The sequence below is a fragment of the Rattus rattus genome, chromosome 6 (genome assembly GCF_011064425.1).
Source record: "Rattus rattus isolate New Zealand chromosome 6, Rrattus_CSIRO_v1, whole genome shotgun sequence".
NCBI lineage: Eukaryota > Metazoa > Chordata > Mammalia > Rodentia > Muridae > Rattus > Rattus rattus.
In genome coordinates, this window is record NC_046159.1 from 111,279,545 (window position 1) to 111,351,633 (window position 72,089).

Here is a 72,089-nt window from a genome sequence, read left to right on the forward strand (position 1 = left end):
AATGGTTGCCAGATGTTCTGTGTAACAATAATCTTTCTCATTCCCAGGACCCTGCCTACAAAAAAGGCTGCATCTAGGTGCATGCTGATCTGTCGTTGAGCCTACTCACCCAGCTCCTTTAAAAATGGTTCATTTGTATTTAGGTATAAGTTTATACATATTTAGGTGTATGTGCTCAGGCACACATGCATGCACCTATCCGCAGAGGCTGGATGGTGTGGAATGCTCTGGAATTGGGGCAGCAGGTGGCTGTGAGCTAGCTGCTCAATGTGTGCAGCCCTGGGCCCCAAACTCTGATAGTCTGGAAGAGCAGCAAGTGCCTGTCAGCCATTTCTTCCGCCAGTCAGTCTTGACATATTAGCAGCATACCCTTCTTGCCGTGTATATCATTCTCTAAAGAAGGTTTGGCAACTCAGTGTTCAAAAAAATAATTTTGAGCATTTCTAATGGACTTACTACTCAGAAGCAAGCCATAAAAGCCGACCTTACCAACTAACTGCCTTCTTTCATCGTCACCCTCCAACTCAAAGAGATTCCTGTTGATCTCCTCACTGTCCCTTTGCTGGTCATACAGACTTTAGAGCCTGCCCTCTGTAAATCTATCCCTGGTGGTTCTAGCCCACAGAGACTTCTTCCTCCAGTGAGGTTTCAACATCTGCCTTTCTACTCATTTTCACTTTTATTCCTTGTGATACTGCATTTATATTAATTTTTCTGTTCTCCTGAATCAAATCTAGCCCTTGAAGACCAAGGCTTTTAATCGGTTTAACGCAATGGCATATGAGGTTATCAGTGAACAAGTCACTAGGCCTGTTCCCATTTCCCTTGTCCTGTAAGGAGCCAGCTGAGCTTTGGTTTCTTTATATCCCATTCCTCCTGGCCTCTCTGTATCCTTTTCTCCTTTTGCTGTCTTCTCTTGGGGATATGGAAATCAAGGGTTCATTTCAGCATTTTCTTATTTCAGGATCTACTTTTACACTGTCTTAGAAGTCTGCCTTCCTTCTCTGTGTGTCCATCGAGATTTGGTCATTTATTGGGATGTGTATGGGAGGCAGTAGTTTGGTTGTTAACTAGAATCGCGCTTGGTACAGAACAGAAAGACGAGAAACTCTGTCAAGCTTGGAAACCTGGATTTTGTTCCAAATTCTTGATGACACTGCTGTTCACAGCCTTCATGAAACCTGCAGGCAGAAGTGTAAATAACTGCGATGTCAGCTGCTACAGTGCAGGGCTTATGGTTTTCTTTTGCCAGCTGGCTTTTTATGTACACCTGTTGAGCCATAATTCTGTTGAAATGGAGATGGAGAGACTTAGTGTAACTGCCTTTCAAAATGGAGAAAAACGATTGGCCAGGTCATGTGTAGTCACCGAGGAACCGAACAAAGCTGTCTCATAAGGATTGTTTACAGAACGTGGTGCTGTGGTCTTCCAGTTTTCTCTCGACTACATCCCCTTTTCTTTTGGACTTCCCTAGAGGTAGGCAGTTACCAGTGTCTTGGGCTTTTAAGACACTTGGGCTGTTTTATGTATATGCAATCATATATATTTATATGTTACCCTAATGCAAATTGCAGCATATCATTCACGGTTTTGGTATCTTTTAAAAAGCGTCTTCAATAATATATCAAAGTTGTAGAGTCCAGGTATTTTTATGTTCTCATCCAGGAACTTCCTACGTATGTATCATATAGGCAACTGCTTTTTGTTAACCCAGATGGGCAGATTTTTAAAATAATTCCTATTTCCTGTATATCATATGGAATAACCTTCTGTTTAATATAGTATACTGTTCACATTTCTTTTAGAGAGAAACGTCCATGGACATTGATTTATTTCTTAATGAATCATGCTGTGCTGATGTTAAAAATTATTTAGAGAAATTTACACAGCAGCGATTACTGCTAGTTACCAAAGAGAGAAATTAGAACATTTGCTTTTCTTTTTAAAGAAGAAAAGAAGAAAAGAAAGCAGAAAGCAGAAAGCAGGGGTGCATCTTAGTGGTGCAGCACTTGCTTAAAGTAAGTCAGGCCCTGTTCAGTCCCCAGTGCAGAACAAAATAACAACAGAACAAAAACTGAGAAGGAAATGACAGGAGTTTTAAGGAAATTCACTTCCTTTTAGATTTTTTATAAAAGTCTAAGTGATAATGTACAAACGGTCAATCTTAGGGCCAGTGAGAAGCAACCCTACTATAAATACTAAGCCGTGTGTGTGTGTGTGTGTGTGTGTGTGTGTGTGTGTGTGTGTGTGTGTGTGTGTGTGTGGCTGGGCTAGCTGGGGAGCTCCAGGGATCCTCTTGTTTCCAGCCTCCTATGGCTGCTGGGAATCCTAACACAGCCTTCACGGGCCATCCGGTGTGGGCTCCTCTAGCCTCACAAGTACTATTCACTGTGTGTGAATGCCCAGTGCCACTTCTTCAGGTAGAGTGGCTTCTCCTAGTCTGTACATTTTCCCCAGGTAGGCAAACGTGGGAGAGCAAATTACAATCAGAGTTTCTTTTCTTTTTCCTTTAAAAAATATTTTTCCATTTATTGAAACCAGATTTTGTTCATATAATATATTCTGATTATAGTTTCTCCTCTCTACTCCTCCCAGTTTCTCCCAATTCATTCCTCTTCTATCCAGATCCACCCCCTTTCTCTCTCTCATTGGAAAACAAAATGGCTTATAAGGAGGGATAATAATAAAACAAGATATAATAAAATAAGATAAAAAATAAAAACAGTACACTGGAATCTGACAGAAGAAACAAGGAAAAGAACCCAAGAAAAGGCACAAAAATACAGATACAGATGCAGAGACCCCCTCATCTGCACACTTAGGAGTCCCATAAAAACACAACGCTAGAAGCCACAATGTGTGTGAAACCCGCAGGGTAAAGAGGGAGAAAAAAATGAAGAGTGAAATAAAAAACGGAAGGAGAGAAACCCCCCTGCCGTGACATTGAGACCAGATACCTTCAGAGAGGCCTCTGAGTTGTTCTCTGTTGGGCGCACAGCCTACCCTGAAAGATAGTTTGCCCAGTGGCAAAAGTTTTCCCTTGGCAAAAAACTAAATTTTCATTTGCAAGTGACTATCATTTGGAGACATCTTCGGGATCAGGCATGTGCCTGCTTCTCCTTTCAGCTCTAGGACCCCATCTGATCCAGACCCACGTAGGCCCCGTGCACGCTGCCTCAGTCTGAGCTCATGTGTACTTTAGAGGGGGCCCGAGCCCCAGCCCCGAGCCCCGAGCCCCGAGCCCCGAGGGAGAGACTGGAAAGAACCCTCTCACTAGGACTGAGGGTTCTGCCTCTCTCTGTGTAAGTCTGGCTGTGCTCTCTGTACTTGCTCCACTGCGGCAGGGCGAAGCTGCCCTGAGATGGCCCAGCCTGGTCTGAGCAGAGCAGAGTGACGCCAGGAGCCATTTTATTGCCACAGGGCTCTGCTTTGCTTTGCTTTGATTTTACCGTAGACCCCTGGGCTATGCAGACGTAGGTTCTTGGTTACACAAGCAGTGTTGGGTATGCATTCCGCCTCATGGCGTGGGTCTTCAGATAAATAATGATTGGTAGTGTAAGCCGAGGGTCTCAGTCACCAGTCAGCCTAGTGCTACATCTTTTCACGGGAACACGACTGTTACTCGGGCAAACCTTCCAGCACACTAGGCCACGCACAGTGAATACTTTTGTTTTCCTGAATTCTTTACGTACCGAGGTGCAGATGATCTCGCTGGGCACAGTTTTTTAAAAACCAGAGTTTTGTTTTGTTTTTAAAAAGATTGTATTTATTATATTACACTGTTGCTGTCTTCAGACACACCAGGAAAGGGTACTGGATCCCACTACAGATGGTTGTGAGCCACCATGCAGTTGCTGGGATTTGAACTCAAGACCTCTGGAAGCCATCTCACCAGCCCCCAAACCAGAGTTTTACAAAACTTCCTTTTTTTTTTTTTTTTCCCCGGGAGCTGGGGACCGAACCCAGGGCCTTGTGTTTGCTAGGCAAGCGCTCTACCACTGAGCTAAATCCCCAACCCCCAAAACTTACTTTAATAAAAAAAAATTGAGGTAATGTATATCAAAACACTTAGCTTGGTGCCTGTCACCATGCAAGTGAATGGTGACTACTAATGTCCCAAGCACCACTGGGTCTACCTCCTTTTGTTACCTGCAGGATGGAAGAGGACACACACACACACACACACACACACACACACAGAGAGAGAGAGAGAGAGAGAGAGAGAGAGAGAGAGAGCAATTTTCATTCTTCTCATTCTTTTCACTTGCTTCCTTAACTTATCCTTAATGTTGACCATCTGAATTAAGGCAATATTTTATTCTTCATTATTTTACATTTTATATTTAAGATATTTGTTATTTTAAAATTTTAGTTTCTTGTATCCAAATACTATATTCTCCAGTGTCTCCCATCTGTAATATTAATTTGTTGGGATACGTGATCTTAACGTCACGCTTGGCTTCATAATGTATTCGATTTGTGTCGTATTTGTGTAGATGCTAGTTGTGACTTCCCCAGCTAACTGTGCTCATTTTTATTTCAAGCCTTGCTTGAATCCTCTCTTATTCGGTGGGAAGTTATTTTTAAAATGGTGGCAGTGTGTTCTAGTAGAGAGTTGGCCTAGTGTTGGGAGATTATGATTGAAAATGAAGAGTAGAAGCACAATGTTGCTTAATCTAGCAGGCAGCAATGCCATTGCTGATGTGACAAACACAATGGGCAAACGAGAACTGGCTGTATGAATGTGAATACAGAGAAGATGATTCAGGAGTCAGCCAGTCAGCCTGTCAGTGACAAACGTTGTAGTGTTCTCCCCACCCTTCTTCAGGGTAGGCTTGTCAGAGTGGGAAATGGTGGAGAGGTCACTATAGACTGTCCCCGAGCTTGCAAAACTACCCATCAGTGTGCAATGGTCTCAGAGGGAGAACTAAGAAACAGCAGAAGAAGAGCAGGTCATTTCAGACTCCAGCAATCAGAAAGTGTGTGTGTGTGTGTGTGTGTGTGAGTGTGTGTGTGAGTGTGTGTGATGTGTGTGTGTGTGTGTGTGTGTGTGTGTGTGTGTGTGTGTGTGTGTATGTGTGTGTGTGTGTGTGTGTGTGTGTGTGTGTGTGTGTGTGTGTGTGTGTGTGTGTGTGTGTGTGTGTGTGTGTGTGTGTGTGTGTGTGTGTGTGTGTGTGTGTGTGTGTGTGTGTGTGTGTGTGTGTGTGTGTGTGTGTGTGTGTGTGTGTGTGTGTGTGTGTGTGTAGAATAAGAACTGGGATGGTTGGTTGGAGGGGAAACCTTTTTAATGAGTTAAGTGGCAAGAAGAGCACACATGGGAAACAGTTGTTTTTGTTTGTGTTCTTTTTAAAAGGAAATTAGAGTTAAATATTTTGGCTCACCTTTCTAAAATATGGTCCATGAAAGAAAACATGTAGGCCCTTCAGTACCTCGGGAAAAGCAGGTGGTGGTGATGCTTTTCTTTAGCACGCAACTTCTGATACCTGTTTCCGTGCTGTTTAGTATCAGTAAATAAATCCCTCTCAGACCTGTGGGAATCGGAAAGACTGTGGGCATTTTCAGATACGCTTACCTTGCCTTCAGTTCCACTTACATAACTACTCCAATGGAAGGGAGAAGACATAGCTGCAAAGGGAAGGCAGATGGTGCACCGGTGATACCGGGCACATAGCATGGGGTTCCGGTTTGGTGAGCAAAGGACTGCGCACATTATTGGACCTCATTACTTTGCATATCAGCAGCAGCCACTGTCTTTCCCAGAGGAGTTGCTAAAAAAACAGGACAGAATATATTTTCTCTGTACCACACAGAAAATTTCTGACTTAGCAGCATGCTTATTTGAACTTGATGGGAGAGGATATAATGTGCATATATTCTAATACGAGTCTTAGAGGAATTAGGTGTCCTTGCAAAAACATTGTGTGGACTTGTTGCCTCAGAGAGAATGGCCCAATGGACTATAAAGATGAAGGACATATTGGCCAACAAGGTTTTGAAAGTATTTTATGTGAAGATGGGTACCTGATGGGGTGTATAATTTCTCATCCAGTGTGACTGAAGCCTTTATGAGAAAACATTATGTGAGGGAGGGACCCACACAAGGAAACCCCATGGGGAAAAAGAGGTAAAAATGGAGTAGGCCACTGCAACCTAGGAAAGCCTGCATGGCTACCTTGCCAGAGGAGAAAGAGGCAGGAGAGTTTCCTTCTTTGGTGGCTTCTGAGTGAACTGCGCCTTCCCACACAACTTTCAGACCTCCAGACTCTAGAACTAGGAGCAATAAATTCCTCATATTAAAAAGAAAAAAAAAAGATGAAGGACATTTTGCTGTGATAAAGGCCAGATCAGATTTAATTAATAAATCAAATCTCATCAAGAGTTACTACTGAGCAGTTAAAACTTGGTAAATTCCAGGGTACCCCCGGCCTCTGCCCCAGGAAGCATCTTAAGAATACTTAAGAAAAGTAGCAATGCATGTTTGTCTTACATGTTTACGTTCAGGAAGTCAGTTTCTAGGCTGGTTCTGCACAAGCTCTGGAAGGTGACCACATCTTTAGGCAGAGTCTCGGGCAAGTCTTTGGCTCTCCTCGAAGGTTAACGACTACTTACCCATCTAGTGTGCAGACAGTGGGATGCTTTTATGTGTCTGGGCAGAGGGATGACAGGAAATGAAAAAGCGCATTTGAAAACTGTGAGAAGCAAGGCCCTGGCCCGTGTGCAGTGACACGTATTCGGTTTAGCCTGGGGCTCTGACTCATCCAAATATTAAATTGAAACCAGGCCTGGCAAGATGGCTCTGGATAAAGGTGCTTGTTACCGAGCCTGACAGCCTCAGTTCAGTTCTCCGAGCCCAGTGGTGGCCGGAGAGAAGCAACTCCCATAAGTTGTTATTCAACCTTCACATGCCCTGGAATGTATACATACAGGAAACATTCCTTAAAGATTAAAAGGTAACTAACTTGAATCACTTGGTGATGGTTAGACTTTTTAAGAGTTAGTGTTTTTAACAAAAGCTCCTGCAGCCTTTATTTTGCTCAAGAAGTAAGTTAACAAATGTTTGGTTTCTTAGGATTTGTTCACTTTGTAAATTTTATTTCTGGCATGTGATTTTTTTTTTTTTAACGTTTTACCTCTGGATATGATGATTCTTTCCAAAACCTTCAGAAGGCAGGAAACTGGCAGGGTGGTATGATTAATGATGTTATCAACTTAAGCAACAAGGCACATTCCCACAAACACTAATCTTTGATTTGTTTATTACTGAATAAAAGCCATCTGATCACCGAGGCTTACATTCCACTGGATTTTCTATCTAATAACAAAGCCCTGGCACTTGTCTATGTTATTGTCCCATGTGCAGATTCCTGGAATAACTTAGCAAAATAGATTCCCTGAGTATTAACTTAAAATTTAAAATGCATTATAACTGAAAGACCAAAGTAATATTTTAGTTTTTCTCAGTTTGAATGCTTTCAGATACAGGGATCATTGCTGAAACTGAAACACAGGCATTCACTAAAATGTTTGTTCTAAAAGCATGGTAGGTCTTTCTGATTTTAGCATACCATGTTCCGAGTCTATGGAAATTACAAGTTGAAATTAACTTTGCAAAAGCCCAGAAAAAACTTTTATTTTTCTCAAGTATAATTTTACAAAAGACAGTGGTTTTGATTCACTGTTCAAAGTTTTAAGGGATGAAATCCTCTGTAATACTGTGATTTATACAGAGCTTAGAATAAAGATAAGCTACCCCAGGGGACCAAATCCTTAAAATCTCTATGCCTACCACTTTGCTGCCCTATATAACTTTATTTTTATAATCTCATAAGTGGGATAAAATTTAAAAATCACTAACGTTTTAATAGTAGAATGCATTTATTGTATAAATTTGGGAGTTACAAATAAAATGAAAATAAAGATTATCTGCAGTGTCCACAGGTAACAGTACCACACTATTGTGGTTTTCCTCCATCATTTTATAAATTTATGTTGTCTGAATATGGAAGTACATTACCCTTACACCCTACAAATGCCGGTGAAATGAAGTTTTTCTTTGACTACCTTTTCCTATTGTTAAACTATATCTCACAACATTTTATTAGGAAGTTAGTTTGCACTATAAGATTATAATACTTTATGATTGGAGATGGACATTTCCAATATTTCTTCCTCTTCTTTTCCCATTTTTTATTATTATGTTGCACTGATCACTCTTTGAAATTTTATTTGCACTCATAGTTAGGCGTTAAGGGAACATTTTAAACAAGATTTTCTGGGTCGGGTTATCAGCTAACTTTGGGTTTGATGCCTGCAACCCTGCCTGTTGTGAAGTGCCGCGGGATGCCAGGCTTCTGGGCGCAGCTTTACCTGGTGGGTGCGGGGGGACGCGGTGCCTCGGCCCCGGGCTGCGCGGTTCCCGCCCGTTGCTAACCGGCGTGTCTTTGTCTTTCCTCCCTGGGGTACGCTGCGCCCGTGCGGGCCGAAGCCTGGCGAAGCCATCGCCCCGCAGCGCCGCCATCCTGCGCCCGCCCGCGGGCGCCGTCACCACGCGCCAGGCCGCCTCCAGCTGCCGCGCCAAGCTCCGCGGCGCCGCCAGGGAGCGCCAGCACACGGCGCGCGCCCTCGGCAGGTCGGCCGCCCCGTGACGCCGCCGCGCGCTCCCGCGGCCGCGCGCACTGCCGTACCTCGGGCGCCCAGGTCGTCTGCAGACCCTGCATCCACGTCTCGGCGTCTTCCCGGGTCGGAGCTCCTCAGCCGGCCCCCGCTGCCGCAGCCTGCCCTGCCTCTCCGGACGCCTTGCTCCGTGCAGCGCGTTTCTTCAGCCTGCCTGCAAAATCCTGGCTTCTTTGACAACCTCACCTCACAAGATTCTGTTTCCCTATTTCTCTGTTCCCACTCAGATTCTTTCCATAATTAGTTCTTCAAAGCCAGCTTCGTTTTCTTCATTAAGGTCTCAGCAAGCTCCACTTCCCACTCCCATCTGCCAGAAGATTTTAATTGTCCAAATTCTCTGGGGTGGCTAACAAACCCAGAGTTGTATCATGCACATCTGTAATTGAACTCAAATGTTAGGCTTTACCCTTCCTGTAACTTCAGCTCCAGCTTCAGCCTTTCCTCCCTGTGGATTCAGTCCTTGTTTCCAAGGACCTTAGCCTATCATCCTTAGAAACTGGATCGTCTCTAGAATAATGTCGCTAGTGATCACAGGAATGTGCCTTTTTATATCTGCTCCAGGAAGGCTGGTTGGCTGAGCCCTTCTTGTTTTCCCAGGCCCTCCGCCCTTGGCTTTACTTTGAGGTCTGACTTCTCTTGGGCTAATCCCAGTGACTGAACACAGCCAAAGTAGCCGTGGTGGCCCATTCATGTGACATACATTGTCCCTCGATGAACTCTTTTGGGGTGTTCAACTCTTGGCTGAAGCTTTCTTTGGACTGCTGGCTTCAGTCTGTAGCTCCTCTTGCCTTTCATAGGTATATCAAACCTGCGTTACGGCATGAAGGCTCTTTTCTCCCCTCTTGCTTTCTTTTGTCTTTCTCAGGTGTCCCCTCAACACAACTGCTGCACAGTGACCTTTGTCTTGGTGTCTGCTGCTAGGACCCGAACGGACACATCAGGCATTCCAGTCTCTGACCACCACCTTCCTATATACTGAGTTTTTGTTTGTTGACCTCATTTTTCTACTGTTGAGCAGGCCTTGTCTTGGATGTAGTTCCTTGACTAGCCCAGATCCCACAGCCCATTATAACATGCCTCGAAATGAATTCTCTCGGCACTCTCAAACCTCGGTCTCTTCTACGTTATTTTCCTAGCAGAAAATCCAACCTTGGGTGTAGGTAACTTCTGTCTTGCTTTAGCCTGACTGTAACAAAGTCATGACCATTTCCTTTAAGAAAATCACGAAACCAACCAACCTGTTCTACTTCCAACACATTATTGCATATCCTAAATTGGTGGTTTTCCTGTGGTCGTCTCAGTCCTGCACTGCTTCTAGACCTAGTGTTTCTATGCATGTGTCTCCCCAGAATGTCCGCTTTGTTTTTAATATTTCCCTGAGAAATCAGAGCTGCAGACAGAGCTCCTCAGCTTCGGAACTGATCTTCTATTTTGTGACTGTGAAAGAAGCCCCTTCTCTCAGCGCTGTGGGTCTCACTCCCTCTTGCTTTTTGAATAACTTCAAGTTCTCCTCTTTTTCTCTTCTGTACCATCATTCTCCCCCCCATCTCTTAAGTAGTCAGTTGCAGTAAAGCGTATCACCATTTAGCCAGTTTCTATAGTCAGAAGTCTGGGGGCCATCTTGGCTTCTTTTGTGACTAGTTTCTTACAAAGCAGTATGCTTTCTTTTTTTTTTTTTTTTTAGAAAGGATCTCTACATAGCCCTGGTTGGCATGGAACTCACTCTGTAGAACAGGTTAACTTTGAGTTTGTAGCGATCTGTCTGCTTCTGCCTCCCAAGCCCTGGAATTACAGGTGTGCACAATCATGCCTGACTTAATATTGTCTTTAATTTACCTCCTTCCAAATTCAGCGCCATGACCAACATTTTTCCTCACTTGACTTCCATCAGCTAGTCACGCCTGTTCTCTCAGGCACCACTCTTGACCTACTCTAGTATCTTTTTTATAACCTGGTAATAGTGACCTTTCTCTCCCATTAAATGAAATAAATTATTGCTGATAGAGTAAAATTGAAACCCCTTACCATGGCTCACAAAGCCCTGCACCATCTGACCCTTTTCCAGTTCTCTAACGGCCTCTGCTGTTACCCGCTTACTGTTCACCCTGTGTATCCATGCAACATGCCAAGCAAGATCTTTTCTGTACCTCAGGAGGTTGCTAAATGCTACTATTTCTAAGCTGCTTTTCACGGCCACCCTCTCTCTCCTCCATCATAGTATCTCTTCTAGATGGGTGCAGAGTTGTGAGAGAGGCCTGCCTGGAGTGCCATGTTGAAGTAGTTGTGACCTCCCAATCGTTGCCTCTCCCAGTTCTTTAGTTGTAATCTTATTCATTGAGTCTGTCTTATCCCCATTTTAACACTTCATTCTCTGTCTATAGCAGGTTTGGTGCATAGTAGGTGCACAGTAAATGTCTGTTGAAGGAATACATGGTTACATATGCTGATTTCTCTGTTGGGGATTCACTTTCTGTTGACACTGTAAAAGCTGTTTCTATATTAAAACCACTAATCATTTGTTTATTCTGTTTGTTGCAGACATTTCTGCCTCAACCCCAATATGTGCCAGTTTAACTAATGTTTATGATGTACAGAAATACTCTATTTTCACAACAATAAATACCCTCTATGAATCTGCACCCGGTGATATATTTAAAAAGGTCTCCATGTCAGTGTTAAGTGCGTATTTGTTTCCTTTCATTTTAATGTTTTAGATTTAAATATTTTCTCTAAATGGAATTTATTTTTGGTATAGATGTGATTGAGGGCCTAAGTATTTATTCAGTTGTTATGTCATCACTTACTGAAAATTTTCTTTTTTCTACCGTTTTGAATATTTCGCATTTATCAAATAGTAAATCTTACACCTAGAGTGGTTTCTGGATTCGTTACGTGCTTGTTGTTCTTGACGCCTGTTATCTGAACTGTTGTCATGCCATTGGCTGCTTTATTGTTTGTTTACAATGAAATAATACTGCTCTTACTTTTAGAAACATGTTTTTGGCTTTTGGCTGGTTTTGTGTTTGCTCTCCTCAATAAGCTTTAGTTCTGTTTTGGTAAAGTCCAAAAGGAAGTCTGCTGTTTTGTTTAGGGTTGCTTTAAGATTATGGCTGTTTGAGAAATAGTTGTGAAGTATGTACTCCTCCTCCTGAGGCACTTGTCATGCATCAGGGTCACCGAAGACGCCCTGCATATTATTCAGGTTTCCTTTTTTTTTAATGTGTTGCAAACTTATCGGTCATATTTTACATTTTGTTGCTATTTGACTGTGACCATTTTTCCATTTCTAAGAATTTTTATAAAAGCCGTTCCTTGCAGGGTCACTTGATTTTTTTCGTTTAATAACTTTTCAGAACACTCATTAATCCCTATCTTTTCTACACATAGCCAATCATTTTAAGCAAAATTCATGCTAATTTCTTGTTTCTTTTGCTGTACTTATACCTCATCAAATATGTGACGATAATAGCTTTGCTCTGATTCCTGACTTTTTAGGAATGCCTGCATCAGTATCCTATCAGATTTTAATATTAACTACTGAACTGAAATACAGACCTTAGGCAAAGGACATGGTTTTCTGGTTCAATTTTACCAAACAGTTTTTGGAATTCCATGTTAAATTACATTAAACATTCTAGACATCTGGAGATTTGTCATATAGTTTATTTTGTTGTCTATAACCATAATCTCCAATTCCTAATATCACAAATTATTATTATTATTATTAAAAGATTTCCTAACACCAGGCTCTTTCTGCATAAGATACAGTTTGTAGTCATGGTGAACTTGCCCCCATTTTAAAGTATAATAATGTTAAATCCAACTCCTACATTTTAAATGGGGTTATTACACTTATATTCATGAAAAAGACTAGATTGTAATCTCATATTTTTATATTCTTTCTTAGCTTCAGAAGGGGGATCTCTCTATTGTTTTTATGATATAAATTAGTGCTGTAGGAGCTGTCCCTTCCTCGATGGGGTAGAGAAACCCCCCATAACACTGTTTATAAGATAAAAGGTAATCCTCTGAAAAATTTGAAAACTTCTGTGGTTTTGTCATATATAGGCAACCATACTTCTTGAATAACAACTTTAAAATTATATTTTTTAAAAAAAGTCATGCATTTTCATAGAATTTAAAACTGTTAGATTTCTGCATATATTTATCTTATAATTAAAAATATTTTTCTCTGTATCTGTGATTGTAGTGTTTTTCTTATTTCCGAACTTTTTAGTTGTATTTTTTTTAACTAGTCTTGCCAGTCTCTTTAAGAAATCAATACTTAAGTATTTTTTTAATCTCTAGTTTTTCTGTTCATATCAATATAATTATTTATCTCTCCTTATTTTTCATGCCTAGTTGTTTTACAAATGTTTCTTTGTAATCGCTGACTTAGATCATTTTAAAATTTCTTATTTAATAATAGGACATAAGACCATAGCTTACCTCTGGGCACCGCTTTGTTTTGTAGCCTCTTACTGTTATAGTAGCTGTCTCTATTTCATTTTTAACTGTGTAATTTACAATAGTGTTCGGAGTCTTTTCCCCTGTTAATCCTGCTTTCTTTAATAAAAAGTAAGTTTATTAATATTTATGTTGCTATTTTTAATAAAGAGCCAATTTTATTTGTAAGAAGTAAGATTAACTGTGAGATGATTTATTCTAGAGCAGTGTACAAGCACCATAGAATTCTTCCTCGGAAGACACATCCCCCGCGCAGGCTAGTGTTACCTCCAATTAGTGACAGCAGAGTTTTGAGATATCACTACTCCCTTTAATTTAATGACATAGCTTTCTTCACTGTTCACTCATATAAAAGTCAAGAAAGACCTTGAGAATGTTTATGGTGTCAGCAACCATCAAGTAATATGAAATTTAAAAGGTCATCTAATAATTAGAAAATTTCCATTCAAATTTATGAACTCAGGAAGAATTGCAGATTTTTAATATGGATGTTGTCTCAAACTTTATTAGAAAAGTTTTCTCTTAGACTTGGCCAAAGTAGTTTTAAAATGCTTTTTTAAAAAATATAATTAATGTCCATAAAGAAAATAAAAACTGCCCATGATGTCATTATTTAAAGAAACACTTCTTCTTCTTTGGGGCAGAGCTCGGCTGTTACTCTTCTGCAGCCGCTTCTGTTTATTCCTGTGACGCTTGCATTTCCTCAAAGCGTAAAGGAGATGTGGGGTAAAGTTCATCTCAGTAGCAGCAGAATACAGAGGGGCCTCTCTGAACTTTGGTTGCTGGTGTCTATGCTGCTCAGTCCTCAGGCGTGGTCTCGTGCTGCTTGACCCGACCCTTGACCTCACGCATGGCCCTGCGTGAGTCTTCCTTCTGCTCCTTTTGCCCAGCTGCGCTCGCTGTTCCTTAAACTGCTCAGAAGTTCTTTGTCATGTTCCAGAACTACCTTCATTGAGAACAGTGATTTTTGTTTGGTTTCACTGATAGTATTCTCAGACGTCTAGGGCCAATAACTATATTGATATGCACACGTACCACTTAAACTTGGGAAGTAGCAACTCACTGCAGAGCTGGAGGCTCACGGGATGCTTTTTTTTTTTTTTTTTTTTTTAATAGACAAGCCCTTTAGAAGTTCTGCACTACAAGAGGAAAGTTAGTTTTAAAATACATATTTCAAACTTTTTCATACACAACACTTTCTTTTAATAAGACTTGTTAGGAGTTTGTAAATTTGTCTCTTTACTCGTATGTGCGTGTGTCTGTGTCAGTGCGTCACCCGTGTGCAGGTGCCTGTGAAGGCTGGAAGGAAGCACTGGATCCCCGGAAGGGGAATTACAGGTGGGCGTGAGCTGCCTGAGGTGGGGGTTGGGAACCGAGCTCCGGTCCTCTGGGAGAACAGAAGCATCCTTAAGCCACAGAGCTGTCATCTCTCGGCCTTGTTTGTAGTTTTTGTACGGTTTTGAAAAACAATGGTTTGCTTTATCAGCTAAGTAACTCAAAAGGTAGTGAACTCTCAGTGGTGTAAAACACGCAGAAAAAACTCATTTGGGGTGTACACCGACTGAGGAGTTCCGGCCTGGCCTGCAGACTGAGACAAGGGAGGCCCATGCTTTGGATCCCAAGGGTATAGGGCATCATCGAGGCCCTTTGGTGACGGTGTGAAGATGTCGCCCAAGAGGAACTCTCCCCCTGCAACCCGAGCCCTCTTCAGACTACGCTGTGGGCTCCTGCCACCCACAATGAAGTGTTCCCTAATAGCACCTCCTTCCAGCCTATCCAGAAGAACTCGTCAACCCAATGTGAGGCTAAAGAGAGCGATCTATTGGGGTGGAAGAGAGAGCTCAGCGGTTAAGAGCATTGCCCGCTCCTCCGGGGGAGTGTGGTTTCATTCTCAGCCCCCACACAGCGCCTTAAAAGTAACTCCATGTCTTCTGCTTTCTGTAGGCACCAGATCCCAGGCATACATGTGATACAAGGCATATGTGCAGGCAAAAGTGTGTGTGTGTGTGTGTGTGTGTGTGTGTGTGTGTGTGTGTGTGTGTGAAAAAGAGCTATCTGCTGAGCTTGGTCATGTTTTGATTTTGCAGGTTGGAGCCTTGTTCTGCCCGTGAGGTCTCTCAAAGGGAATATGCATATGAAGCCACGAGTTAGGGACCAGGCCACTGTATTCCAGCCTAAGACTCTGAGAAGTTCAGGAATTCTAAGTTTAAATGTAGCTTCCTAGTTAATTATGAGGCATAGATAAATAGGACTTTGGGGGTGGGGGCAGGATCTTTATAGCTCTGGCTGTCCTGGAACTCACTATATAGACTGGGCTGGCCTTGGCCTCACAGAGATCCACCTTCCTCTGCCTCCTGGTGCTGAAATTAAAGGTGGGCATTGCCTCCTCCTGCCTAATAGGACATATTTTATCTATTTATGTTAGTATTCATACTTATGCATTTGTGGGTGCAACTGTCCGTGCAGGTGTGGAGGTCCCAGGTTGAGGTAAGAGTGTCTTCCTCAACCTCTTCCCTTATATACATACATGTATGTCCTTATATACATACATATGTGTGCATGTGTGTGTGTGTGTAAAGAATTCATTTGAACGTGTCATACATCACAATGTAGTTTGCTCCCACCTGTCGCTCCCTCTTGTATTGGTTGGTTTGTAACTGAGAGCATCTGGACATGGGGTGTGTAAGTCTGCATTTCACTCTAGAGCCAGACTCTGTAGCCACTTGGAGTGAGACTGCAATCCTAACCGATATTGGGAAGCCTAGAAGCATCCGAGGAAGGTCGCCATGGGTGTTCCTTGAAGGAGAATCCTGTGTTTCATGACACTGCCTGATGGGCCCTCAAAGCTTAGACAGAATGAAGCACGTGGTTTGAGATAGCCTATGAATCGCACAATAAATTACAGGACTGCAGGGGCTTCCAGGGTTGTTTTGTATTCTAACAGGCTTAACAGGGTTCCCAGAACATGATTGATTTTAGTTTTTTCCTTAAAAAAAGAAAAAACTATACAAGTAAATGGAAAGTTCGGAATTAGGTTTTGTTTAGAAAATTAAGTGAGTGGCTGGAGAGATGGCTTGGGGTTAAGAGCATTGATTGTTCTTCCAGAGGTCCTGAGTTCAATTCCCGGCAACCACATGGTGGCTCACAACCGTCTGTAATGGGATGCCTTCTTCTGATGTGTCTGAAGACAGCTACAGTGTACTCATGTACATAAAATCAATAAATAAATCTTAAGAAAAAGAAAGCTAAGCAAACAATACATCTTCTATATCGTTGTGAAGTGGTATAAGGCCTTTAGCAATGACAAAATGGTACAAAAAGAAGTGCTCGATACCTTGAAAAAGCAAGACAGAGGGAGCAGCTTCTCTGGGTCTGCAAGCCAGGGGATGTTTCGGGAAAATGCACTTTATGTTAACCTAAAGTATGTATAATACACGTTGGCGTGTGTGTATACACAGTTTAAATGAGACTATACCACTCGAGGTGACACTACCCTCCCCATGAGTCACAGCCTATCTAAATGAAACAGAGTAGTGAAAATCCTAGTACTAACTTTGTTAAGTCAGTCAGGGGACTACAAAAGACTCCCCAACAGTATAGGCCAGTGCCCTCGGTTTGCCTCCCAGTGGCATTTTTATCTTGGGACTAAACAAGGTAAATGGACTTAAGGTCATCTCAATAGGAGAGAACTTATTATTGATGCTGTAAATCTCTCCAACTATCTATGGCTGGTGAGGTCACGGATCCTAGAGGAGAGTCTAGTACTGCCACCATTCTAAACCGGCATAACATGTAACTGCGTTCTAAATACTTACCTTGTACCCACAGAGGGCTGTAGCTCCCACTCCTCATCAATGAAGCCTCTTTTTTTGTGGCAAGTGGGACACCATTATAGAAACTACAACTGGTCAAAATGCAGAGAACGGTCAGTCCTGGAGTGCCCAGCACCAGTTGGTAAATCTGCAATACCGTCCCAACGCTGAAGACCCAGGGGACATTGTAGGAGAGGGGGTGGAGGATTGTAAGAGCCAGGGGCCCAGGAAGTCTGCTGCAAGGTACATGTGATGCTCATGAAATCCCAACAATGTGGTTGCCTAAACAGGACCTGCACAACGACAGCACCAAGTGACATGCCAAGACGGATGGAGAAAATCTCCCAAGGTCGCGCACCTAGACGGAGACAGCAGGCAGTTAGTGGTTGCTGTGAAGAGGGGGGATCCTTCTTCTTTAGGACTAAGATCTCTCAGACATTATCCAACCCAAAGTGTTCCGTCCTAAGCACATAGACATTCGCACAGCGCCACTGGACTAAGCAGGTTGTATTTTTTTTTTCTTTTTTTTTCAGAGCTGGGGACTAAACCCAGGGCCTTGCACTTGCTAGGCAAGCGCTCTACCACTGAGCTAAATCCCCAACCCCAGCAGGTTGTATTTTTATATGTAAGTATATGTGTATATATACATACATGTACAAATATCTATGCATATATTAAAGAAGAAAAGGTCAGGGAGTTGGGGCTCGTTGGAGGATTTAGAGTGGAGAGAGGGAAGAGTGCAAATAATGTAAATATGACACTCATTTGAAATTATGAAAAACTTCAATAAATATAAAAAAAAGAGAGAGAAAAGTATCCTTTATTTGAAAGAGAAAACGAGAAGAATTTGCAGGGACGGAGTTCCAGGAGGAGAAAGGAAAAACATTACAAACGTCAGAGAAGAGCTCACAAGGAGGTTGGAAGTGGCAGATAACTTGACGAGTTAGAGCCTGATAGATAGAACCTGCGTGGCCGGGGGCTGAAAGAAAACCACAGCGTGAGGATAAGGAGGCAGGGATGCTTTGGCCCTATGCGCCAGTCCTAAGCTATTCAGGAGAGCCACAAAACATCATCTCTACCTTCTACGGGATCATGGGCTTGTGGATACAAAGTCTGTAAGAACACGGTTCCAGAAACCCCAGAGGTAAGTGCCAGCCCAGAGTAAGGACATGTCCTGCTGTCAGCAGTGTGGGAGGAGAATGTAACTATTGCTGAGGGACCCACAGAGGAGCTTCCAAAGACTGAGTGAGTGTTCACTGCACGTTGAATGGGGGCTCTGATAGTAAATGAAAGGGTGGGACTAAGGGAAAGGGGCAGCGAGTCTGGGCACAGAAATGACGTAGAACGGATGGAGCGCGGAGCCTAAGTACGGTGCAGAATTGTGGGTTATTTTATCTTTAGTGATGGATCTTGTAAGATTTTAGGGAAAAGATAACTAAAATAATGCGGAGGATGAGTTTTCAGGGCATAAAACAGACACAGGAAGACCGCGAAATGCTTACTGCCGTATACAGTGAGGGTTGGATCATTGAAAGAGAACTGGTATTGGGGACTGGAGAGAACATGGGCTCAAAGTGTGTTTTGGTAATGAAGGAACCAACAGGCTACCCCCAAGATCTTTGTTCCTCTGGTGACCTTTTGGCCTCTGATGACCCGTGGGTTAATAACTGAGATGCTGTAAGAGACCGACAAGCCCGGATACCACCGTTCTTGATGATGCTGATTATTAGCGACTAGTGATGGCCCGTCTTTCCCCCACCAGAGGACTCTCAATTTAAAGGGTATGGGATGAACAATAAATGTACTGAAAAGCAGAGTTTCGGATGGTTTGGATCTTCGTAGGAATGCATCAGATTAGGCATCGCGCGCCGGGGACTGCTTTCCTTATAAGAGGGGTTTTCAACGCTGGGTGTGCGAGCCGAGCAGAGTCTAGAGATCATTTGGGCTGGTTGCGATGAGGTGGGAGTGGGATGAGTTGGAGGTGAGGGGTCTTATCGACTACTGCTCTGTAATCACAGGACAGGAAAAGAAAGTTCTGCACAGTGAAGACCTAGCTAGTCCAATGTACCAATAACCCTAAGGTTGGGGAAGCCTGCCTCAGAGCTCGCTGGTGTCTTTTCTAAGGAGCCCTGCCTCATTTCTAAGAGTTACATAGTGTAATCGGCACCTGAGGTATGAAGCCATAGAGCAGTTTCTATTGCGATATTCAACTATTCCTTTTAAAATGGCTCCGTGGAGGCTTGTTCCTTCCCTGTTCCTGTATGAAAACTTGGGTTTCATACCCTATGAAACATTGCTTATTGTTATACAATGGCAAAAAAAATCTCTCAATGCATTTAAAACCACACAGTACATTCCCAAGTAAATAATGTCTTGTTTTACTGTCATATTGTCATATACTGTCCAGTCTCAACTTGAAGTTGAGTCTCCTCTGAGCTGCAGAAAGGTGTGCCAGGGTTTTCCTTCCAAAGCTGAGGGTTGGAAAATGAGCAGAAAGGGACCATGAAGTTTCTTAGTGCACAGGCAGTGTAGTGAACTGGTTTGGGCACCACTGGGGCTGGCAGATATTCAGAGTTGATTTTTCTCTCCTTGATTATCTTTAGATCTTCCACCAGATTGTTCCTTTAGGAGCCCAACACTCTTCTGTAGCTCCGGGCTTCCTGGGGGAGGGAGCTGAGAAGCCACAATATTAGTTTTATATTAATTTCCAAGGTGCCATAAACTAACACATTAGAGAATTAAAAAAAAAAGGAATTATTAGGAAGACAAAAAGGGGACATAAACAAAACATCCCACATTTGAAATGTTAACACTCAACGGGCGAAACTCAATCCATCGAACAGATACAAAACTTACTAAAATTTTTGTGCTTCTCCACTTCATACTAGTAGCAGTTTATGGATCAACATCATCCTTCTGACCCCGTGTACAGAGTAAGGGTGTAGCAGCATTTTGCTTGTTCATTCCCTGGGGAACAGCGACATTTGAACAGCAGTGTTCTTTTTCTCTGAAGCTGGCTTTCCTGATAGAGACTTAATCTGGCTCCCCCATCCCCCATTTCCTGACAGCCTCCGCTCCCTCTCCGTGATAAGCAAGGCAACCTTTGCCTTGGCAGAGTCTTGGAGCAGGGATTACCCAAAGGAGGCTGAGCAGGGCTCTGATCTGAGTATAGCAGAATGTCATTAGGAGTCGAAAAGCTTCCTGAAGTGGGAGAGCATGCTGGGTTATCCGGGTGGTTTCCGCCTAATCATAAGGGTGCCCGAGATCCAAAGAGGAGGCAGGAGAATCAGAGGTCTCTGTAATGCCCTCCTTGGTGTGGACAGACTGCAGAAGCTGGGAAAAGAAGGAAGGGAAAGGAGAGCTGGGGAGGGAAGACAGAGAGGGGGGAGGGGAGGAGGAGGGGAGGGGGAGAGACGAGAGAAAGTAGAGACTCTTGGAGGAATCATCCCGCTCACATCTTGATTTTTGCCTAACGAACCTTAAGATTTCCTGAGTGAACCATCGGAATCCGTGCTGTTCTGACTCACTAGCTTTGTGGTAATTAGCTCTAGCAGCAGTAGGAACCAAATGTTGGTGAAAAGTCAGCCCCAAACCGAATGCAGCCGCAGACTTGAAGCTCCAAATATCACAATTGGTCTGGGTGGCCTGTTTAAGGGACATGTAAGTCAGATTTCAGCTTTCATTCAGCGTGAAGCCTGCCTCCTCCTCAGCTTCCTCTATAAGCAGCTTTATTGCTTGTTTGTGAGGTTAAAAAAATAAATAAAGCCCAGATTTTACCCACCAGTGCTTAATGACTAGTTTACTAATTTTGAGCTGACTTACGAAGGTCCCTTAAATTAGAAACCTTAAATTTGCAGTTTTACTTCGACGCCATTCCTGAACACAATTGTTTCTAACCAAAAGGGATAAACAGTTAGCAACTTCACAGGTGATGGTTTTCATAACTGTCGCTGTGTAGACATTTACATTTTTGGCAAATGATAAGCTGAACACCCTGAGCCGGTTTTTGTTAGTAGGGTTAGCAGGTGTCTGAAGAGGATATATCCACACCCAAGTTTCAGATAAAACAGCTCTGAAGAGGAGCTTTGGTATCGACTTATTTATCTGAGGACTCCATCTTTTTTGGCTACTCGAGCAGCCCAGGAGTGGCCACGCCCACAGCCGGCTGGTTCCTCCCTATCAATCACTAATTAAGAAAATGCCCTACAGGCTTGCCTACAGCTTGATTTTATGAAGGCATTTTCTCAATTGAGGTTTCCTCCTCTCTGATGACTGTAGCTTTTGCCAAAATGAGGAAAAACTAACCAGCGCAAAGCTTTTCTAGACTTTGGGCCTTCAATTTTTAGCACCCATGTCAGGTGGCTCACAACTCCCTGTAACTCCAGCTCTGGAGGAACTGATGGCCCTTTCTGACCTCTGTGGGCACTTGCCAACACACACACACACACGCACGCACGCACGCACGCACGCACGCACGCACGCACGCACGCACGCACGCACACACATTTTGTGTGGCTTGGAATAATGTAAGGCTTGCGCAAGGCAGGTCTGATATGAACCAAGCCTAAGGCAGGCTTCGATATGCTAGCAAACAAACCCCAAGGTTGGCATTGCTATGTCAGTGAACCCTGATAGCCTAGCACAAAACTAATGCCCATTGGAATAATACAGAAACTGGAACTTTGGAGAAGGCCCTTACAGTTGCACTGTCATATTCCCAAGACATCTGTGCTGAAGTCTACCAGCACAGGGACTTTGAGACTGGCACTGTGTGGCTTCTGGCACCATGGCTGAGTTCATGCTTAACGCCTGTGTGCCCAAGGTGCTCAAAGACCTTCTGGGACCAACAAAGTGACATCTGAAGGACCTCACAGTGAATGCAGATTGAGTTTCTAAGCTCCTCTGTATGGATAACAGCCTATTCAACTGAGCATACCGTAATGTTTATAATAGCATGGCATTATAAGGAATGTTTGTGTCGATAAACGGAGCATATTCAAAAGGCAGATATCAGGTGGACATCCTAATTGTCCAGTGCTTCACAGCTCACTGGCTGTGCTCTCTGCAAAAGTGTGATAATAATTTAAATTTTTTTCTAAAATGTTCCTTATAAAATTAAATATTAATTCAACATATACATTTATATTACATCAATATATTAATTTTATAAATATAAAAATATTGATGTCTTAGAAATTTTATTTCCAGGTAATTGCTTAAAGGAAATCAAGGCATTTGCCTATGTTAGGACTTTAACGAGTATATTCACACCAGCTTTATTCATAATGGCTAAAACTAGTGGAAACCACCCAGGCAGCGAGAGGAGAATGGGCAACTGCGGTAATACATGTAGTAGACTACCACTGGCAGTAAAAAGAAATAAGTCAGGCATGATACCCACCAAACATGGATCAATCTCAAAACACTGTGTGATATAAAATCAACCTCACACAAAAAAGTTTTGCAATGCATGACTCCATCTCAGCAAAATTTTTGATATGTAAAATTAGTGTATGGTGAAAAACCCAGAAGAGCGGTTTCCTCTCACATGGGGGCAGTAGGTTGGCTGTTGAGCAATGGTTCTCAGCCTTCCGAACGCTGTGGTCCTTTAATGCACTTCCTCATGTTGTGGTGACCCCCAACCATAAGATCATTCTGTTGCTACTTCATAACTGTAATTGTGCTACTGTTGTGAATTGTAGTGTAAATATTTTGGGAGGTAGAGTTTTGCCAGAGAGGCAAAGAGAGGTTGAGAACCTTTGCTGTAGAGGAGCCTAAAGGAACTTTCTGAAATGAGGGTGTTCCATAACTTGTTTGGGGTTTCAATTAGACAGGTATATGCATTTGTCAATACATAATAAATGTCTTAGTTTATGCTCTACTGTATATAAAGTTATTATCAAAAAGATTAAAGAGCTAGAAATAAACACTGAACTCTACTTGATGGTATGCACAGTATTTGGAGTGAGTAGATGTGTGTGTGTGTGTGTGTGTGTGTGTATGTGAATGTGTTTGTTTGTGTACGTGTGTGTGTATGTGTTTGTGTTTGTTTGTGTACGTGTGTGTGTTTGTGTATGTGTGTGTTTGTGTATGTGTGTATGTGTGTGTTTGTGTATGTGTGTATATGTGTGTTTGTGTGTGTGTATATGTGTATGTGTGTGTGTGTTTGTGTATGTGTGTGTGTGTTTGTGTATGTGTATATGTGTGTGTTTGTGTATGTGTGTGTTTGTGTATGTGTGTATTTGTATATGTGTGTATATGTGTGTTTGTGTGTGTATATGTATGTGTATGTGGGGTGTGTGTGTGTGTGTGTGTGTGTGTGTGTGTGTTGCATGAGCCCAGGAAGTTTTGTCACGGAGCACCTTGGTCTTGAGTTAGTCATGAGAAAGATGCTGCTTCAGAGAACAGAGAGAAGACAACCTTGGGTTTTAATGGCTTGAGTCCTGTCTGTCCTCATTTCTCGAGGCCCATTTCTTTGGGGGCTGTGCTACTCTGTATGAATCTTATTCATGAACTAAGGACTATTAATGATACACCACTTGACCTGAATTTTGCCTCAGCATGAATGTAGCGGAAACCATGGAAGAGAAGCAAATTGAAGCTAATACTCACTGCAAACAGGGAAAAAGAAAAAATGTTGTAAGTCATGTAAACTACTGTCAGATAAGGAATGAGAAACATGGGAGAATTCAGGGGTACGCTGCAGTATTTCCCAACTTTTCTGTACTTTAAAGGTTCCATGGTTGGGGATTTGGCTCAGTGGTAGAGCGCTTGCCTAGGAAGCGCAAGGTCCTGGGTTCAATCCCCAGCCCCAAAAAAAAAAAAAAAAAAAGAAAAAAAAAAAGGTTCCATAACACAAAGTTGGAGAACACGTGAGCACTTGTGTGTTTCATGTGTCTAGGGACATCACTACATTTGCTGAGCCCTGGCCCTTCCTTCTGAGTTTTGCTTGTGGTGCTCGACTCCTGGACATGCAGCGTACTCCGCAGCACTTTCCAGTTCTAGCTTCTTGGCTGTCCCTTAGACCATTTAACTCCTGTTTCAGGGGACCTTAGTCACAATAACTCAGTTGTCCTTGGTCTAAATTACAGTTTTTCGGTCTTATGAAGTTAAGCCATCGAGCTCTGAAGTTTGACCTACCTCTGAGCTCCCAGCATGTGTTTTGATGTGCTCTGGTTGTCCCAGGCAGTGACAGCAAAATGCTATTCCCAGGCAGTTGCAAAGATAAGCAACTGTTCCCTACAGTGACCTGTGTTGCTAAATCTACATGTTCAGGAGGGTAGATATTTTTAGCGGCTGCCTTACTCAGGGTTTCTATTCCTGCACAAGCATCACGACCAAGAAGCAGGTTGGGGAGGTAAGGGTTTATTCAGCTTACACTTCCACATTGCTGTTCATCACCAAAGGAAGTCAGGACTGGAACTCAAGCAGGTCAGGAAGCAGGAGCTGATGCAGAGGCCATGGAGGGATGTTACTTACTGGCTTGCTTCCCCTGGCTTGCTCAGCTTGCTATCTTATGGAACTCAGGACCACCAGCCCAGGGATGGCACCACCCACAATGGGCCCTCCCACCCTTAATTACTAATTGAGAAAATGCCTTACAGCTGGGTCTCATGGAGGCATTTCCTCAAGAAAGGCTCCTTTCTCTTCAACTCCAGCTTGTGTCAAGTTGACACACAGAACCAGCCTGTAGAGCGGGTTTTCAACTTATAGCATCTTCACTTTACAATGGGTTATTAGGGTGCATCCCCATCACAAGTGGAGAAGCACTGTATTGATCTCAGTTTCCTTAAAAAATGAAGGAAGTCACATGAAGACCTCATACCTGTTCTTGGCACATGGTGAGGGAGCTGCTGCCACCATCACTGTCACCACCCTTGTTTTATTATGCTGTATTCATAGTTGTCCTTCCTGCACTGGGAAAAGCTGTAAAGCCACCATGAGTATACTTAGCAGCAAAAGTCCCCCAAGGGTTCCATGTTTCTCTCTCTCTTTGAAATACCTTTATTACCACCCTTCTTTTCAATTTGAATAAAGTTAACTTAGATATATAGCTCCACGACTTAGAACTGTGAGTTGCGTTTGCAATAACAGTAAGGGGTGTGTGCTTTATTTCCTAAGCCGCATTGATTTTTCCAGAAAGGATATCATATTAAAAGTGAGGATCCATTCTAATTCCACATGTGCCTCATGATCTTCCATCTTCTAAAGGGAACAATCTTCATATTCTTTCTTCTGTGAATCATAAGGGCTAAACTGAAAAATCGATTCTTCCTGAGAAAGGAGAAAAGGACTGTTATTAAGAAGTAAAGAATAGGCTAAGGAGAGTGTGGGCAGGAGATCAATGGAACCATTGCAGCTGCCGTTAGTCGCCTGCTAAAAACCAAACCATCACCCCGGGCTGGGGATGATAAACATGCCTATACCCATCTGAACCAATCTGTGGAGATACAGGCCCCTCCTCAGCTGCCTCAGCTCGCAGGATCTGACCCTTTTACCTTCCCCTCAAAATCCACCGCACAACTACTAAGGATATTAGCTGAACTATGTAAGTGCAGCACACTTAAGACAATGTTAGCATAACATACTGAATATTTTAAAGTTATCCAATAATCTATATTAATTAAAAACACCTAGTTAGAGGCTTTAAAAGCCAGAAAATACAACTTTCATTCCAACAGTTACATCATGTTTATTAATGTAATAATGATAAACTTACAGAATGCTTGGGGCTTGTGAACCTTAAGTTGAGATAAGGTATTGATCGGAATCCCTAGACGATGTAAATATTGTGTTGAAATCAGCTTGCCGGTGTGTCAAGGAACTCGTGGAGATACAGGTACAGAGCGGGGAGAAGCCTACGAAATAAACACTCGTTAAACTTTGGCTCCAGCCGCTCGTTATATAAAAGCTGAGTGGAAGATCAGGACAAGAGTCAGCTGAGAAGCGCAAGCAACAGCAGACTGAGGGCTACTTCCTTTAAGTTCTCTTTCAACTCTCAAGTTCCATAACCAACAGCAAAGAAAGAAACCTTGTAAGTAGAGTCTCTCTCTGTAGTCCAGCCTGGCTGAGCATCCATGGTCCCTTTGCCTCAGCCTCTCGATCGCCTACCACCATGCTTGGGTAGGAAGGTCTCAAGCTCCTAGGTCATTTCTAAGGTCTCTTCGGGCTGCAATGTATGTTTCTTGGCTGGGAGTGTGGTTGTATTTTAACGTTGGGGGTGCTAAGACCATAATAATCTCTTCAGCACACCATCACCATACCACACTCGGACGTAGAGGAGATGTGGAAGTGGGCGGAGACAACAGTGGCAGCTAAAACGCAGCAGCTGAAGCTGGATTAGTACGTCATGAATGAAACTGCATTCCGTGTGCTAGCGGATGGAAAGGGTGGCTTGAAATGCTACTATTACTACACTTCCTTCGAATTCCTTGTTATATAGGTGAAGGCCATCAGTCAATAAGCTGGGGTGCGGAAGCAGGGGTGTGTCCATTTTAATGGTTTACCCAGGAACCCAGGTGATGATGGCTGTATTTTGAGAGACCTTCCCAACCCCCATATAGGAAGAAGGAGAACATCCCTGATAATCAGTTGAGGGCTTTTATTTTTTTTTTTTAAACATTGTCTGTTTTGTTGTTGTTGTTGCTGCTGTTGCTGTTGATTTTGGGTGGTTTTTGTTTGTTTGTTTGTTTGTTTGTTTGTTTGAGGCATTGTTTTGCTATGTAGCCGTGACTGGCTGGAAGCATAATACGGAGACTAGGCTGGTCTTGGACTCATGGAGATTTGCCTGCTTCTGCCTTCTGAGTGGTTAAAGGTATGTACTACCAGATCCAGTTCTGAGGAAGTATTCTTAAGGTAGCCAAGTATCTAACGGATTTAGCAGATTAATCACCTTACCTGGAACCACAGTTTTTGCTGGCTCCCAATGTTTAGCTGCTTTCAAAGCTTCCCTAGATATCTTAGAGACATCAAGTATTGAGACCTTTGACCCATTTCTAATCTGTCTCTGTTTTGAGGGACAGTTGAAGCATCTATGATGGTGGGGGGACTGCTAAGGCAGCCTCCCTAGAGCTGATGTCTGTAATGGCAGCCAAGACCCAGTTTTCTTCTTCCCCCAGCCTCCCAGAGAACTTCAACTCCTTTCCCTCTATGGCTTTTACCCATGGGGGCAGTCCACAGAAGGTGTGTGTGCCCCAGGGCCCACTGCACAACAGTGTGTCACACCGAAGAGGAAGAGGACACTTACTATTTAAATCATGGGCACCATTGACTTGTGTATTTACTGCCACGGGGCCCTTGTGTGCCGTAGCTCTCCAGAGCTGATTCAAAGTGGGATGGATTTGCACAAAGTACCTCGATAATCTCTAGTCCCCATTTCCCACATCGTCTTTACGTTCACCAAGTCCTACAGTTTGACCATTGGCGTAGAAGAAACAGCTTCGTAAGGACGGCTATGGTCAGAAGAAGCAGGCTGTCTTTCCTCACAGGAATGAGCAGGGCGAGGCCCATGGAGGAATTGGCATCAGCAGAAATAGACAGGGCTCCTTACAGTGCCCGCGGCTCAGCAAGGCCCACATTAACTATACCAAGAGGACTGCGCAGGCAGCGGGAAGCTTGGGACCTTTGATTTTCTTCTTCCCCATCAGAAGCCACACTGCCCGCTGTTCTTCAGAGAGGAGAACGGTGTGGTTTAATAGCCTTCTTACCATATCCTTGCAGAAGGACCAACACTTGAAAGTTGCCTCACTGTTAGCCTCTGTTTGTGGAAACTTTGCTCTGCTTCCGTCCTATACACTCTCGCTCCTTTGTTCATTCCCTCCCACCTCTCCACCAACTCTCACAGCTAAGTGGCATCCTCTGCTAGGCCACCTCCACACTAGCCTGGGGACCTCATTATTACCTGTAATTCCAGTGAAGGTACAGGAAATCCTGCTGTGCCACACCAAGGTCTGCTTCGCGTCCACATTAATCTTTCTAAAAACATGGAGATTAAGAACAAGGTAGCAGAAAGCCTACAATATTTTAACTATGATTTCTACAAGTTTTATTTCTGTTTATTTATGGAAATAAACCATTTATGCACAATGGCTTATAACACACACACACACACACACACACACACACACACACACAGAGACAGAGAGAGAGAGAGAGAGCATTAACCTTTCCCTGTATGTAAGAATGCCAGTTATATAACAAATCTTTAATGCATCTTCCATATAGTGCTAACAACTAAATTTTTGTGACAAACCAAAAGCTGTACTGAGACTGCTCTGAATAGAGCAGTGATCAGGCCACACTGGGGACGTGTAACTAATTGGGACCATGACTCAACTACCACTCGGGTGCTTTTGAGGTTGTTTTGATTTTGTTCAAGACTGTAGGAGAGATTAGAAAGTGGGATTGTGAGGGTGAAAGCCTTTCTATTGATTTATTTGATGAAGAGTCATTTCCCAAGTCTGTTATCTGGGCATAACTAAGACACATCAAGTTACTATGTAAGGGCAGATTCTGTGAGGAGACTCTTGTAATGGAATGTGGTTTCAAAATTCTCCAAAGAAGCATGCTTCATCTTTTGACCTTTTAGAGGTTTCTTGTGTTCATTCCATAAATAACTTCTGGATTTTTTTCATAGCTCTTTTTGGAGGAATGGGGGAAATGTATGTCTATCTCATATTCCCAGAAGCAGAATTCTTAAATTTAAAAAAGGAAAAGTAGAATATGTTTAATGCACTAATTGGCCAGCATCTTTCTTAAACCATGTGCCAGGGTCGAAGAACCCTGCTTTGTGACAGCGGGGCCAGCACATCTTTGCACAAACCATTGGGACACCCTAATAAGCCACTTCATTAACAAAGTGCTGGATGCTTTTATTGCCTCCTGCTTGATTTAAATAACGAACATATGGCTTTAGCCAGTCTTGAATGCACTGATGGCAGCTAAATTTAACATTGGTATTCGTGCACTTTCCTTCTTATAACAGAAGGAAGAACTGATGCTCTTGGAGTACGAACGTAAAGACCTTGAGCAGAGTAGAACCCCACACAGACCTGTCTCACTTCTGCATGTACTGCCACACATTGCTCTACCAAAGCCTCAAGGCACAGAGGCTGACCTCCTTATGTCAGTGTTTGGACACAAGAACTTAGAACCCACGGCTCTTAGCCTCCAGGTCAGCCTATGTGACCGCAGGTTTATGCAATCTGTAGGTTCTGGATTTCCAATGTTCTGGCCAGAAGCGTCTTCTATCCCCTTATTTATTTGCGCCTTTGTCTCTTTCTCTCTCCTCCTCAAGAAAATCAAAGTTAGGTGGTTACTAACATTTTTTAATGAAAGCTTCTCTGAGACCTCATAAAGCATTTTTCAAGGGTTAATTTGAAATAGGATACGGTGCGCTGGTCTTTCTTTCTATTAGCAAGGAAGCTGCTGGTTAAATTGGTTTGGTGGGGTCTACCTCAAATTGTACCGGTACAATCCGGGAAATTCATCCCATAAATGAGCCTTTTAAGACTGTAAGGTCCTCGAGTCCTGTGCTTTATTCTGATGCAGTGAGCTGTGTCTATCGTCTCGGAGACATTACAGGCTGGAAAGGGTGAAACGGGAACAGGGCACATCCTTGCCTGCTACAGGCCCACGGTCCGGTAGCGAGAGAGATGGGCAAGAACTAAGAGAATTCTGATTTGAAGAAAGCTTCATTTGAACACCATAATACAAGCAAAAAAAAAAAAATCCTAATTCAAAGTTCTGTGTGGTTTACTGTTAAAAAAAATCTCCAAATGCTGACTCACTCAAGATGCTGTAATATCAGAACTGTAAAACTGAAAGGACACTCAGAAGTCAGCTACTGACTAAGAGGTGGAACTTGAGGTCCGATGACTATTTTACAAGAAAGAGATTTCCTTTGTAACGGTCACCTGTAGAGCAAGAGCAGTCATGTGACCTACAGGGCTGCTCAGTGGAATGCGTGGGCACGGCTAGCTTGGTTTAACTTGGGTTTGGATTGGCTATTACTAACGTCAGCATCGACAGACTGAGATCCATGGGTTTATTTGAATAAAATGAAACAAGATGGGGAATATGTGTAATTAGGCAATACGTTTTATATTTAAATGATAGAGGCATCATAGTAATGCTATCTTTAGAGAAAGACAAAGAAATAGGTACGAATGAACAGCATGAGGAATCAGGTTATTCTCAAAATAACACACAAGATGAGGTGGGAAACACACGACCCCAGAGTTGATGGCTCAGTTTTGAAAAGAGCAGATGCCCAGCTCCTGGTCGTAGGCTGCGTTATGGGGAGGAGGAGGATGGCTAAGAAAAGGCTCTTGGGTCGAGTTGCTAGCTATCTCTGGTCCCATTTAAGAAAGGATTTTCTAGACTCGTGGAGTCAGTGGGATGGGAATATCAACTATACCTCGTCTGTAAGATGGGGAACATTTGGATATAGAAGAGTCAATGAGGTCATGAACATCCATGAGACTGGCATGTTGCCCTAAGGGAGCTGATGTCAGGAACACTTAAAAACAAAAGGACACCATACTCCTCAGTGGCAAGAATTCATGTCCCCTCCTTTTTTCTTTATTTTGTAAGTGTGTATAAAGTAAGCTCAGATTTAAAATTGCTTTGAGAGTAAAATTAAAGAAAAACTTTATTATTGACATAAATATGTGATTTATAAAAACTGGCATTTTCTAAAATATTACGAAAAAGGGGAATATTTCAAAACTAAAATTAATGGAGGTGAATGTACAATTGTGAAAATTGATATTTTTTAATTTCCAACGAGAAAAGGGATATTTTAGTTACTAGAATTTCTTCTAAACTTTCTAGGATCTGACAATGACTGTTATACTTTAAAAAAAGCTATACACTTATAAAACAATGTTTTTAACTACAAAGTCCACTTGCAAGTCCTTCTTCCAGCTTCTCAACAGTATGTACCTTAGCCAAAGTGGTACAATGGTAAAAGTCAAGAAATTAATATCGCGATAGTACTATTAAATGATATAACCATATTAACTGTTCTAGCAATACCTTTCTGGTCTGAAGCTAATCCAGGTTTCCATGTTGCATTTTAATCACATGTCCTGGATTTTTCTTTTTTTAACCTAGGCCATTTCTTCATTTTTATTTTACTCTTCTGGCTTCATTGGCTTTGGCATGTTTGAAGAATATTGATCAGTTCTCAAAAAGAACAACACTCAGTTGGTGCTCTGATCTGAGTTCGTGCTCAGTTTAGGTTATATAGTGTTTTTGGTAAGAATGCCACACAAATGAAAACCCATGCATCATGCTGACAGCCATGTGGTTACATTTATTCCATTTCGCTGTGGGTGTTAATCTCAGCCACTCCTTAGGGAGGTATCAGAAAGTTACTCTCTTCTCTACTATAATTAATACTCATCTTATGGGGAGATACTTTGGGGCTCTGAAATTGTCTTGTCTCTCATCAAACTTTCATCCACAAACTTAAGGCTTTAACAGAGAAGCTTGTCTAAAACACTGTATTTTGTATCCTTTGCCAAACTGAGTCTCTGTTTCAATCATCCTTTATCCCTCACGTGTATCCCTTGGAGATCTACTATAAGAAAGGTTCGTGTGCTTGGTTGTTTTAAGTAGTGGGGTATTTTAGTCCATGGGCTATGATCCATCTCTCCCCCCTTTTCCTTCTTGTTATTTACATTGTCTTTGCTATGGCCACTGGGAATCCCTCCAAGTTGCTGTCTGTGCCCTTTTTGATACATCTGAAGTTGAAGTTGTTTCTCTTTGAAGCAAGGACAAGCTAAAAATATTGGCTGACACCCCAGAGAAATACAAATCCAGGGACTTTTATAGGCTTGTTTCTTCCTTCTGTTGAAGAAGCTTGGAAAGAAGGTTCTCTATGGAAAACTAGGCTGTCCCAGTGGCTGAGTGGGATGGTCTCCCTAGCTCACATTAACAAGGCCATCACACACACACCTACATCCCCAATGTCCCCTAAGTGTCTAGATCTTTCCTGGCCCTTTTCAATCATGCCTTGGCTATGTGATGTGGCCCTGGCATTTTCTTCAGCACCGGCAAGGGAGCAGGAAGATGGGACTCTACATCGTGCTGCTTGCTTCTTTCTTCCCTACTCTGAAAAAAAAAAAAAAAAACCCTTATTTTGTCTATTCTGTGGGATTCTTGACCAGTTCTCATGACACCCTGCCATATTAGATTATAGTCATGTAATCATTTTCAAGAACCCCAAAGATTGCTTCATGATTAAGCTAATATTTAAATATCTAACTAGATTCATAGATCCATTCATATGTTAAAATGAGCTGTGGACATTTTAACAATGAGGTATGTAGCATTTCACGTGGATTTACAGTATTTTTACATTTTGATGGCTGAATAAACTGCTGCTAAAACAGTATCAACAGGTGGGCAGTGAATGAAAGAGAAAGTAACACATAGTAACACATAGTAACGTCTAGTAACACATAGTAACAATTAACCACTTCCAGGGGGCTTGACATTAGACATTATTTCGAACATGGACTATTAAGCAAACATCAACACAAATGGATTTTATGGCAGAGTATTTTGTTCAGTTTCATTGAGTTTTATTATTTCTATAATGTTATTTCAAGTACCAAAAATCAGGGCCATTTTGACCTGCATAGTTCCAGGCTAGTCTGGAGTACCCTGTAAGACACTGTCTCACAGAACAAAGGGAAGTTCATGTTCATATTAAGGGACACTTGCCTTTTCAAGTGACTCACAGACGGTAATGGTGGTGTTACATATCGCACAGACTTTAGTGGTGGCGTTAGCATTGCAGAGGGGTTCTGTGATGGAGGCCTCTGAGATGCTAGGCATTTCAGAGGGTCTAGAGTTTTGTTCTGCTTCTTTAGAAAAAACAAGGCAAGTGCATACTCTGAAATGAAAACAAAAGCTAATTCAAGGAGGTAAATGAAATAAAACATATCTGACTTGGATTGGGGCCTGTGCAGGGTAGGCAGTGGTATAGGCTGGTAGATCAAGAGTTAAGATTTGGAGATAGCATAGCCCTGGGATTAGTTCCTGTTCTAGTTTCCTTTCCAGTTGCCTTGACAAAATACCTTGACAAAAGCAACTTATACAAGAAAGGGTTGATTTAGCTCGTCATTCTGGGGAAGTTAAGGTGTCAGAAACTGGAAGCAGCCAGTAACATTCACAGTCAAAGCAGAGAGTGAATACATGCAGTTCGTGCTTAGCCTGTGTAACACTCAGTGCAGAATGCCTTATCAAAGGGACCGGTGCTACCCTGCACAGGACAGCTCTTCCAGCCCCAACTTCCAGCCTCCCCCACAAGAATGGCCACAGTCCAAAATAATCTACACAACTCCCTGAGACTCCCTTCAAAGTCGCGTCAAACCTACCTTAGGACCTCAGGGTCCTGGTGCCTCCATCGAGAGCTGCACCATCTCAGACATGTTGCTGAGTCTGTCTGAGGCTCACAGAAAAATGGTCACGTTTGAAGACTAAATCAGATAATCTTCACAAACAGCTTAACAACACTGAGCAAGCCATAGCAAACCTTCCATTACGTGCGAGCCATTCTCATTAGCTGAGGAAAAACAATGGGGCGGTGATTTAATTATACATTTTAGCATCAGTCTGAGACCGTTAGAATGAAGGCCGTGCCAGCGAAAATGATCAATAGTTGGTGTTTTTACAGAAACCCAGAACTGGCTTCATTTGCATACCTAAATGAATTTGAGATTTTTTAAAAGCTCCCTGCCTGGGGCATTCTTGAGGATCATGCCTCTCATACATCATAATTAACTTTGCTGTAACCACGGAGCTGAGGCCGCGGATTTATTAGTGTCTGAAAAGCTGACATTTACAACACGTGTTTGGAGCCGATCAGGGGGTGAAAGGTCATTGAACTGAGGCAGTCAGGACCACTGAGAAATAGGTGCTACCTTTTCCTTTCCTGAAGCTTGTCTACCGCAAGCTCGGTTGAACGTGGGTCGATTTGAAATGCCTGGTGGTATTAAATAGCTGTTTCTTAAAAAGGCTTTTGAAGACTTTAAGCTGTAAAGTTGGAGCCGTGGAGCCAAACATGCTTTCGGGGACTCTGTGAGTAATATCCTTCCATAGCTGGAGTCATAACTCATCAGATCTTGCCCTAATGGCCTGGATGAGTCGATATGTCTCTGAGGATGCTTAAAGGGTAGATTCTTGTGCCAGAGGATCTAGTTCAGTAACCAAAAACATATTTCAAACTTAAAACAAAAATGCCAACTGAAAAAATCCATTATGTAAATAAAATTATCCAACGAGGTGTCAACTCTCATGGCGTTGATACCTTTTGTGCTCAGATCAGATCAAAGTTCTTCTGGGAATAGCATGAGTGCTACCTTTAATTTCCCTGTACAATGCTAGCATCCCTGTTCCCACCGTAGTAACATTAGTTGACTCCTAGTGGTAACAGTTGCTTTTATGTTGTTACAGATGGCTATGCCAAGGCCATTTTAGGGCATCTTTTTTGCAGTTTTCTGTGAGTTGTTTCAAGTTGGTGAGTGGGATATGGCTTTGGCTGGTGTTTAGCTGCTCTTAGAATTCCTTCAGTTATTTAAAGTATGGGGCAGGTGTAGCTGGCCTAGTCACTTTGCTCTTTCTTATTTAAAAAAAACCCTGTTATTTATTTATTTATTTACCTATCTACGTATCTATCTATATATCTATGTATCTATCTATCTATGTATCTATCTTTGTACCTATGTATCTGTGTATCTATGTGTCCATCTATGTATCTATGTATCTATCTTTGTATCTATGTATCTATGTATCTATGTATCTATCTTTGTATCTATGTATCTATGTATCCATCTATGTATCTATGTATCTATGTATCTAAGTATATATGTATGTATGTATGTATCTATCTATGTATCTATCTATCATCTATTTTTTTCTTTTTATTTTCTTCTCTCATATATTAGATTCCAACCTGTTTCCCTTCTCTCCTCTCCTCCAAGCCCCTCCTCCACACCTCCCCTCCCCCACCCCAGATCCAACTTCTCCATTTCCCTTCAGAAAAAGGCAGGCCTCCCATGGATAGTGACCAAACAGAGAATAACAAGTTATAAAATGACTAGGCACAGCCCTTCACATTAAGTCTGGATGAGGCAACCCAGGAAGAGGAAAAGAGCCCCAAAAGCAGGCAAAAAGAGCCAGAGCCAGCTCCTGCTCCCACTGTTAGGAGTCCCATGGGAACACCAAGCTACACAAACATAGCATGTCTGCGGAGGACCTAGGGCAGACATGCAGCCCTGGTTAGTTTATTCTATGGCTTTTCTTGTGCTGTCCTTGACCCTTCTGGTTTCTACAATCCTTCCTTCTCCTCTTCTTCCTTCTCCCCAAGCTCCCCCTGATGTTTGGCTGTGGGTCTGCATCTGGTTCCATCAGTTGTTGGATGAAACCTCTCTGATGATGATTATGCTAGGCTTTGGTCTGAGAGAATAGCAGGATATCATCAAGAATCATTACATTGACTTTTTTGTACACCAGTTGTGTTTGGTTCCATCCTAGGGTTCCTGTCCCCCTCCAGGCTATGTCAGGTATCAGCTCCCTCCTGTGGCATGGCTCTCAAATTGGACCCCTCATTGGTTGGTCACTCCCAAAATTTCTGTACCACTATTACCCCACACATCTTGCAGGAAAGACAAATTGTAGGCCGAAGGTTTTGCGGCTGGGTTGGTGTCCCAATCCCTTCAGTCACAGTCTTGCCTGGCTTCGTATTTCCCTAGGAGTCTTACCTAGGGTCACTCTGGTTGATTCCACAGAGTTTCCATTATACTAGGTTTCTACCTCATCCTCAAAATGTCCCCCAATTGTAGTCATCTCTCCCAGTACCCAACCTCTACCCAATCCCTCCTGTTCCTGTGCCCACGTTTTTCTATACAAATGATCATATTAGCAATTTTATGAAGACTGGCTGCTTCCTGATACAACAGCTTCTTGCATCTGCATGGGATCCTATGCATGCAATGTAGAATGGAGATCATGGGGGTATTTTAGTTGAATTCACTTGCCTAATATATAACAAAATGTTTACTGGTTCATAAAGAGAGAAAAGTAGGTATTCATTTAATCAACATTATATTGGAAAGAAAAAATGAGAAGAAAGCTCCAGTCTTCACTGCAGATCAGAAGCAATGATAGTTTAACCCCTGAACATAGTACTTACTAGATGTTGAACATTATTCTATGTGCTTTACATATTTCAATCCATTTTGCTCTTAACAGCTATCTGAGATCTGGGAACAAGTGAGAGACATGAAGTTCAAGTGACCAAATCAGAGTGACAACCACAATGTCAGACTTGAGCCTTTGTTGTGAGACCAAGACTTGAATGAGAATGAGCAGGAGTGCAGATTGGTTTGGGGTAGTGGTTCTCAACCTGTGGGTCACAACTCCTTTGAAGGGGTCATATATCAGATATCCTGCATATCAGGTATTTAAATTATAATTAATGACCATAGAAAATTACAATTATGAAGTAGCAATGAAGTAATTGTATAGTTGGGGTCACCACAACACAAGGAATTGTATTAAAGGGTCACAGCATTAGGAAGGTTGAGAACCATTGGTTTGGAGGCTTCCAAGAGCAAGAAAGACTTACGTATTGCTCTGTGGGTGGAGAGTGAGAATATAATAAACCTTGTGGGCACGTCAAAGCAAACTGGAGAGCGAGGCTGCGTATGGTCAGTCGAAATCTCCTGCGTCTCAGAAGGAAGCTCACACGAATCTTCAGTGTCCCTGAGCGGATTGTGGATGTGACTGAGTCGCATGAACAGGGTCCACTCTGAAAAGCCAGAGACCAGGGTAGATGCACACGCCAGGTGTCCTAGACTATTTTCTGTTTGTTGTAACCGAATACCAAGGCTAGTCGAATATAAAGAGTAGAGATTTATTGAGCTCATGGTTCTAGAGGCCGTCGAGGATGAGTCTGGCTACAGGCGAGGGCTTTCCTGCTGTGCTGCAGCACTGTGGTGGATATCATGTGGTGAGGAAAGGTGCGCATGCTCTTTGGGGCTCCCCCATCCTTACAAGGCCATCAACAGAACCATGGGAGCTCTACCCTGATGATTTTTATATAACGCTAATCCCAAAGACACCTCGAAACACTATTGACGTAGGTCTTTAGGAAGGAAGTTCCTAATATCTGAATTCTGAGGTTTACAGCCAAACCTGACAGCAATGGATGCTGTGGGGATAGAGGGAGATGACCTCTATCAGGGAGGAGGATGTGTCCCCACTGGATGTAAGTAGAGGCTGTCTCACTCTCCAACACTGCGATACATGTAAACTTAGAGTTCTGACACGATCCAAAGAGATTGAAGAGAAAGCACGAAACTCTGAGTTTATCTAACTTGTCCTTGATATGATTAAAGAAGCACTTATTAAAAGAATTTTATCCCCTCCCCCCAGGGCTCAGAGAGCTTTGTGGAAGAGGTGACAGAAAGACTGTAGGATCCAGAGGGGATGGATGACTCCAAGGAAACTGTTTTCTAGACACAACAGGACCGACGCACGTACAGACTCACACAGACTGTGGCAGCATGCACAGGCCTGCACAGCCCCAAGCCAGACTGGGTCCCAGTGCTGGGGAGTGAACCTAGACTCCAACCTCTAACCAAGGAGCTATCTTCAAAAGATATACACTTTGAAAGGAAAACTTAGTTTTCTCTAGTGGAGTCTCACTGATCGATTGACCACATTTAAGGGGAGGTCCCATGAACAGCAGTAGATGGTCAGCGTAAAGTGGACTCAGTGGTACTTTAGTCGATTTTCTTTCTTAGTCTTATTGGTCTTTTTGCATCTTCAATGGGGTTTGTGTGTGTGTGTGTGTGTGTGTGTGTGTGTGTGTGTGTGTGTGTGTATGCATGTGTGTTGTGTTTCTTATGTTTTCTTCTTTTTAAATTTATTTGGTTTGCCTGTTTGTTTTCTGTAAGTGTAAGAGCAGCAAAAGGGCATAGACTTGTGTAAGTCGGGAGGTGGGGAGGAGTTGGGGAGGGGAAATGATGAGAATATATTGTATGAAAAATCCTTGCAATTAAAATTGCATATCTTTGTTTTATGTGCAAAAGTGTTTGCCTACATGCATGTTTGTCCTGGGTATCCATAGAAGGCAAAAGATGGCATTACATTCCCTGAAGATGGAGTTATTGGTTGGTTCTGGTAACCAACATCCATTTCTGCAAGGTTTGGGTGTGAACTCTAAAATTCCTGTGTTAGAAAGTAAACTCCTAAAACTCATGTTGATAGTATTTTGAGGGGCCTTTTGGATTAGTTTAATATAATATCATCAGGGTAGAGCTCCCATGATATTATTGGTGGCTTTATATGCAGAGGAGAACCCTAAAGAGCACACACTTTCTCACCATTTGAGCCCCAACATGTGGCTGCCCGAAACCAAACCTGGATCCTCTGCAAAGACAGCAAGTACTCTTTTATTTTTTTATTTTCTTTCTTTTTCTTATCTTTATTAACTTGGGTATTTCTTATTTACATTTCGATTGTTATTCCCTTTCCTGGTTTCCAGACCAACATCCCCCTAACCCTTCCCCTCCCCTTTTATATGGGTGATCCCCTCCTTATTCATCCCCCATTACCACCTTCCCCCCCAACAATTCCATTCACTGGGGGTTCAGTCTTGGCAGGACCAAGGGCTTCCCCTTCCACTGGTGCTCTTACTAGGCCATTCATTGCTTCCTATGAGGTTGAAGCCCAGGGTCAGTCCATGTATAGTCTTTGGGTAGTGGCTTAGTCCCTGGAAGCTCTGGTTGGTTGGCATTGTTGTTCATATGGGGTCTCGAGCCCCTTCAGCTCTTTCAATCCTTTCTAAGATTCCTTCAACAGGGGTCCCATTCTCAGTTCGGTGGTTTAATGATGGCATTCACCTATGTATTTGCTGTATTCTGGATGTGCCTCTCAGGAGAGATCTACATCCGGTTCCTGTCGGCCTGCACTTCTTTGCTTCATCCATCTTATCTAGTTTGGTGGCTGTATATGTATGGGCCACATGTGGGGCAGGCTCTGAATGGGTGTTCCTTCAGCCTCTGTTCTAAACTTTGCCTCCCTATTCCCTGCCAAGGGTATTCTTGTTCCCCTTTTAAAGAAGGAGTGAAGCATCCGCATTTTGGTCATCCTTCTTGAGTTTCATGTGTTCTGTGCATCTAGGGTAATTTGAGCATTTGGGCTAATATCCACTTATCAATGAGTGCATACCATGTGTGTTTTTCTGTGATTGGGTTACCTCCACTCAGGATGATATTTTCCAGTTCCATCCATTTGCCTATGAATTTCATAAAGTCATTGTTTTTGATAGCTGAGTAATATTCCATTGTGTAGATGTACCACCTTTACTCTTAATTGCTGAACCACCTCTCGGGCCCAACAACCACTAATGTTAGCATGTTTAGATAGGAGATATCAACTCTCCTGCTGCACAGCTCATTGGAGCTTGGGCTAGAACTCAAGTTCAGTTAGGAGAAAAGACAAGGTTGAATTTTTATACCTGTGACTGTTGACTTGTAGTAACTGTATTTAACACATCATCTACCGAAGCAATATAAATCTGGTATAAGATGCTGTTATAGGAGCTTCTTACTCTGTTTTCAAATGGAAAGCTCCGAGAGTTGGGCCCAGGGAGATGCAATAGATGTTTACTCTTTCTCCTCACATTTCGACCACAGATGCAGCGCCTTGAAAAGCCATTCCCATTCAGTCACATTTCCTTTCCCATTGGTCGAAAGCAGTTAGAAGAAAGCAAGGAAAATTTGGCACTGTGGTTATGTATTACTCATACTGAATTATTTCAGGATTATGAACACCGTGGTCCATGCAGTGCCAGTAAAAGTACTTCATACCTCATCTATGGGCAAGGCTAGTTTACAGACCTTGCACTCCCCAGAGGGCCTCAGTTTATAGACCTTGCATTCCTCAGAGAGCCTTCTAAGTCTGTGGGTTGTTCTCAAGTGCTCTATTTTGCATTTGAATCCCTGGGAGAGCTGGAAAATCAAATGAATAAACACACACAGAGGCAAAGAAGGACCTGGCTAATTATGCGTCACGGGAACTAGAGTTGCTCTAATTCCTTTTTCCTATTTCTTTCACAAATGTTCCCCCGAATTTTGTTAGATATACACTTTATTATTTGACTTGTATATCATATACAGCCACATACAAAATACCCTAATATATATGTATATACGCATACATATAATGTTTAAAAAAGAAGTTTAAATGGCCAAACTGCGCACCAAAGGATGATACGATTATCACCACTATTGTCATTCAATAGTTACTGAGGATCATGGCCACAAAGAGCCCTGTTTGGGATTCACTGTATTGGGTTTTTTAGTTTTATTCCTGATAAGTAAGCAGATTTCAGTTCTTTTTCATAAAAATGTTTTCTGTTGTCTACATGCATGACACTTTGCTAAATGATCTGCCCGCTGGAGCCAGAAAAGGCTGTAAGTTCCATGACTCAGTGTTACAATTTCTAACTGTTGCTAAAGTGGAGATAATATTTACCATCAACACCCATCGCATAGAAGACAGGGTAACTTATGAGTCATTATCTGGAGGACCTTAGGAGGGAAAAATGTAAAATGGAAGCCAGTGTTACTTTCACATTGAGAACAAGGAGAGATGCTGCCACGGAACAGAGCATATTTAGGACAGGAAACGGGGGCTCACAGATCTCCAAACCTACCTGACAGTTTCCAACATCTCCTCTTCCCGACACGTGGAGCTGCAGGACTCAGTCGCTGCAGGTCTGCAGCATATGGTGCGACTTTAGCACTGGAACTCCTTTGGCTATTATCTCAGAAAACGCCATCCACAGAGTTACCATATGGAGTCAGTACCCACAGCAATTGCAAAGCCTGCTGCAAGTAAGAAGTGCTAGGTCTAAATGAAGAATAATACCCAGGCGCATGCGTTTTTAGTGTAGAGATCTGGGCTCAACCCTTTATTTGCAGGAAGTGAATACGCTCACCCAGCTAAAAGCTGTCTATAGTTTTTTTAGATGACAGCTGTGAGATACTTAAAAACATATGTTGCTTCACATTGTGTCTGCTCGACACCACCAGATTGAAGATTTAAAAATGAGTTTCAAAGAATTTCCATGGCATCGCGTGTTCTGAATCCTTTTTCATAAGAGAGACAGTTATTAACAGTCTTATGTCGAGCCACTTGGTGATATGTCTGCCATGGGAATTCCTACCCAAAGAACAGTATGTGTATTGGGAAACCAGGATTTCTGTGGACACGGAGAACTCTGCTCTATGGCAGAAGTCATTGCTACTGGCTCACAAAGGTAGCACACGCCTGAACACCTTTTGGCAGCACAAGGCTTATTTTCTTCTGTGTCGTTATATAAGTGCAGTGACAGTCTCCACCATGTTTCCTAAAAATTGGGTTCACATTTTTGTCTGCATACTGGATCGCAAGTATATGCAGGCATGTTATAACTTTCATAGGAAATCCCGAAGGTCAGGCCATTAGTGATCAGTAGCAGAGCCAATCAGATGTTTTGTCTCATTGACCAAGAGCAGAGCCAATCAGATGCTTTGTTTCATTTGTATTTCAGCTTCCCCTCTAGTATATCTCTACGCCAGTATGAAGACATATTTTTGTTTTCCTGTTGTGTCCAGCATGGCTTCAGGGATAACCCTGACTGGGACAGCAAGGGAATGAAGAAAAGACACAGACAGACAGACAGACAGACTCATAGGGATGCTGGTAATCTGGTGGACTGGGATCTAGGATGCGGAACTTCAGTACCCCAAAAGCTCAGCGTGTTTATTAGAGAGTTGAACAGAGAGATGGGATTATTGCATTCAGATAAACAAGGAGACAGGCTAAGGGAATCTTGGTAGGAGTAGTCTCTCCAGTCTTCAGCCATAAACATCCAGGACGGGTGGGGGAGAAAACCACGATAGACATTTTCTGCACACACACATTTCAACATCCACACGTAGACCAGATAGGAAGGCTTTAGTATTTCTCTCTGGGATTGAGGCTGGGCCAATGTCAAAAACCCATATTCACTCGGGACCTCGCACGCTTAGGGCTTCTTTTGCTTTCCACATTTCCACGCCCTGAATCAGAGTAGGTAAAACACATCATTATCAGAGTTCACAGGCTTTGTATTATGCTTTGGATATGTGTTGTATGGAAATCCCTACTAGCAGGACTCGGAGGAGCCGAAGGCATCGCTGGCAGACCAAGGACATTCTTGCTGGGTTATCTTTTCTGAGTTCTGCATCCTTAAGCGCAGGAGGAGGTTACTTATCAGTAAATCGTGATGATATCAAAGTAGCAGGGAAGAGGATGAATGAAGAAGCAGGGGGTCAAGTGGCTGAGATGTCAAAGGTCATCAGGTCATTGGGGGTGAGGAACAGGACAAGCCTCTGTCGACTGGAAGCCGAGAGTTAAAGGTGGTCCAATTAAAGAAAAACACATTAAACATTTTTAGAATTTTGCTAGTAAGATGAAAAAGGAGATTAAAAGACAAGAAGGGAATAGCAGCTAGAGACCAACTCAAAGGTAAAATAAAATAAAGGCTTTCCCGGGCCGAGCAAAACAACACGCGATGAAGTATGGAACGTAATCAGTCTGGACCTCTGCTCCGGCACAGAGACTGGGGAAGGCAAATGGATGCTGGACGCTGGCCACTGGCACTGTGCAGCTGACTGTTCCCCACGAACGGGACTTGAACATTCTAGAGAAGCCTGGGTAGGTGAGCCAGAAGTAGCCTGTCTTAAAGAGTCTTACATGCTGCTTCTAAGACGAGGTGGCCGAAAACATTCACTTTTGTCCGTGAAATGTTTTAAATTTACCATCCACCGAAGCATGAGGACCGATCTCCTAGGAGTAGTTCTGTGAGACAGCCAACTGGACAAGCAGAATTTGCAATATCTACCTGGTTATACTAATCATTCTACTGTTTTGAGGTTTCACATAGTTAGATTCAGGGACAGAGATGTAAACCTCAGCCAAGTCTGGCGAGATGGCTCAGCGGCAAAGGTGTTTGCTTCCAATCCTGGTGACCTGAGTTCAATTCACCGGATCCACATAGTGGAAGGAAAGAACTGACTCCCATAGGTTGTCCTCTGACCTCTCCATGTATACTATGTACTGGTACTCCCCCTCCCCACAAATAAACACAAATTAAAAAATTAAAATATGCATATAAAACCAGAAAAACACTGGTAAAATGATTCAAAATGGCAGTTGGGGGGCTGATAGTTAATACCATATGCTAACTAATGAAAAGATAGAATTCATGCTCGATTTGTACAGGACGTGCAGTCCCTTACTTTCAGGTTGTTTGGGATTCTTAGAACATCAATTTCTCCCTTACCCTCTTCCTATCACTCCTTAGAATAGTTCGTATCTTATTCAGAAGTGGATCAGAGTTTGGAAGTTAGAATAAGTTAAAGGCCTGCCTGCCTGCTTCCTTTCTTCCTTTCTTTCTTTCTTTCTTTCTTTCTTTCTTTCTTTCTTTCTCTTTGATTAAGCCTGTTTTTAAATTTTCTCTCATTTAAAACAATTATAATATCCATGTAGATGAAACAGGGACATTATTATCATTACTCACAGACTTGTCAGTATTCTTTTTATTATTAATTATTAATTATTTTATTTATTTGCATTCCAAATGTCCCCTTTCCTAGTCTTCCCTCCGCAAGCCCCCCTCTCCCCCTCCCCTGACTCTGTGAGGGTGTTCCCCCACCCACTCACCCACTCACCCACTCACCCACTCACCCACTCACCCACTCACCCACTCACCCACTCACCCAATGCCGCTCACTCCTCCTAACATCCCCCTACACTGAGGCATCAAGCCTCCACAGGACCAAGGGATCCCCTTCCACTGATGCCAAAAAAGGCAGTCAGTCCTCTGCTATATATGTAGTGGGAGTCATGGACCCACTCATGTACACTCTTTGGTTGGTGGTTTAGTCCCTGTGAGCTCTGGTGGGGTCTGGTTGGTTGATATTGTTGTTCTTCCTTTGGGGTTGCAGTTCCTTTCAGCTCCTTCAGTCCCCCCGCCAAGCTCTTCCATTGGGGTCCCCAAGACCAATCCAATGGTTGGCTGTGAGAATCTGCATCTGTCTTAGTCATGTGCTAGCAGAGCCTCTCAGAGGACAGCCACACCAGGCTCCTATAGGCAAGAGCTTCTTGGCATCAGCAATAGTGTCCGGGTTTGGCGTCTGAGAATAGGATGGATCCCAAGGTGGGGTGGTCTCTGGATGGTTTTTCCTTCAGTCTCTGCTTCACTTTTTTTTTTTTGTCACTGCCTTTCCTTTAGACAGGAACAATTCTGGGTTAAAGATTTTGAGATGGGTGGGTGGCCCCATCACTCAACTGGTGGCCATGTCTATCTCCTGGAGGTGGTCTCTTCATGTTCTATCTCCCACTGTTGAATATTTCGGCTGAAGTTATTGCTGTTGGATCCTCAGTGCCTCTTGCATCCCTGGCATCTGGGACTTTCTAGTCCTTCTCCCTACATACATTTTCTATTCATTCTCCTGGCCCTCTGGACTTCTATCTCTTCCCATATCTGATCCTGCCCCCTTTAATTTCTCCTTCCCCTTTCCCACTCATGTTCCTCTCTCCCTCTGCCTCCCATACTTCTTTTCCTCTCTCTTCTAAGTGGGATTGAAGTATGCAGATTTTTGCCTTCTTCTTGAGCTTCATGTGGTCTGTGAGTTGTATCGTGGGAGTTTTAAGCAGTGGGGCCAATATCCACTTATCAATGAGTACATACCATGTATGTTCTCTTGGGTCTGTGTTACCTCCCTCAGGATGGTATTTTCTAGTTCCATACATTTGCCCCCAAAATTTGTGAAGTCATCACTTTTAATAGCTGAGTAGTATTCCGTTGTGTAAATGAACCACATTTTCTGTATCCATTCTTCCATTGAGGGACATATGTGTTGTTTCCAGCTTTTGGCTATTATAAATAAGGCTGCTGTGAGTATAGTGGAGCATTTGTCTTTGTTGTATGTTGGGGCATCTTTTGGGTATATGCTGGGTCTTCAGGTACCACTATTTCCAATTTTCTGAGGAACTGCCAGACTGATTTCCAGAATGGTTGTGACAGTTTGCAATCCCACCAACAATGGAGGAGTCTTCTTTTTTCTCCACATCCTCACCAGCATCTGTTGTCACCTGTGTTTTTTTATCTTAGCCATTCTGACTGGTATGAGGTGGAATCTCAGGGTTGTTTTGATTTGCATTTCCCAGATGACTAAGGATGTTGAACATTTCTTTGGGTGCTTCTCAGCCATTCAATATTTCTCAGTTGAGAATCCTTTGTTTAGCTCTGTACCCATTTTTAAATGGGTTATTTGGCTCTCTGGAGTCTAACTTCTTGAGTTCTTTGTATAATTTGGATATTAGCTCTCTAACGGATGTAGGTTTGGTAAAGATCTTTTCCCAACTTGTAGGTTGCTGATTTGTTTTATTGACAATTTCCTCTGCCATACAGAAGCTTTTCAGTTTCATGAGGTCCCATTTGTCAATTGTTGATCTTAGAGCCTGAACCATTGGTGTTCTGTTTAGGAAAATTTCTCCTGTGTTGATGTGTTCAAGGATATCTCTCACTTTCTCTTCTATTAGATTCGGTGTATCTGGTTTTATGTGGAGGTCTTTGATCACTTGGACTTGAGCTTTGTACTAGGAGATAAAAATGGGCCATTTTTCTACATGCAAACCTCCTGTTAGACTAGTATCATTTGTTGAAAATACTGTCTTTTTCCCCCACTATGTGGTTTTGGCTTCTTTGTTAAAGATTAAGTGTCCTTAAATGTGTGCGTTTATTTCTGGGTCTTCAATTCTATTCTATTGATTGACTTGTTTGTCTCTGTACCAATACCATGCACTTTTTAAAAATCACTATTGCTTTGTAGTATAGCTTGACGTCAAGAATCGTGATTACCCCAGAAGTTGTTTTATTGTTGAGAATTGTTTTTGCTATCCTGGGTTTTTCATCATTCCAGATAAAATTGAGAATTGCTATTTCTAGCTCTGTGAAGAGTTGAATTGTAATTTTGATGGAGTTTGCATTGAATCTGTAGATTGCTTTTTGGCAAAATGGCCATTTTTACTATGTTCATCTCACTGATCCATGAGCATGGGAGATCTTTCCATCTTCTGAGGTTTTCTTCAACTTCTTTCTTCAGAGGCTTGAAGTTCTTGTCAAACAGATCTCTCATTTTCTTGGTTAGAGTCACACCAAGATATTTTATATTATTTGTGACTACTGTGTATTCTTTCTCAGCTCATTTACTTGAGTTTATATGAAGGATACTGATTTGTTTGAGTTAATTTTATATCCAGCCACTTTGCTGAAGTTGTTTATCGGGTGTAGGAGATCTCTGGTAGAATTTTTGGGATCGCTTATGTATCCTATCTATCAGACCTTCAAAGAAGACCTCATACCAATACTTCTCAAACTATTCCACAAAATAGAAATAGAAGGAATACTACCTATTTTGTTCTACAAAGCCACAGTTACCTGATACCTAAACCACACAAATACCCAACAAGGAAAGAGCACTTCAGACCAATTTCCCTTTGAATATTGATGCAAAAATACTCAATAACATTCTGACAAACCAAATCCAAGAACACATCAAAATTATCACTCATCACAATCAAGTAGGCTTCATCCCAGGGATGCAGGGATGGTTCAATATACAGAAATCCATCAATGTAATCTCTATATAAACAAACTCAAAGGGAAAAAAACCCACATAATCATTTCATTAGATGCTGAAAGAAACCTTTGACGAAATACACCCTTTCATGTTAAAAGTCTTGGAAAGATCAGGAATTTAGGGCACATAATAAATAGCAATATACAGCAAACCAACAGCCAACATCAAATTAAATGGAGAGAAACTTGAAGCAATCCCATTAAAATAAGGAATAAGACAAGGCTCTCCCTATTTATTCAATATAGTACTTGAAGTTCTAGCTAAAGCAATAAGGCAACAAAAGGAGGTCAACAGAATATAAATTGGAAAGGAAGAAGTCAAGGGATCACTACAGATGACATGATAGTATGCATTAGGCAGTACTCTATTGCAGTGCAGAGACACCATGACCAAAGCAACTCTCATATTTATTTAAAAAAGCATTATTTGGGGCTTGCTTTCTGTTTCAGAGGTTTAGTCCATTATCAACATGTCAGGCAGCATGGTAACACACAGGGAAGTAGCCAAGAGTTCTATATTCAGTTTGGAAGGCAGTAGGAAGAGAGAAACCACTGGGCCTGGCTTGGATTTTGAAAACTCAAAGCCCATCCCCCAGTGACACACTTTCTCCAGTAAGGCCACACCTAATCCTTCTCAAGTAGTTTCACTCTCTCATAACTAAGCATTCAAATATTTGATTCTATGGGAGCCACTCTTATCCAAACCACTCTACTTTCTGTGTTACAGTCTTCTCATTTTCAGACTTTGTTCTACACAAGCATAGCATTTTAATACCAAGTGATATTACCTCCTTCTTCGTGCCATGCAACTGAAAAAAAAAGTAGTGTTTTGCAAATAGTTTGGTGTACAAGGTTTTGAGAAAGGATATCTCATCTGAGAGAGCCACAGATTGTAAACATGTCTCTCTGTTCTCTAAATCTGTGAAACTGAAAGCTGTAACATTTAGTTTGGAAACTCACAAGACTCCAGTCATTTAAATATATAAACGGTGATTCATAATAATTCCAGTCTAAGACAGAAAAATACGCTTCAAATGTGAGGAGACCATCAGCTCAGACACAGTAAACCTCCCCTTATCTGCAGAGGGTGGGTTCTAAGCCCCACAGTGTGTGTTTGAAACTAAGGTTGGCACCAACTAGTATGGACTGTACTTTTCCTATAACTATGATAAATTTTAATTCATTAATTAGGCACATATAAACACTAATAGCCAAAATTACCAGTGGCAGGGGATGATGATAACCAGATAGTGTTGTGAAAGTTCTGTCATGGTGGCTTCTTTCTCTAGACACGGATTGTTTTACTACACATCTTCTCTTCCCTGTGATGACGCGAGGTGACGGGATGGCTCTGTGAGGAGAGGAAGTGAATGCAGTTGGCAGCGTGACTACTACATAAAGGTTTCCTAAGCATGAGTTGATCTGAGAACTGGGTTGGTGACTCAGTGACTAATGGAGGGAGGTGGCATATACTGAGACAATGCACTGGACAAGTAGGATGGAGCAAGATGGACAGATGACAGAACAAGAAGTAACATGCTTCCTAGAACGCGATTGTAAATTGTGACGTGTTGATTTAAAAAATAAATCTCATTTAGCTTTCAAACTGCAGCTGGGTGCAGGCAAATGATAGGGAACAAAACCATGAATAGGCCAGGTTACTATGGTGGCACTTGCCACGTGTCGTCTTTCTTTGGAGAATAAGTAAAGGTTTGCTATATAGATGCCCCAGATCGCTTGTTCTAAAACTCTTTGGGTGCTAGAATTAGACGAGTCTGACTTCGAGCCCAATCTCTGCTATGAGTTTCTAATGCGTTCCTGGCCATGCTTACTCTGTAATATTTAATACAATTTGTAATGTTTAATACAATTAATTTGAATAAATGTTCTACAGCTTAAAATAAGTTCAAATTTTCATTGTACCCCTTTTCTTAAAAGTGAAATGGCTGGAATTAACAAAGCTCAGATTGTGTAGAAATGTATAGCTGGCAGAGCAAACGCTAAGACACAATCTTATTTAATCTGTACACCAGCCCTGTGTGATGATGAAGGACAGGACCGTAGGGTTCTGCTCAGGGTCACACAGCCAGCGGGGACGGGGGTGGGGCAGAGCGGGATCGCTAACTTTTAAATCTCATTTCATGGTTCTTTAGTGCCTCTTAAACGAAGAGTGAACTTGAACAAGGTGACTGTAAAGTCCTGAGCGCTTCCGAGTCTCCAGAAACCATCACACGTCCGTCACACACACACACTGCACTTGTGCAAGGTCTTTTTTTCTTTAGCTTCTGTCTCTGCCTGTCCCTGTCTCTAATTGTGACACATATGGATTTTTTTTCCCGTAAGGATTTCCGAAGAGCTCTTCATTAATATATACTAATAGAACAAAATAACGGGTTTTATTGTGGCATCTGTATGCATATATCTATATCTATATCTATATCTATATCTATATCTATATATATATATATATATCTCATGTATTTGAACACGTTCATCTTCTGCATTACTGACTCCTGTTCCTGCTTTCTCTTCCCATGGTCTCCCCTCTTCCCATGTAAGTTTACTACTTATCATTTTCACACATACACACACACATACACACACACACACACACACACACATAGTATTCTCATCACACCTACCCCTATCACCCCCTCTCACATCCTTCCTACTCCCTCTGGAATCTTTCCTGACATACTTTCCTGAGGTGCTTTCTTACCTGCATGTCTCTTTATCTATGATCCACTGAGTTTAGTTAGGTTACTTGTGTGAATGGGTGTGTGGCTACATTTTATCTGACTGCAGTCAGGGGAAAACAAGCTTCCAGGCAGCCCGTAGGAAGGTCTCCTAAAGCCCACCCCCACAGTGACACACTTCCTCCAACAAGGCTACACCTCCTAACAGCACCACCTCCTGGGCCAAACATACTCAAATGTCCACAGCAACATATTGGTGGCTTCGCCCCTGAAGAAAAAAAGAGTCCCTCTTTCTCAGAAGATGTTAACTGTGGAGTTGCCCAACTAGGGTAGCGCCTCATGAGTCCCCCCCTTCCATTCTTTTTTTTTTTTTGGTTCTTTTTTTTTTTTTTCAGAGCTGGGGACCAACCCAGGGCCTTGCGCTTCCTAGGTAAGCGCTCTACCACTGAGTTAAATCCCCAGCCCCTCCCTTCCATTCTTGAATGCTGATGGGCTTGATTTTTTTGTTGGTCTCCTGTAGGTCACAACAGCTGTTACAAGAGCAGGGGTCATGTTAAATCCAGAAGAAGACAGTGTTTCACAGCACTTTTCCCTATTCTTTACCTCTCATTTCTGCTACTTTGTTATATGTTCCCTGAGCTGTGTGGGTATGCGTGTACATGTGCATGTGCATGTGTGTGTGTGTGCATGCGTGCATGTGCATGGAAGTGTGTATGTGCACGTGTGCGTGCATGTGTATACAAATGTGTGTGCCCATGTGCATGTGTATGTGTATGCTTTGGTGTATGCACATGCTTGAGTGCATGTACACACATGTGTGTATGTGATGCATGTGTGTGTGTGTGATATAAATGTCCCATTTAGAGCTGAACAGTCAATAGTCATTGTACTTTGAGCAGTTGCATCTATGGACTAACTGCTGACCATTTAAAAAATAAACTTCTCTGTTCTTATTTTTAATATAGATTATGTATGTGAGAGAAAACATAAAATATTTGTCTTTTTGAGCCTGATATTTTTCTGCTTAAGATGGTTTAACTTTTCAGAGATTAAAATTTTTGAGTTAATTGGCTGTGAACACTCATTTTACTTAAAGGTTGGCTATGATATTTTAGCAAACAGAGAGGATACTTGGCAATTCTTGCAAATGAGAAAAATACACCACAAAAAGTTATTTTCACTTATAATAAAGGTTTTAATATATTAGAATAAGTGATCTCTATATAATGCGGTGTATATGATAATTTTCTAAAGTGTTTCTTTTGGTCATGCAGCTTGCTTTTCTTATCTTTCGAGGGATCAGGTATTTTCCGAGATCTTTTTTTAAAAGCACATTTCCATACTAGTTATCTCTCAATTTCCATAATGGTGGTGCTAGTTTGCACTCTCACCAACACCAGAGACTTGAAAATGCCACGTGTAAACCTATATTATTGTAGAAGTTTCCTAAAATATATATGTAAATAAAAAAGTACTCAAACAGAATTACTCTTTATGGAAGGATAATGCATCTTCCAGATACATTGGCACTCAAACAAAAGCCCAGTGCCAAACACGGATTCTCTTACTTTAGTTTGCTGGCCAGTGGAGTCCCATAGACACTCAAACCAGGCTACTGCCATTGCTCCCGGTTACCTTCCAGAGCCTGGTGTTAAGACTCTATTGCTTAAGACACTATTTGACAGAGAGAAATCAAGGTAGTACTGACCAGGAAATTTCATTGCTTCTGGCTAGCTTTTACTGTCCCAAGGTGCTATTCACGCTACCAGGGGAGAAAACTTACCAATAGTTTTACCTAGATGTGTTGTGAGCCTTGCGAGCTACAATAACAACCATCTTGGCAAGACACGCCCACTGGTGCGATAGCGGCACAGGTGTTACAGGAGTAACCAACCACTTCCTGGTTGGATTGCTAAGGCCTGTTCTGCAAAGTGGAACTCATGCTAGGTGCAGTTACCCAGCCCAAGAGCTGATGGCTGGCGGGGTTATAGGCTTTAGGAATGAAGGGATTACCGTTACTTGGCTAAATGGGTATAATACGAAGCTGCCTTCTAAACACTTACATGTTCACTCATAGAACAGTGCACCTCTCAGCCTTTGTCAGACAAACTTCTTTTTGTAGTAGACGGTGGATAATGCAGAAATGTACAACTGGAGAGCGTGAAACAAATAACTATGGAGTGCTCAGCCCTAGATAGGGCATCTATTTTACAACTCCTCACCACCCCAGGTTCAGGGATCTTCATGGAAGTGGGGGTCAGAAGTAGCAGAAGACAACTGTGAAACCACCTGCTGAGGCCAGGGACATTGTGTGCATAAACTCACAGCGGCTGTGACTTCATACACAAGATCTTCACAATATTAAGCCACCCAAAATTATAGCATAGACAGGGAGCTTGTACTTGAAATCCCACCCCTAGCTGAGTGGCTTTTCTTTTGATCTTTCAGTTGCCTTTTTTTCTTTTAGAGATCACATATTTTCAAGATCTTTTCCTTTAAGGACACATTTCCATATTAGTTAACTCTCATTTCCACAGTGGCTGTGCCAGTTTGCATTGTCAGCAAACCTTTGGGAAAATGCTGATGACTTCTGGGGGAGGGAGAGTCAGTTTACTTTGACTGTGGCCCTTGACATGCTGCCCAGGTTCCAGTGAATGACCCTACTACACCCATGTACATACCAGAAGCACAAAGTGGGATCAGTGGGTTTCTAAAAAAGAGTTCATGACATTGGAAGGGGAAAAGGTGTGGTTATGGGAGAGGTTGGAGGATAGAGAGTGTGGGGTGCTGTGACCAAAACACATCCATAGTCGTGTATGAGATTCTCAGACAATTTTTAATAAGGTGGATTTTTAGTTTTTACCTGTACACACTGGCTATAACAGTATGGCTAGTTTTATAGGCTTCTATTACTGTCATTAATGTTAAAGCAACTTCAGTTGATGAGCTTAAAGTTACCAGAACAATACCTAGAAAACGATGCTTGATAACACGTAGCTGCTGCTATTTTTCTTACTGGAGGAGAGCATTTTCTCTGTAAATCTCACTGCAGAACAACTGTGCAGAGATCTAGAAACTTGATTGTTTGAATCCCTGTCCAAGACTAATAGTCTATGCTGAATATTAAAATAGTTTTCAGTACGGCTCTTCAGAAATGATATGGTTTAAGAAAATAGAAGATAAAATTGCTATCAGCTCTGGCAAGAATATTAGTGGGAATGTTTTAATGAGGCAAAAAAATCAGTTCCTCCCACTGAATTATGGCACAGCACAAAACAGTGTTTCTAAACTTTCAAGTTTTACTATTTGTGTGATCTTAGAGAAACTACTTGTCTTTTGTTTTAATTTAAAAATTTAAAACCATTTTGAGGATTTCAAACACAAGTACTGTATTTACACCATTTCTACCCTTCTCTTCCACTTACAGTTCCCCCTGGGTACTCCCTCTCAAAACCATGACCTATTATTTAATTATCATTGCGTATATGTACACATATATCATATACATACAGATAAATACAACCTACTCATTTGCATTTTCCACTTAGTGTTGATTGTATGCATACGTGTGAAGGGCTGACTTATGGGACTTGGATAAGCAGACTGTCCCTGGAAAAGACCGATTCTTTTTTAGCAACCATTTGTTGGCTATAATTCTTCATCTAGGACCTTGAGAGATTTCTCCCACATGTGTTGGTGTGTTTGCTGGTATTGCCATCATGAAGGTCTTATCTAGGTAATCATATTATTGAGATTTCATGGATGCATAGCCCATAAAACATCCACTTTTTCTTAAGTGGAGATATTAATAGCGTGGACAGCTGAAGTCTGGAAATGTTAAAATGAGATATTGCGCAGTCTGGCACCTAGCATAAACTTTTGATTATCAAAACTGTATTAACTTCTCTCTGGACCTCAGTCAGTGACTGGCCCTTCTGTGGCTCAAACAGCCCTTGAATATTCATTTATCAGCCATGTAGAAATATTTGGAAACCCTTTGGATTCATTTCCTACAGTTAGTAAGAAGTACTCATATCTTTTCTTTTTGAGATTCCTGTCCCCATTCCTTTGGAAGTGAATCTGATTTTGAGTCACATCTGTTTGTATGTTTCTTCCAGCCAAGAAAATGCTGCTCTCTATAGTTTTTATTATGAAAAATTTCAACATTGAGCGCACACGTGTATATGCACACATCCACATATTTCAATGTATTTCTGTCATAGTCATAATATTTATTAGCCTATTGTTGCCAAAAGTAATTTGTTTATCTTATAAAATCGTTCATAAGTAACCTTCTATTAGGTATATGTCTTTTTTTCTTATATAATATTTTTCTATTTCAATTGCAGGCCCTTTCACTTAACTGTGAAATTTGTGAGTCAAATATGGCTAATTCTCTAAAATGCAAAATTACCTTTAATTTGTTTTACTCTGCAGCTTTATTCATTTCTATTGTAGGCTTCATGGTGGGAAAGTGTTTACTTGAAGTCAATTACTGTAAACTCCTACTTCCAAGACGCAATGCTGGTCTTAACCTGTTCTGTGGTTCGCTCCTCTTAAGCGTGTGTGAGCTACAGAGCAGTTTGTAAGTACTGAACATCTGAAAATAGGGATGAAAGATGCAGGAAGGGATCGGATTGGATAGAAATTGGTGCGCCACCTTTGAGGAGAGAGGATGACTAAAAGGACAATAATTGGGAAAGAGGGAAGATGATATAGGAATTCTGGCTTTTTGATGCTGAATAGGTAAAAATAAAGCGATGTTAGCAGCAGGGCAGCATGATCCAATACGTCCTAAGACACTGAGTTTTTTTTTTTTTTAACATGTAAAAAGTTCCAAAACACTATTGTGGTTTGAATGTAAAAAAAAAAAAAAAAAAGCCTCCATAACTCTCTAAAAACTACCAATCAGGAGGAAAGCGGAAGATTAAGTTTATGGTTTGGTTCCCAGCACCAGCCAATTATGTTAAAGGCCATAATGGCCCCTCAATCAGATGTATACCAGGTTAGATACCCCTTTCTCGCCTGTATTGCCTGTATTGTCTGCTTGTTTAAAACTTTGCTCAGAGCTCCACCTTCCTGCTGTGTCAGGGTTGGCCAGGGGTCCGAGCTCCAGCTTGAATAAAGAGACCCTAAGCAGGGGGCGGGGCGGAGTGGGGGGTGTTTGAACACTTGGTCACCAGCTGGTGGCGCTGTTTGAGACTTTTAGTAGGTCGAGCTTTGCAGGAGGAAGTACATCACTGTCACCACCTATCTGGCTTTAAGTTTTGTTGCCTGCCTCTACTGGCTGTCCTCTCTGTGCTGACGCAGGAGCGTGAGGAGCTGGCCTCACACTCTTGCCGTCACACCGTCCCCACCATGATGGACTACATCCCCCTGGAACTTTACGCCCAAACTAACCCTTACTTCCTTAAGTCGTTTTTGCAGGCTATTTCATTACAGCCACGGGAGAGGAAACCAGGACACACACTGAAGGTTGGATGTGATTAGTTGGTTGTAAGAAGACCTATGTGATAAAACATTACTTTTCACTTTGAAATTACTGTCATGCGAAAATAATGTTCATGAGCCTTTATTCTATCCCAGACCGTAGAAAGGTTATCTGCTCATGAACTCTCCTACCGCTCTCACACCTACTTATTGCACATTTTTTAAATAAAAAATGAATTGCAAATATTTTTTATAAAAAAAAGTATTTGCTGGAAATGAGAGAGTCTATCGATTAGGAAGATCTCAAATAAATGTTCTTTGATCTGTTAATCTTATAAGTACAAGTATATTAGGCTTTAAAATTAGACAAAACACAAAACAAAGATACAAGAGCTTTTAGCTGCTTGGCAAATATAATGTATGCCTCGAGGATATGCAGTTCCTTCTGGAAGGAGCTAGGATAAGGTTTTTTCCTTCTGTATACACATTTTAAAACCATCATTTAAAATTTGAACCATGTGTCTATTAACTCCCCTCCAAAGAAAATGAAAAGGAAATGATGAAGACTTTTTGCAGTCTGTATTTTTAATACCAGAGTACAAAGATTTTGTGGTAGCATTTTCTGACATAATCTGTGTATATTTGTCTCTCTTCTGCTTCCTCATTCAATGCCCTATGTCCATCCTCTCATCCACAGAAATCCCCCTTTGCCTCAATCTCCTATGTCAGTGGTTCTCTTTCTAGTTTTATGAGCCATACTTAGATTAGCAACCCCATTTATGCTTATGCATAAAAATGAAAGGCTGTGATCAGCACATGAAAGGGAACATGCATTTGACTTTGGTAGCCTGCTTAATATAATAACTTCTAGTTCCATCATTCTCCTAAAAATTTAACTTTTTAAAAATTTTTTTTATTAACTTGAGTATTTCTTATTTACATTTCGAATGTTATTCCCTTTCCTGGTTTCCAGGCCAACATCTCCCTAACTCCTCCCCTCCCCTTCTATATGGTGTTCCCCTCCCCATCCTCCCCCATTACTGCCTCCCCCCAACAATCACGTTCACTGGGGTTCAGTCTTAGCAGGACCAAGGGCTTCCCCTTCCACTGGTGCTCTTACTAGGATATTCATTGCTACCTATGAGGTTAGAGTCCAGGGTCAGTCCATGTATAGTCTTTGGGTAGTGGCTTAGTCCCTGGAAACTCTGGTTGGTTGGCATTGTTGTTCATATGGGGTCTTGAGCCCCTTCAAGCTCTTCCAGTCCTCTCTCTGATTCCTTCGATGGGGGTCCTGTTCTCAGTTCAGTGGTTTGCTGCTGGCATTCGCCTCTGTATTTGCTGTATTCTGGCTGTGTCTCTCAGGAGAGATCTACATCCGGCTCCTGTCTGCCTGCACTTCTTTGCTTCATCCATCTTGTCTAATTGGGTGGCTGTATATGTATGGGCCACATGTGAGGCAGGCTCTGAATGGGTGTTCCTTCTGCCTCTGTTTTAATCTTTGCCTCCCTATTCCCTGCCAAGGGTATTCTTGTTCCCCATTTAAAGAAGGAATGAAGCATTCACATTTTGATCATCTGTCTTGAGTTTCATGTGTTCTATGTATCCAGGGTAATTCAAGCATTTGGGCTAATAGCCACAAAATTTAACTTTTTAAAGAGCGAATAAAATCCCATTGTATACAGGTATATGTTCATTTTTCTTACCTACTAATTTGTTGATGGGCACCTAGGCTGGTTCTATTTGACATTGTGAATAGAGCAGCAATGGACATAGTTGTGCAAGGGCCTCTGAAGAAGGATAGAGACCTCATCAGATAGATGATCAGGAGTGCTGGATCTGAGTCATATTGCAGTTTTAGTTTTAAAAGAAATCTCCATGCTTATTTCTATAGAGGCTGGTTGAGCATGTGAATGAGTGCCTTTGCCAGCACTGTGTTTGTTTATGATATCCATTCTTACTTGGGTGAAATAGAATCTCAAAGTAGCCTTAATTATTAGTTTGTATATTATGTGACCTTTGGACTACACGCTGTTTGGCTTCGTGAAGAAATGGACCACTTATATATTACTATTTAGTGGGTGTTCATCATCTTAGCTCTTCTGGGAGCTAGATTGATCACAGAAGACTTTTCTGTGGATAAATAAGACCTTTCTAGGTGTTAGGAGAAAATGCAGAACTTTGGGAGGAAGGTGGAGAAAGGGCAGACCATTTGAGTGAGTGATTACTGTGTGTGGACTGTCAGGTATGTTGCACATTCCCTGGCCTTTCGTTCATAGCTCGCTGCTTCACATCCCTCCAGGATGTCAGGACCAGCATCTCACTGGGCTTCCAGAAAGCTATGGACCTATAAAGCCATATTTATATTTCATTCTTCACATCTTTAGGGCCTGTAGCTCTCTACAGCCCCTGCAACACCACAGGAGACCAGGGGAAGTGTGTATTAAGTCTCCCCTCAGAGATTAGCTAAGGTTTTCTTCTGAAATAATTAGAATGCGCAAAAAGAAAGAGAAGCAGTGAGAGTTTGCTTGCTCAGAATCACTTCCATTGTTGCTGCCTTTGTAAGGGAGGAGGCAGCAACCTTCCATACCTTGAAGATAAGGGAAATTAATGTGACAGAAGGCCATAAAAGTAGCTAGCAAAATAATGGTAAAAATAGTGATTTTTCTTATTCCTTACATATCTCTATTAATTTAGAATTTATCATACAGGGAATAATTTAAGTTTTTTTTAAAAAATTTTTTTTCATTTATGTGGTAGCACGCCACTTACAAGGCACTGTATTAAATACTTTGATGTGTTAATTCACCTTATCCTCTTTAACATCCTTATTGCTATTTCTGTCTGTGATAACGAAACAGAATCACTGACAATTTACACAATTTTCCCCGTCTGCAAAGCCATGAACATAGCTGGGTCTCACGTTCAGGAAGGGGAGCACAGGACCTGTGTTCTTATCAACCAAGTCAGCAAAGAGATACATTTAATCTTCGATATTTTCCATCTCGAAAGTTATCAGTTCACTTTAAGTAAGGAAGTCAGCAGCACCTTTGGAAAAATAACTTGACAATAAGGGGGCATCCATGCTTTGATTACACGGCATTAGAAGCGTGATAAAGGTGGAAGTTTATTAGATTGTATGTTCAATCAGAGATTTGACTTGGCTTAATTCAATTTTCCAGATGAATAGAAAAAGAAATTAATACAAGGTACTATTTTATTGCATTTGATTCTTATTAGGTAAACATGATATCTTATCTAAATATGTATAGAAGTTAATTTTTTTCATGTTGGAAAAATACATATAAAAACCTAGTAGTTAAAGGATCAAATAAGCAAAAATGATTTCTAGAGGGTGGGAAGCTCAAAGTCCACATTCTACAGCATGGAATTTCCCTATTCCATAAGACAGTCTTTACCTTAGTGAAGCCCTAGATTTTATTCAGACAATATTACTAAGTACCAGAGGCTATAAAGAAAAATTAACTTTCACTAAAGATACCAGGAATATAGTATGAGGAGCTAATGTCTTCGCTCTCAGGATCCCTAAAATGTGCTACAAAGGTCTGGTGGTAGAAATTCTTTGAAGCATGTTGTGCTCCATGTTTAAATTTCCTGTGGAAAAATAAAATGTAAAGAAAAGTCTTCTAGTGCTTGCTAGATGCTTCTGCGTGGGTCTTTCCATCTTTGGAGTATGTTGGCTACAGCCTATCAGGGTGAGGGGAGCAAAGGCAGGGAGCAGGGTTCAGATGACTGTGAATACAATAGAATGATTTCCAGGAACATCTTCAGTGTGTCAGTTTAACTTTACTTGGGGTGAGCAGAGGCTATATGGACCTTAGGGAGTGAGTGGAGATTTTCAGAGGAGGTGTACATTATTGGCTGCGGCTGGGAATGCTTCATTTACATGAAGAGGAATTCCAAGATTCTTCCGGTTGAACCCGTAATATAGCCAAAGGCTGACCTCACAGTAGTAGGGGAGGTCAAGGTCATGCACTGGAGCTTGTAGGCTAACAGCAAGGAGTGAGTCATCCTAACTCCTGCTAGTCTCAGGATAAGATTTTCAGGGTTGTGTACATGTAGGGAGCCGTATTAGGTTTGGGCCTGGCTGCTTTGTGACTGCATAGCTCAAGGTGGCTATGTGACTCTGGGCTGTATGGCCACAGATGCTCACCCCTAGGTGGCTGCTGTAAGATTATGAGATTGTTGGACAAAAGCCTCTCCCAGGAAGACCCCGGGAGCAATTACAGGATGTTTCAGCCTGAGCAAAACACCGGATGTCCCTGAGCAGATTCCTGAGAAGGGTTCGACCTTTTCAAAGAACATGTCCCCGGAAGACTGTTGCCTCTTTGTTTAAGGAGGATATCTTGCAGTTTAGTGATTCGCCCTATATCCTTGGGCACTCCCCAATACTCCCCCACCCTAACCTTCAGTTCCTGCTTCTATTCCTGCCTCAGAGCTTTAAATGCTGTACATTTCTCTCAATAAACGAGACCTTGACAACAGAACTTTGCTTGGTCTCCTTCTTCTCTCCACCCCCTTAACTTACAGGTAGAACGCCTCTTCGGGACCCCGAATAACTGGGTCCCCACTGGTGGGGGCATGTACATGTCTCAATCGTACTCTTGCTCTAGGCTGACTCCCCAGGCCACTCGAGCCCACACTTTCCAAGCATGACTCCTAAATGCTGCTCCCTTTCCTCCATGAAAAGTTCTAACGTTGTATTATCTCTCATTTAACTATGAGAATTGTGAGAATACATAATTTATAACATCTTCCACTAGAATGTCAAGTAGCCTGTGCAGTGCACAGCTGGCACTGAGGTTTAATTCTTGCACAGGGCTTTTTGCTCAAGTCCTGCTATGTACCTGAGCATGGGTTTGCATTCAGCTGGCAGAGAGGTCTGGAGCTCTCCATAGAATGGCAGCATCATCATTGTATTAGCTTGAGTGTATGTAGGCATGCTGTGTACATTCTGTACATGTGTATTCACATGTATACACTTAGACATGTTTACACAGACACAGAGACTACACACACTGTAGGGTTAGTGGGGGGTCCCGCATCTGCTCCTTCACAGGCCTCAGGCCACTAGCGGAGGCAGGACGCAGGAAGTTTGACCACACTTACAGCACAACCGCCGTCCAGGCTGTGGGAAGCTACAGGACACTGCTCCGGGGGTGGGGAAGCACAGTCTGTGGCACAGGACATAGCTGGAGCTGGCTTCGGGGGTCATCTGGCTTGCAAGGAGGCCGGCGCCCTCTGGTTCTCAGGCTCTGGGCATCCAGGTGCTGCTGGGATGCTGTGAAAGAGCTGAGAACAGAGCGCCCTGTGGGGCTGGTTCTAGCTGGAGAGGGAGCTCTGGCTGGTCAGGCAGGGAAGAGTCCTTGGCTTGATGGTGGTAGGCCTGAGTTTGGCTGTTGCCACTGTTGCTGGGAGCGCAGGAGGCTTTCTTCCAAAGACTAGACGGTGGCTCTGTAGGTGAAGGCCTTCTCTGTGGCCGGATGAAAAGAGATGGTCCGGGGTTTTGAGGCTTTTATTGTCATGGTGGAAAGCGGGTGAGTAAAACCCGTATCCCACTTCTCAGAGTGGGCCTGAGATTAAATACCTTTTTCAGGGAGGAGTGTCTGGGAAGGAAAATTCAGTGGCTAAGCCTCCAACGCCTTTAGCTACCTCATTATAATGGAGAGTTGTCTTCAGCCTACATAACCTATAGTTACGTCCTCTACTGGTCGTTGCCCTTATGTGACTGATGCTCACAAATCTGTGGAGGACTGTGGGCTAGTGACTGGCCTGGTTTCCTAGGAGTCAGGTGAACCGCCTACCGTCCCTTCAGGGTCTCCAGGGTTCAAGCCTCCTCAACTGGGAACCAGGGTGCCTTTCACTCCCTCAACACACAGTTAGACACACTCAAATTCACAACTTTCATACCAACACATGTATACCCCAAGACCACCACTACCACCACTACCACAATTACCACCATAACAATAAAATCACAATAATCAACAAAACCTGCTCATTGATATCTCTCAACACCAATGGTGTCAATCCCCCAATAAAAATATACAGACTAACTAAATAAATGTAAAAACAGGATCCATAATTGTGCTGCATCCGAGAAACACAGACATCGAAGATAGACATCGCCTGGGCATAAAAGCATGGGAAATGTATTCCAAGCAAATGAACCCAAGAAATAAGCTACTGTAGCCATTTTAGCATCTGAAAAAATAGACTGCACATCAAAATTAATTAAGAGAGATAGGGAAGGATACTCCATACTCATCCAAGGAGAAATCCTCCAAGAGGACATTCTAATTATTAACATTTATGCATCAAGCACAAGGGCACCCAACTCTGTAAAAGAAACACTACTACAGTGTAATCACACATTGCCCTCACACACTGATAGTAGGAGAATTCAATGCCCCACTCTTGTTAAAAGGCAGGTCACACACACACACACACACACACACACACACACACACACAAATAGAAAAATGCTGAAGATGACTGACATTATAAACTAAGTGGACCTTTATTAACGGATATTTATAGAACATTTCACCCAAACACAGAAGAATGAATCTTTTTCTCTCTACCTCATGATACTTTCTCCAAAATTGGCCACATACTCAGACACAAAGAAAGCCTCAAAAGATTCCAGAAAAGTGAAATAACATTCTGTCTAACCACCATTGATTAAAGCTGGATATCAACAATAACAGAAGCAACGAAAAGATTACAAACACATGGGAGTTGAGCAGCTCACCAGTAACTGAAAAATGTGTCAAGACAGAAATAAGAGAAAGTAAAGAGTTTCTAGAATTGAATGAAAATGGATACACAGCATGCACAAATCTACAGGACATGATGATGGTGATTCTAAAAGGAAAGTTCGTAGCACTAAGGGCCTAGATAAAAAAAATAAAATAAAATAAAAAGGGAATAGCTTTACCTAGAGACCTAGCTATACCACTTCTGGGCATATACCCAAAAGATGATCCAAAATACCACAAGGACACTTGCTCAACTATGTTCATAGCAGCTTTATTTGAAACAGCCAGAAATGGAAACAGCCGAAGAATGGATAAAGAAAACGTAGTACATTTATACAATGATATACTACTCAGCTATTAAAAATCATGCAGTTTGTAGGCAAATAGACAGAACAAGAAAATAACATACTGAGTGAGGTAACCAAGACTTAGAAAGATGCTCACAGTATGTACTCAATTATGAGTAGATGTTAGCCATAAAGTACAGGATAATCATGATACAATCCACAGACCCAAAGAAGCTAAGAAACCAGGAGGAACCAAGGTGGGGGGAATTCTTGAACCTCACTGAGAAGGGGAAATAAAATAGACACCTGAGGTGGATGGAGGGGGAGAATTATTTGGGAAAGGGGGTAGGGTAGGGAATGGGATCGGGATCTGGTGTGGGGAGAGGGGGAGTCTGCTGAAAGGGTTGGGAGAGAGAAGGGAAATCAGTGGTGGTAGGGGGTGTGAAGTTTAGGATCTGGGGCAGGGGAGGCTCACAGGAGTCTATGGGGGTGACGGTAGCTGAGACTCCTAGTAGCGGGAGATACAGAGGCTGATGTGATCACCTCCTGTAGCCAGGCAAGACTTCTGGTGGTGAGAAGGGGACATCAACCCACCCACAAAATCTTCAACACCAAATTTCCTGCCTATAAGATAGGCGGGGATATATATGAAGTAGAGATTGAGGGGATGGCTAGCCAATGACTGGACCAACTTGACACCCATCCCAAGAGAGAGAACCGACTGACACTATTAATGATACTCAGCTGTGCTTTCAGACAGAAGCCTAGGAAAACTTTCCTCTGAGAGGCTTCATCCAGCAGCTGATGGAAACAGACCCAAAGACCCATAGTCAAACATTAGACGAAGTTTGGAGAGAGTTGTGGAAGAATGAGCAAATGATTGAGGGAGCTCGAGGGGTTGATGTCACCACAAGAAGATTTACAGAGTCAAGTAACCTGGGCCCACGACAGTCTGAACCACTAACCAAAAAGCATGAATGGCCTGACGTAGACTCCCTATACACGTGTAGCAGATGTGCAGCATGGTGTTCCTGTGGGTCTCCTAACAAGTGGATCAGGGGCTGATTTTGACTCTGTTGCCTCCTTTTAAGCCCCTTTCCCCTAGCTGTGTTGTCTTAGCTTTAGAGGCAGAGGATGCATCTAGTCCTGCTTCAACTTGATGTGCCTGGGTGGGTGGGTACCCATCGGAGGGGCTTCCCTTCTTAAAGAAGAAGAAGGGTGTGGGAGGAGGGAATGTGTGAGGGTGGGACTGGGAGAAAAGGAGGGGGATGTGATTGGGATGTAAAATGAGTAAATAATAAATTAAGGAAACAAATGGAGAGATCTCATACTAGTAATTTAACAGCACACCTGAGAGCTCTGGAAAAAAAGAAAAAGCAGCACGTTAAAGGAGTAGATGGCAAAACATAATAAAACTCGGGCACGAAACCAACACAACTGAAACAACAATGACAAACAATAATGATCCAAAGAATCAATGAAACAAAGAGTTGGTTCTTCCAGGAAAATCAACAAGATTGGTAAACCCTTATCCAAATTAACTAAAAGGCCCAAAGACAAGATCCAAATGAACAAAATTAGAGATAAAATGGGAGGTATAACAACAGACACAGAGGAAATCCAGAGAATTATGAGGACATACTTTATAAACATTACTCCACCAAATTGGAAAATCTAAAAGAAATAGAAAGACTTTCTCCTTATTCATATGTATATATATATATGCATAACATCCACTTACCAAATGTATATGCCACTTACTAAAGTTGCATCAAGATCAGATAAGTGATTTAAACAGAACTATATTCTCTTCTATTTAAGTGAAATAAAGGCAGTTATTAAGAGTCTCCCAACGAGCTGGAGAGATGGCTCAGCTGTTAAAGGATAGGCTCACAACCAAAAATATAAAAGTCTCCCAAATAAAAAAGCCCAGGGCCTGATGGCTCAGAATTCTATCAGACATTTAAAGAAGAGCTAATGCCAACACTCCTCAAATTATTACATGAAATAGAAACAGAAGAAACATTGTTCAATTCATTCTATGAGGCTATACTTACTCTGATTCCCAAATCATATAAAGACTCAACACAGAAAAAGAATTACAGACCAATTTCCCTTATGAATATAGATGCAAATAATTTTAATAAAACATGTGTAAAACAAACACAAGAACACATCAAAAAGATGACCTACCACGATCTAGTAGGCTTCATCCCAGACAGAGATGCAGGGATGGTTCAATATATGAAAACCAATAAATATAATTTACTATATAAACAAACTGAAAGGAAAAAAATGATTATCTCAGTAGATGTTGAAAAGGCTTTGACAAAATCCAAGACCTCCTCATGATAAAAGTCCTGGAAAGATGGGGAGACAAGAGCCATGCCTTAACATAATAAACACAGTTTACAAGAAGACCATAGCTAACGTCAACTTAAATGGAAAGAAACTCAAAACAATTCCACTAAAATCACGAACAAGATAAGGGTATCTATTCTCTCCATAACTATTCAGTATAGTGCTTGAAGTTTTAGCTAGAGCAACAAGACAACTGAAGGAGATTCGGGGGATATAAATTGGAAACGAAGAAGTCAAGGTTTAGTTTTTGGCAGATGATGTAATACCAACATAAATGACTCTAAAAGTCCCATCGGGAAACTCTTAGAGCTGTTAAACACTTTCAGCCAGTAGTTGGATACAAAATAACTCACAAAAATCAGTAGCCCTTCCAGAGATGAGTGACAAATACATTAAGAAAGAAATCAGGGAAAAAACACCTTTCACAAAAGTCTCAAATAATACACAACTTTGGGCAATGCTAACCACGCAAATGAAAGACTCGAGAGGGAAAAACTTGAGGACATTGAAGGAAGAAATTGAGGAAGCTGTAAGAAGATGAAAAGATCTCCCGTGCTTACACATCAGTAGGATTAACATGATGCTGTGGACGATCCGATACAGTCTCATACCTCACACCCGGGATTAAAACAAAAACATATTCTCATAATGTTTTTGTGGTTTTCAAAGAAACCCAAACTCTGAAATTGTCACTTCAGAGACCAGCGAGGTTAGATGTCTTGTTCAACTAAAAGGGGTTACTAAGAGGAGTGGCAGGGCACACCCTGGTCTTTGTGCTTCCAAAGGCTGTGTATTTTCCCTCAGCCCCACCTCCTACTTGCTGGAACAGAATTATGGCTAATAAAACACAGAATGAAGTACAGCTTGCCATAGTATGATGGAATCAACTCATGCAAATCAAGGGAACTTACTTATGTGCTTTGTGATTCTGGGCTTGAACATGACCGTCATGTGGTCTTGAGGTTTTAGAGTGGGAACTCTATAGAGGGGACAGAGAGAAGGTGCTATGGACGATTTGAATACCTCTCTAAAGATCTGTGTTGAAATTCTACACCCCTGAGTTGATTATTATTGCCAACTAGATCCCCACTCTATAACCTCAAATCAGCTAGGGCACACACACATGCGTGCTCTGTGTACTCTGGAGCTTCGTTTCCCCATCCCTTTGCATTTCCATCCCATCATCCCTATCAGCCTGTACATTTATTTCCTTTACTAGTTTTAGTAAAGATGGTTATTTTTTTCCCTTATAAAAATTCTAAGGATAATTCACCTGCCACCATGTGAGGCTCTGGCTAGAAGGCACTATTTTTTATTTTAAGTGTAGAGTTTATTCAGTTCAGGGCATGGGGAGGGGAGTTGAGAGGGCAGTAGAGGCAGAGAAAGGCAGGGGAGAGAGAGAGAGAGAGAGAGAGAGAGAGAGAGAGAGAGAGAGAGAGAGAGAGAATAGAGGAGTAGAGGCCATGGAGGGGGGAGTGAGGGGTGAGGGGACAGAGCGAGAGCAGGAAAGTAAAGCTAGAAGGCACTATCTTTAAGTGAGAAAGCACTCTATCTTTGTTTACCCTTGATATGAACCTCATAGACATCAGACCTATAGGGGATCCATTTCTATTGTTTGCAAGTCATATATTTTGTTATAACAGCCTAAAATGACTAGGACAAGGGAAACGATTCCAGAGAGATGGATTACATATTTTTAAATTTGCACACAAAGGAAACCAATCTGGAGGGAGTGGGAGAAGAATTATATAGACACTTGATAGTAAGCTATGTGATATTCAGTTGACTTTTATTTTTGGCCCTTGTTCATCCAACGTCTTTTAAGATGCATCACTCAGACTTGCATGCGTTTAGATATTTCCTAAGCAGTATATTAAAAATTAATATCTGCTTAGCTACAGAGGTGCTCGGTCACTAAGTGCGTGGACCTCAAAATCTATATTCTTCAACAAGCCTTTCAGTGATGGCTTTGTCAAGCAGGTGACCCAGAGATGACAGCCTGCAACCTGGCCTGAAGGCTTGTAAACGGAAAAAAAAAAAGAGGGACTTTAGGGATGTATCGAGTCTCTGAAATGTTGAATATTTAAATTTTATCTTTTTTCCTCTAAAACAGTGAAGAATTATGTCATATTAAGACATTAAAATTGGCTTAATAGCTCTCTCTAGGGAGCCTTTGCCATTTGGCTGATTAGTATTTGGAACCCATTGACGGGTAGTGATTGAAATGTGCCGTCCTTGGGTGGGACATGCCTTCTGGAAATATTTCTTTACTCAAGAATGCAAGTGAAAGCTAATAGTTATCCTCCCTACAACACTAAGCTTGGGCATTAAGGTCTTAAGCATTCACATTGCTAAGCCACTCTCCCAGACTGTATTTATAAGAGGCCTAGCAAGGTGAGAACACTGAAAACCATGCCTTTCATGGAATAGAAAAAGACTTTCTTGAATCTCTTTGTTATCAGCATGAATCATATCTCAACAGAGATGTGATTAAGGGGTGCCTAAGAGATGAGTTTGCTAATATCAATAGCATTCTTCTGTTTCTGATAGGCCAACAATGGCTTTACTGTACATGCACTCCAGTTGCAGGTAAGGGTTTGGCTGGCTACCTCTCTTAAGGGCAGCCTCACAATACCTCTGGTTCAGGGCAAAAGTCTACTTTATAAAGTCATGAAATTGAACTTGCCATTTCCTGAAGCCACAATCTTTCTTAGTGTTGATTGTATAAAGATGAATTCATGGAGGCATTGCTGACAAACTTGAGTCCCTATGTACCCAATTTCTGTGATAAGTCTACTCCTCCTAGATGGTCTGGCAGGATTGCTGGTAATGTCACTGAGGATGTGCAGACTTAACAATGAGGAAACAAGTGGTTGCAAAGATAATACTTAGCTGAGGGTAATATTTCTTTATGGATTATTTTTCCAGGGTAGGATTCTTTTTTTTAAAATAGGACTTGATTGTCTGTTTACAGTGCATTCTCTTCTTTCTGGATTTCATGTGTTTATTTAGACGAACCTGTTGTTTTGGATTATCAACAATCACAATCTTCTGTTATAACATCACTCCTTAATGACATAGTAATTGTATATAGTTACACTTTTTAATCAGGTTATTTTCTGATGCTCAGTTTTATTAGCAAACATATCTAAGCGCACTTAGCTTGTTAGTGACAGAAATCTTGTCCTTCTGACCCCTATTTATGGCCTGTTTCCTTCGGTTTATATTGTTTTCCTCTACAGAAAACTGAAAAAGGAGAACAGTTTTCAGTGGTAGAACTCTACATCATCACGGTCCCCTTAGAAGAAAGTCTATGGTTAAGATCTTCTTCCCAGCATTCTAAGGGCGCCACGGGGCTCCTGCAGACCCTGGTTATCTCACTGCTGTTGCAGAGGGGTGACGAAGCATGCTTGTCTCCCAGAGATCTCAATCTAATTGTTGGATCTTGAGGAATGTGCCTGAGAATTGCCTAAACTCTTCATTATCCCTAATTTCTTGAAAATTTCAAATGTCAGCAATTGAAAATTGTACTTTTCTTACCAAGCTAAAACCTTACTTTACAGGCATAGAGTTTCAGAGATTAGTTGCCTTCCAATAAAAGGGAACTATTACATTTCTTTTTGAAAATTAGTTGAAAAAGGAACCCTGTCTGATGGTTTCGTGCAGTCCTATAATTCGAAAGTAATTGCAGTTTTTCAGAAGTTGATTTTTCTGCATTTATTAGCACAGAAATATGTAAATCTCAATAAATATGAGTGGTTGAAAAATATATTCATCTTTATCAATAAAAGATCTAAAAGTTGTCTTGTTTATCAAGGCTAAATCATCTATTTTTGTATTCCTCACGGTCCTCTGATGGCATTGGATGACATTAACAAGACTGTTAGAGACGAGAAGCCAGAGGCACAGGCACTGTGTGATACTGCAGTGTAGGTCTGAGAACCAGGAAGAACAGTAGTTAACGATCGTTTCCCCACTGATGTGTTTTCAAGATCCCTGATAATTTCTGCAAAGAGAAAATTGTTATTATTGCAAATATAAAACAAATAATCACCCACATTTTATTCTATCCACTAATGAATTAAGGGAACCAATGGCATGTTGCAGCTGAGTCAGAGAATACTTGAAGGGTCTGCCATTTGTAGGCAGCGCTAAAATAACGAAGAAGGATCAAATACTCGAGTGGTTAATAACTGACAGAGCCATAAACCATAACCTGACTAGTTATCTATCTTATCAAAAGAATGTCTACAAGTTAACTTCTGTCCCTATAGATTTATAAACTGTATGAACAATAAAAAGCCAGATGCAGCACTGTGCTATAAGTGTTCCACAGAATCTCTCCAATCTGATTTGAGCCATCTTGCCCCCAAATCCTAATACCAGTTTGTAGCATTATACACATCAGGCCTGTCTGTCTGTCTGTCTGTCTGTCTGTCTTTCTGTCTTTCTTTCTTTCTTTCTTTCTTTCTTTCTTTCTTTCTTTCTTTCTTTCTTTCTTTCTTTCTTTCTTCCTATTCCTTCCTTTCTTCCTTTCTTCCTTCCTTCCTTTCTTTCTTTCTTTCTTTCTTTCTTTCTTTCTTTCTTTCTTTCTTTCTTTCTTCCTTTCTTTCTTGTGAAGATATTTTAGAGAAAAGAGAATACAAGGGCACTTGAATATTCATGGTCTTTCCTTTTAAGCAATTGTGTGAGGAAACCCAGATATGGTATATATGCCATTATGGTTACAGAAATATGTGAGGTTTTTCACAGAGAGAACGTGTATTTGGTTCACAGTTTTGGAAGTTGTCTGTGTTGCTTTAGACTGCAATGCAGAAGCAAATCATGCAGGAGTCAGTAACAGAACAAAGCTGCTCTCACTGTACCTTGGGAGCAAAGAGAGGAAATGGGATAGGTTCTCAGTCTTCTTCAAGAACGTACGTTGCACTTCCTTAAAGACGCCACAGCCTAGTAGCATTGCCCTGGGTATCCAGCTTCAACGGCGACTGCTGATGTTCCAACTACATCAACCGGATTTCAGTCACTTAGAGGATGTTTTGGTTTTAGAATTAGTCAGCTTTATCTTTGGTTTGTGCTCTGGACAACAAAGTATTGGTTGGTTATTGTCTGATTGGTTAAAAAAAAGAGAGAAGAGGATCTGTGCTTTAGAGTTATCTTCCTTGAAACTCCGGCACCATGAGACAGGAGTGGCGGAAGTAGTGAATGGGTAGAAAGACGAGGAGAAGAAAGATGAAGCAGAGGTCCGTGCTTGTGCACCCATGAAGGCCGAAAGAGCAGAAGTGTGGGATGGGAAGGCCTGGATGCTAGAACAAGTTGTTGGGCTGTGTGCTACTGTGGGTAATAAGTCTCAGTGGATCTGAAATACCATTCTCGACAAGGCCACCCGAGAGACTAGCTGCCTTGCTTACAACCAAAACAGTTCTGTCCTGGATCTGTGGCATTCTGGGCTAGTTCTGTTCTCATTTGTGGCCAAGTGTATCCCATGGACAATAAATCATTTTTCTTGCTGTCTCAGCCTAGAATAAAAGCAAAGCAAAACAAAGCAAAGGAAAAAAAAAAGAAGAGAAGGGAACAGAAGGACGAGATGGAGATCACAGAATTCCAGCATGATTTTCCCTGGATAGTGGAGTCATACTGAGAAGTGGGAATGGGGGAGGCAGAGAAAACAGTTCCATAAATACAGAGGACTCCATAGTCTGGCTGTTCAGAGATGCTTGTCTCAGTCTGTTAGAAGCTTGCACAGTAAACCACTTGCAACCCAGCCCTTAACTCCAGACGAGGGCAAATTCTAGGAAGTGGCATTTCCTTCTCCGTACAATTATTATGTGTGTATGTATGCTTCTAGTATTGTGTAATTTAGTTTAATACAATTGAGTTGTCCAAGCTGTCTTCGTTAAAGAAGAAATACTCTGCATGTGTTAAGAACAAAGAGTTTTTACTATTATCATGCCGTTAAAATGGCCACAGTTGCACTTCTCAGTGAGAAGGTGGTCAGAGACCCAGGTCAGATTAGTTTAGGATGGGAGGCTTGGTGACACTCACCAGTTTGTCAGCGTGGCCCAGAATTAATCCAGTTCTCATTGAGAGGCACAGGACCTGTCCTTTTTATTAATATATCTTGAAAATAAGATGGGATGTATGAATCTACAGCGAGGGCAGCGCTGTGCTCAGGTGTAGGTGATGCTTTGGGAAGCATACGTGAGTTGCAGTGTTCACATACTTATCTGTCTCCTTCTTAGAATGCGCCTGTGGTTAGGACTTTTTTTTTTTTTTGCTTTGGAACTAAGTTTTTTTTTTTTTTTTCTTTTTTTTTTTTTTTCTTTTTTTTTTTATTAACTTGAATATTTCTTATATACATTTAGTGTTATTCCCTAACGGTTTCCGGGCAAACACTCCCTCCCCCCTTCCTTATGGGTGTTCCTCCCGACCCTCCCCATTGCCGCCCTCCCAGAACAGTCTAGTTCACTGGGGGTTCAGTATTAGCAGGACCCAGGGCTTCCCCTTCCACTGGTGCTCTTACTAGGATATTCATTGCTACCTATGAGGTCAGAGTCCAGGGTCAGTCCATGTATAGTCTTTAGGTAGTGGCTTAGTCCCTGGAAGCTCTGGTTGCTTGGCATTGTTGTACATATGGGGTCTCGAGCCCCTTCAAGCTCTTCCAGTTCTTTCTCTGATTCCTTCAACGGGGGTCCTATTCTCAGTTCAGAGGTTTGCTGCTGACATTCACCTCTGTATTTGCTGTATTCTGGCTGTGTCTCTCAGGAGCGATCTACACTTCTGCACTTCTTTGCTTCATCCATCTTGTCTAATTGGGTGGCTGTATATATATATGGGCCACATGTGGGGCAGGCTCTGAATGGATGTTCCTTCAGTCTCTGTTTTAATCTTTGCCTCTCTCTTCCCTGCCAAGGGTATTCTTGTTCCCCTTTTAAAGAAGGAGTGAAGTATTCACATTTTGATCATCCGTCTTGAGTTTCATTTGTTCTAGGCATCTAGGGTAATTCTGGCATTTGGCCTAATAGCCACTTATCAATGAGTGCATACCATGTATGTCTTTCTGTGATTGGGTTAGCTCACTCAGGATGATATTTTCCAGTTCCAACCATTTGCCTACAAATTTCATAAACTTGTTGTTTTTGATAGCTGAGTAATATTCCATTGTGTAGATATACCACATTTTCTGTATCCATTCCTCTGTTGAAGGGCATCTGTTCTTTTTCCAGCCTTCTGCTATTATAAATAAGGGTCATGAACATAGTGGAGCACGTGTCTTTTTTTATATGTTAGCATCTTTGGGTATATGCCCAAGAGAGGGATAGCTGGATCCTCAGGCAGTTTAATGTCCAATTTTCTGAGGAACCCAGACTGATTTCCAGAATGGTTGTACAGTCTGCAATCCCACCAACAATGGAGGAGTGTTCCTCTTCTCCACATCTCGCCAGGCATTTGCTGTCACCTGAGTTTTTGATCTTAGCCATTCTCACTGGTGTGAGGTGAAATCTCAGGGTTGTTTTGATTTGCATTTCCCTGATGACTAAAGATGTTGAACATTTTAGGTGTTTCTCGCCATTCGTATTCCTCAGCTGTGAATTCTTTGTTTAGCCTCTGAACCCCATTTTTTAATAGGGTTATTTGTCTCCCTGCGGTCTAACTTTTTGAGTTCTTTGTATATTTTGGATATAAGGCCTCTATCTGTTGTAGGATTGGTAAAGATCTTTTCCCAATCTGTTGGTTGCCGTTTTGTCCTAACCACAGTGTCCTTTGCCTTACAGAAGCTTTGCAGTTTTATGAGATCCCATTTGTCGATTCTTGATCTTAAAGCATACGCC